The 72,089-nt window shown below is 39.6% G+C and overlaps 4 protein-coding genes across 6 annotated transcripts; 2 read left to right on the plus strand and 2 right to left on the minus strand.

The window, feature by feature from the left end:
• Positions 1–4,299: 4,299 nt before the first annotated feature.
• Positions 4,300–7,366, plus strand: LOC104093830 (probable receptor-like protein kinase At2g42960). The gene is made up of 4 exons (XM_009599645.3): positions 4,300–5,165; positions 5,676–5,791; positions 6,142–6,402; positions 6,822–7,366. Exons 1-4 carry the CDS (start codon positions 4,703–4,705, stop codon positions 7,047–7,049), a joined length of 1,068 nt encoding a protein of 355 aa, XP_009597940.1. The 5' UTR covers positions 4,300–4,702; the 3' UTR covers positions 7,050–7,366.
• A 1,328-nt stretch (positions 7,367–8,694) lies between these two features.
• LOC104093829 (probable receptor-like protein kinase At1g11050) lies at positions 8,695–19,880 on the plus strand. 3 transcript variants are annotated; one of them, XM_009599643.4, is made up of 8 exons: positions 8,695–8,864; positions 10,502–11,071; positions 11,449–11,481; positions 11,594–12,043; positions 12,126–12,241; positions 12,531–12,593; positions 19,162–19,362; positions 19,514–19,880. In XM_009599643.4, exons 1-8 carry the CDS (start codon positions 8,768–8,770, stop codon positions 19,580–19,582), a joined length of 1,599 nt encoding a protein of 532 aa, XP_009597938.1. In that variant the 5' UTR covers positions 8,695–8,767; the 3' UTR covers positions 19,583–19,880. The 3 variants fall into 3 exon arrangements, with proteins under 3 accessions (XP_009597938.1, XP_033511406.1, XP_009597937.1); XM_009599642.4 differs by having other exon boundaries at positions 8,696–8,864; positions 12,333–12,593; XM_033655515.2 differs by lacking the exons at positions 19,162–19,362; positions 19,514–19,880 and adding an exon at positions 18,849–19,087 and having other exon boundaries at positions 12,333–12,593.
• A 1,436-nt stretch (positions 19,881–21,316) lies between these two features.
• On the minus strand, positions 21,317–27,309 carry LOC104093828 (uncharacterized). The gene is made up of 5 exons (XM_009599641.4): positions 26,881–27,309; positions 26,719–26,769; positions 24,687–24,820; positions 21,929–22,029; positions 21,317–21,831 (listed from the first exon to the last, which is right to left on the minus strand). Exons 1-5 carry the CDS (start codon positions 27,238–27,240, stop codon positions 21,653–21,655), a joined length of 825 nt encoding a protein of 274 aa, XP_009597936.1. The 5' UTR covers positions 27,241–27,309; the 3' UTR covers positions 21,317–21,652.
• Positions 27,310–29,405: 2,096 nt separating this feature from the next.
• On the minus strand, positions 29,406–43,689 carry LOC138892862 (uncharacterized). Its single transcript, XM_070176609.1, has 7 exons — positions 43,554–43,689; positions 43,270–43,352; positions 42,723–43,214; positions 42,459–42,609; positions 42,325–42,401; positions 41,749–42,196; positions 29,406–29,986 (listed from the first exon to the last, which is right to left on the minus strand). The coding sequence occupies exons 1-7, from the start codon at positions 43,687–43,689 to the stop codon at positions 29,406–29,408; spliced, it is 1,968 nt and encodes a 655-aa protein (XP_070032710.1).
• Positions 43,690–72,089: the final 28,400 nt, after the last annotated feature.

Here is a 72,089-nt window from a genome sequence, read left to right on the forward strand (position 1 = left end):
CGCGACCCGATTCCCCTATAACCCGGGATATGTAGGTTGTCCAAAATCAGGACTCGGTTGTACCCTATCTTTTATTTCTTTTCCTTTTGAATAATGGTTTGGTCAAAAATTAGTTACATGGCTCACCTAATCTTTACCTGAAAACTCTTCATGTTTTCAAGCAAAGAGGGGTAGTTGTGAGCACCTAATTTTTGTCTATATTTGAATTTTTATCACCTTCTAGTGTGTAAATATTTTCAGAAATTTAATATATACTTGTTAGCTTTGTTACATTATTTTTATATATAGGGTAAAAATTAATAAAAAATTTAAAAGGTAAATTATTAATATTAGTATTAATTTTATTTTTATTTTAAAATAAAATAAATTAAAAAATCGAAAAAAAAATTAAATATATATATTGTTTAAACAATTTTGGATGGGAATAAAAAAATAGGAAAAGTAGAAATATAGAATTAAAAAAAGTAAAAGTAAAAGTAGGTGGAAATTGTTTAATAAAAAAGTAAAAGAAAGTGAAAAATTAAAAAAACTAAAAGCAAAAGAATGTGGAAATTTAAAAAATGAAAAGTAAAAGAAAGTTAAAATTAAAAAATAAAAGTAAAGGTAGCTGATTTTTAAAAAAAAAAAAGAAAGTAAAAGTAAGTGGAAATTAAAAAAAAAAAAAGTAAAATAAGTGGAAAATTAAAAAAGAAAAGTATAAAACAAGTGGGAATTTAAATATAATAAAAGTAAAAAAAATAGAAAATTAAAAAATAAAAGTAAAGTAAATTGGGGAATTATGTTTTTTTTTTAAAAGAAGAAAAATGAGAAGTGGAAATTCCATTTAATTAAAAAATAATAATAAAATAAAAAGAATTAAAAAACAAATCTGAAAAATTTTGAAATATTTTCTATAAATAGGAGAGAAAGGAAAAAAGAAAGAAGGAGAAGGAGAGAAAAAAAAGAGAGGAGGGAATGGAGAGTATTTTTTTTTCTTCCTCTACGCTAAGGGAATTTCTATTCGTATCATTCTTTATGTGTCTTTCACCACCCTTTAATACCAAAATTCCAACCAAGATAATTTCATAGAAACATGTTGAAAATTAGTCCTGAAACCATCGCTAGAGTAAGGTGATGTTCGAGTTTGCCGGTTCGAGGTCCTGGTTGATGGCTCGTTCCGAGAGTTCTGCTTCAGGAGCTTCCATATCATTGTACGCCGCAGAAAAGAAATTTAGAAAAAGAGAGGTCCACTCTTCTTCTTTATTATTGCCTTGATAGTATAATTTCTTTTGTGTGTCTGATTAGTAGTCTATTAGTTTTCTCTTGTTGTTATATTACAATTGAATCAAATTTCTAAGTTTTGATGTATACCAGAAGTTTGCAAGATTAATAATAGGTTGTCTTATAATATGGGCTATTAAATGAGATAACTGGACCGTTTTGGGTTTCAGATTGATTTGTTTAAGTTAATGGTTGATTTTTAAACTTTTGTTGCTAAGGTTTTCATGTTGGTTAGATTACTACCAAGAACTTCAAAAATATAAGTTCCAATTTTTTGTCTGATAAGTTTTAACAATTTGAACCATCGTAGTGATATAACATTTGTACCAATAGATGAATTCTTCCAGGCCCTAAGAGCTAATTTGAAGCTAGCTCATTTGTTCATAATAAATCTGATTTATTTCTTCCACAATAAGTTCCATAACTTATGCATAACAATAATTTCAAGTTAGGAAGAATAAACATCGTAACTTGCTTTAGGCGCGATTAATAATAAATCATTGTGACTATGGGTACGGTTCCTGTGGCATAGTCATAATACGTAAATCCCAATTGAAGTGCGCGTTTCACGCGACTTGACCCCAACTTCAAATAATTAAAATAAACATGTTGTGAATCACGGGTATATTTCACCTGGCGTGATTTACAATATGTACTAAAACAACGAGTGCGCGACATCGCGACTTGTTCAAATAAATTTCATAAATATTAAAAGGGCTAAAAATAATTAAAAGCGGTTAAAAAGTAAAAATGCAGAATATGTTGTAGACATGTAATAAGTCAGATAATTAGACCATGTATTCATTGTTAAACGACTGTGCTAAAACCACGGAACTCGGGAGTGCCTCACACCTTCTCCCGGGTTAACAGAATTTCTTACCCGATCTTCTGTGTTCGCGGATAACAAATAGAGTCAATTTCCTCGATTTAGGATTTTAAAATAAATCGGTGACTTGGGAGACCATAATAATTATCCCAAGTGGAGACTCTGAATTAAATAAATAATCTCATTTTGAATGTCACTTAAATTGGAAAAACTCCCATATCCCCTATCCCTCGGGAAAAAGGAGGTGTGACACTAGCGGATTCTCTTTTGTCTTGTAAACCCCTTATTTTGTACTACCCTATTCTTGAAAAGACCTTTATGCACCTTGACTTTTGGCTTTTCGTTTTTTCTGCTGGAGCTGTTTAGTTATATTCGTCTCCTTTTCTTAGTTCCCATTAGGAAAGAAAGCTCTAGAGTTCAAGGCTTCCTTGATTGGTACTACTGGCTTGTCCATCTACTAGGTGGGACTGCTCCGACATATTCGGTGCTATGCCCCTATTATCTCGTCCTCGAGACTGAACTAAGACACATCCCTTCTTTGCTTAGGGTTTGGTTCGGGTTCAACTTCTGCCGGTCAAAATAAAATACCAAGGCGGGGCTTTCTTTCCTGTGATTTCTGATATTGCAATGGCAAGCAAACATAAGGTTTCCCTCTTTCGGGTATAGGGTTTCCCGATTGATTGGAAAGATTTTAGACTACCAGAGAAAAAAAAGCTATCTAACCTTGATATCCTTGGTACTGTCCCTGCTGAGAAAGATCCGGATTTCTTAGAGAGTGCTTTTTTGGTGCGGTGTAACCAACAACTCAAGGCTATCAAGGGAAGGAGTTGCAGAACCGGAGTTATATAGCAATGAGAGGAGATTGACCGGTCGGGATCGAGTGATCTCAGGGGTTTAGGGGTGCTTCTCCTGCTGCGACTACCTCTCTATTTTCAAAAGTATATAGAAATAGTAGGCACTGAGAGTGAGTGAACTACCCGGGGAGAAGGGGGTAACCTCTCTATAGAAGGGAAGGGAAAGGGTTATCTATCCGCTCATAATGATTGTAGAGTCTCTCGGGGTTGGAAGTCTAATAGTAGTCATATCAAGTCCTCCCCTCTTACTCAGAATAGCTATCGAGAGGAATACTACTGATTATCTATGAAACAAGGCTCTTAATAATGAAAAAAATCTTATCTTAAGGATAGAAAGGCCCCCACCTGCCTTTTCAGATACGAGTGAGTGAGCGCTTTTTCTGTTATGAATGAATGACCTCTCCATTTATTTTCAAGCTTACTCTTCAAACCGGCCTATCACTCTCCTCTATGAAAAGGTTCTTCCGGACCCCCCTCGAATCTTCCTTGAGTTGACGTTATTGAGACATCTACCGCTTGGATCCTTCCTTTGTTAGTCATCCGTAGAGCTAAAGGGAATTTTTTGAAGCCATTCCCATTATAAATTCATGAATTAGAAATGATGTAATATACTCTTTCCCATAACTTCTCATAGCAGATCAACCCACTAAAATATAAATAGGGATCAGAAATGTGGTCAATATCACGAAGAATAATTCTAAGAAATCGAATCACAATGGATCGAAGCCCTCCTTTTCCTTTCAATTAGTGATATAACTCAAGTGGGAGAGCCATGTTATGGGTGACCTTATTTCACGGCTCAGAGAGCACTTGTGTATGTGATGCAAGTGAACGTCTACGAAAAAATATTCGTGCTTTTATAATAATATAGATATAGATATATATAGATAGATAGATTTGTCGAACACAAACTGCTTCTCATCAAAATTACTTTTTAAAATTAAGAAAATACTTTTCAAAATAAATTAATATAGAAGCTTGGCTAACCAGGCTAGCAGGGGAGGGAATTGCTGTAGATCTAGTGAGACGAATTGCAGGAACATAGAAAATCTTAAATTAGATAAGTATTTCAATACAAAATTGTCTGACTTTCATTAACTTATGTACCCTAATCAAATCTATGTCGTTATTGCTATGCAAACTAGGTAGTCCTTTGGACTTATCAACAATAGAAAACGGAATTGGTCCATTTTCCTTAGTTGATACTGGGTATATCAAGGTTCTATTGAGAGAGTGACAAAGGAAGCCTAGTAAATGTAACAAGAAAATTGACATTCTTGTATTTTTCCTATTTTTTAGATCTTATAAATACTAAACATATTCCTTCGTTTGAGGTTGCTCTACTTTCGTCTTCTCGTTCTTCATTGTTTTTGCTCCAAGTCTTTTTTACTTCCACTTCTGCTTTATGAGTCCTTTGGTCTATATTTGTTCTCTTTATTTTGGATTTTCGATTTATGATTATCGAGATCTTTAGCATCTTCTTTAAAACATAAATGTAAGTTGAAGTATGCTTAATTTCTTGATTATCTTTAGCAAATGATCCACTGAAATTTTGAAAACAAGAAGGAAAAAAAAAGATAAACAAAGGCTGCTTTTTAATATTAAATTTTTGGGAACTGAGAGTTTGGTACTGAGTGGTCATTTGCTATAGCAAAATTCTTATTTTTTTTCATCTAAATTGGTTTTCCGGTATAGAATTTAATTGGACCATATAATTGATAGGAGTATACCTATATTTACTCAAAGAAATCACCATATTTATATGGAAAAATTACTTATTGCAATCATATGGGCAACTGTAATTGTTGTCACAATACTTGTTATACTGGTAAAATGCATTTCAAAGAGAAGCAAGAATATTGTAGTGGTTGCCCAAAACTTGGAGTCACCTACACTAAATGGTCTCTACAAATTCACAATTGTTGAGATTGAGAATGCTATAAATAACATTGGGAAGATTAATGTCAGAAGTACAAGAAAGTTGATAGGGAATGGAAGCAGAGGAGAGTTATATCAAGGGATTTTACCAAGTGGACAAGCTGTGGCTATTAAAGAAATGCACAAAAGAGAAGATGCAATGGAATCTTTCATTAGTGAAGTTGAATGTCTCTCAAGAGCTAGGCATCCAAGCATTGTTTGTCTCTTGGGTTTTTGTAATGAAGATGGGAAACAGTTTTTGGTTTATGAAAATTATTCTGCTGGAAATCTAGCTCAATATTTTCTCAGTGAGTTTCTCTACTTCAACTTTTCTCTTCATGTTTATATATTAGACACGAAGGTGAGCCTTGGAACAACGTTTTGTCTCCGTACTGTAAGTCACTAATTCGAACCGTAAAATCAGCCACTGATATTTGTATCAGGGTAGACTGCCTATATCACATCTTTTGGGGTGCAGCGCTTCCTCGGACCCTGCGTGACCGCGCGATGCTTCGTGCACCAGGCTGCCCTTCTGTTTATATATTAGAAACGGTCCAATTTCAGCTAACGTAACTTATCTTTTTATTGGATTTAACTTATATACATTGAAGTGTAATTGATTTTTACTCTATCAATACATTTTAACTTGTTATATCAGGTCATTTACTTTATATTTCTATATTACCTAATTAGGCTGATTATATATAGAGAATTAGGTACCTGTTGTTATAGCTCATTTTAATATGATAGATAGTATTTTATACACCATCAGTGCGCATAAGTTAATCTCACAACTTGTTCATGAAATATATATATAGGAGAAGATACTGTTTTGACTTGGCATGCAAGAGTTAAAATACTGAGGGGCTGTGCATGCGCAATCAAATATCTCCATCATTATATTGATGGCTGCATCATTCACCGCCATATTAAGGTAATATCTCTTAGAAAAAATAATTCTTTCTGTTAAGAAAAAGATCAAAATGAAGAAAAATATTGTTTCTTTTAAAAAAAAAGCTTATTTCCTAGTTAGAAAAAGAAAAGATTAGTCAACAAAAGCCTTTGCTTTGCATATACTATCTACTATGAGTTTAATTTCTATATACACTGAAGTAATAGAAGATTATATTACCTAAAAAATAACTACTGGTCAATATTCATAGTAATATATCGAGATCAGTATTCTTAGAAGATAAAGGCAGGTAATGTGTTATAATATATTGATAGTATAAAATTTACTTACATTGTCTACTGATAATATTTCAATTTTTGTTGGATATATAGCTTAGCAGCATACTTTTGAGTGAGACATTGGAACCAAAGCTATGTGGATTTGGGCAGGCAAAGATGCTAGGAATGGAAGAAAGCCAAGTATTTGAAGATGTTGTGGAAAATGGAGTGTACACAGATCCTGAATACAAGAATAGTGGGTTACTCACTTGTTCAACTGACATTTATAGCTTTGGACTTGTCATGCTGCAAGTCCTATCTGGTCCAAGAATTGCTCACTTTGGTCAAGATGACAGAAACATATTATTAACAAAGGTAAAATGCACTAGACTTTTCTTAGTGCTTAGGCATTATTTTCATGGATGGGGGAAAATGGAAATCTTGATTTTAAGGTTTATTATCTATCCTAATTTTATCTTAATCAAGATCCGTCCCAATTTATGTAAATTAGTTGTTTGACTGCGCATCGTGTGTAAAAAAAATAAAACAAAACTTGTCGTCTAAAGCATGATATGTACATTTCTATAGTTGTATAACATCTATAAATGAAACGTTCAAAATTAATTATTTCTAAATACACAAGTCGTCCTTCTTTTTGGGATCACAAATTAAAAAGACAAGCGTGTATCACATATATAAATTAGGATAACGAGAGTAAAGACGTTATATGAAATTGACATTTAATCGTGTTTACACTTTCAGCGTATATATATTATCCTCGTGAATTGGTGCAGGCAAAGGATGTGAGTACAGGAAAGCTTCCAATCTCAGAGTTTGAAGATCCATGGCTGAAAGGGAAACAAATAAATCACGAGGCATTGAAATCCATTTTGCAAATTGCACTACTTTGTGTGGCTGAAACAAGCAAAGAACGCCCAACAATAGAACAAGTTTCTGAGGAACTGAACAAGGCTTGGAGCCTCAGCAATATTGCTCGCCCTATTAATATTCCTCCTATGTAGAAGTTAATTTAAGTTAATTTTCGATGAAAGGGTTATTAAACTTACGTGTTTAAAATTTTAAAGTGTCAGATTGGTTGCATACAAGAAAAACAAGGGTCAATAAGGCATAAGTTTAATTTTTGAAAGTATCTCTACAACATATTTAGGTTTATTGACCCTTTGGTGGCCAAGAAATTGTCTAATAAGACATGTTTATTGCTGCTTTTACATATTTATAATGTTGAATTATTGTAACACTAGTTTGATGAGAGGCATTTCTATTTCATTTAAGAAAACTCTATGGAGTGAAATATACCTCCTATCTGGCTATATCTCAATAGGGAATTGCTTTCGGCCTCTACTATTTTTTTTTCCTCTTTAAATTGCTTGGCTTTTCAATGTTATAGGACAAAAACATTCCTCAAAAGTCAAAACGATATCAAATTTTGCTAAGTAATGAAATAGGAGTTATATTAGCAAAACATGATGATAGAGATCATCCCTACAAAAATAATTTAGGTGATCGATCTCTACATCCGATTCAATTGAACCACAACCAAATAACACAATCATTCACATCAACAATCAAAATTCGTCAGAAACACAATAAATGAAATAATAAAAAGATAATCCATCCAGCCCTGATCGCTATTTTAATACCGATTTGATCCGAACTCTTAAAATTAAAATAAATTTCGGTAATTTTCCTTATTGAATAAATTAAAAGGAATGGTATTTGTTTTTCCCCTTGTTGAAACAATGTCGCCAAAAAAAAAAAAAAACTACTTTTCTGATAAAATGGTAATGTCGGGGTCTTATTTGGAACAAATTAAACCTTCTCATCTCCAAGACTTTGATGAATTGCTACCAAAATTATACCTTCTTTACCCCTTCAAAGAGAAAAAGTAGTTGCAACATGCATTAATACGTGCTAGCTTTTGGTGTCTTAATTTATGTAAAGCAAAGCTTTTATGTCTGACAATCTATATTGCAAATTCTACGATTATAACATAGGAAGAGAACCAAAAGAGAATTGAAAGGCGAGGCAAGTTGAAATATATGCCCCTAATCATGAAACAAGTAGTAGATTATTACAAGAAAAATAACATTAGTATGTGTTGTGTATGCTTGTACACGTACACAAACTCCGTTTCTATCTGCCTACTTTAACCTTTTTGTCTTTGTTGTTTGGATATACTCTTTTGTAGAATTTTCGAAAATTTAATTGATAATATCGTATAATTTTCACCTTATCAAAGTAAAGTACAATAATTTCAAGCATATTATACAAAACCGATGATGCATAATCTAGCATTAGCACCACCCAAAACTCCAGTACATTCTTTCTTACGTTTTCAATGACATCCACACTTAATATCCAGCAAATTTTACTAAAATATCAAGGCACATAGATTGGTCTTTGGACTTTGAAAATGTCATTTTTTTCATTTATCAAATGCAATATACTATTGAAATATGCCTTATGCTTCAATGCATATAAGGTATATTGTTAAGCAGAAACAGCCACTCAAAGTTGCGATGGGCCGAGAATAACAAAGCAAGAAAATTAATAAAATAAAGAATATAATATCCTATTAATTCTTGGATTTTAATGAGGAATATATGCCTATATATGATCACCACAGTTTCTGGTCTCGGAAAAAAATGGTTTGGTTATAATTTCTAAGGAATGGGTTAACATTATTAGCTATTTTCTTGATTATGTTAATGAAAAGCAGATGGTTGTAGTTAAGACACACTTGTTTTTCCAACTATGTGTTATTTTTGCTCTCACCTTTTTTGTTGCTGTTTCACTGGCTTCCCCAGAAGACCCAGGTATCTGCTTATGCTTCTAGCTTTTAGGGTGTGTTTGGGAGGAAATCAATTTTGATGTTTGATTGAATTAAATATTTTTAAAAATTAATTTTCTTAAGAACTCATTTCCATATTTTCCTAGTAAAAATAGGAAAAATATTTTTCAATACTTTCTAATTGATGGTTTCAACCGTCCCAACCCCAACATCCCGTCAATGCCCCCAAACCACCCTAAGCCCCTGTCACCCACCTCCCGGCTAAACCTACACCCCTACCGCTAGCACCTCCCACCAGTCACCCCACCACCATACCCCCTAGGCTCAGGTACCCCTACCCCCAACCCCCACTACGACCACCACCCCCACCTCGATCCCCTACAACCGCCCAACCACCCTGATCCTCGACCCCCACCCCGGACCCCCTACAACCGCCCAACCACCTTGACCCTCGACCCCACTCCAACCACCACCCCGATCCTTGATCCCCTACCACCGCCCAACCACCCCGACCCTCGACCCCTACTCTGACCGCCACCCCACCCCTGATCCCCTACCACAGCCCAACCCCCCTCCCCCCCCCCACCACCACCACCTCGACATCCCCCCACCACACCTATCACCCCATCCCATCGCCATTGCCCCCCACCACCAACCACTTGCCCAACCACACTGACCCCTCGATCCCACCCCCTCCCCCTCAACCTCTACCAATACACCCGCCCTCATGGTATTTGCCATATTATATATAAATGCTTTTAGGACTAATATATTTTCTATTTAATTTCCGAACACTAAAAAGTAAGTAGTAGAAATAAGTAAAAATACCATTTGATTTCCGGAAAAATATTTTCCTTCGTACCAAACACACCCTTACTTCCTTTTTTATTTCATACTTATAATAACAACTAAGCAGAGTTCCTTGCAATAAAGAACGGCTCCGTTAGTCCCCTTATATTATAGGATTAATTGGTGTCTTACAGGCTTACAGTTAAAGCATCATGATTATAGTGAAACACAAACAAAAGAGGAAAGAAACAAAATAAGATAAATTACATAAGTCATAAGGAAGCTTTAATAGTAGCATGTTATAGAGTTCATATATATATAGTTTCATCTCTCCAGTTTGTGATGTAGGATGTTTGGATAAGAACTACTTTTTACTTTCTATATATGATCTATTGATCTATAATTCATTAAAAGGAAAGTTAAGATTTTGAGTCAATATAGAAACAAGACGACTCACATCCTAATTCTGTAGCAAATATAAAGGTAAAAGTACAATATGTTGCTTCATGTTGCAATTTGAGAAGTTCCAAATATCACCATTTTCTTTGGAGCTTCTCTGCTTATATATACAATACTTATTTTCTTGCAAGTGTGTACACCCCAGGATCATCTCCAATGGCAAAAACGATCTTTTTATATATATGTCTAAATAGTTTTTTAAAGAAAATATCATATATACAAAAGGCTACAGACACCTCATAAAAATCAATTTGATACATAAAGTAAAACCTTAGAACCATCATAGTCCGACACACAAGCTCACTTTCAATTCTACTTGTGATAATATCACACTACCACATGCGGATCCTAAATTTTGAGTTTAACTTTGGATTTTAGAAAAGGCAGCTTACTGGGTTCTGAATTACTTTGCAGATTGTGGGCTCAACTTCACCTCATCTCCATACAAACCAAGTGGGGAATGCATTGCAGCTGATCAAGAAAACATCAATGAATGGGACAGTTTCCCTACCACAAGATGCTGCCAAAATGTCCTCAACTTCTTCTCACAGGCATTGGCCAAACAGGCAATTACTCAACAAGGAAACCTCTTCCTCAAGAAAGATCAATGGGAACATTGCTCTGGACCCTTTAAGCATCAGCCTTCTGTTTCGATCGAAAACTGTGGCTTTCGTTCCCTTTATCAAGGAAGCAGCAAATGTTCTAGTCTATCTTTGACAAATGTTTTACAGGATGACAATTTTAAGGATGTCAGGGACAAGTGCACTGGTTTCGATTCCTCGTTCGATGATGCTTGCAGGAATTGTACTGGTGCCATCAAATCTGCAAGGGATCATTACTTGGATCAATTTTATGCCAGAGATAATGATACTGAGAGAGCCACTTGTGTTATGGCTGTTGTTATTTCAGTTGCTGCCACAAAATTAAATGATCCCTCTTCTATAGATGATTTCTTCTCCTGTTTGCCAGCATTAAACTCTTTAGGTAAGACCAGGAAATGAGATTATTTTTTTAAAATTTTGCTTGATTACCAAGATAATAATATGTTGGCACTTGTGTAAATGGATAATCTTAATTTGGGATTAATTTCATGTAGTAACTTTACTGCTATAGTGAGTATAGCGACTTTATATATTGTTATAGTGGTAAAGTTCAGTTGCTTTAATGTGACAAAATATAGTTCTGTAAGTAGAAAAAGTTCACGGATCATACATGGGGTTAGATTATCCTTATAGGACGAAGGAGTAATATGTGATATACTTTTTGATGGTTAATTTAAAGTCAAATTTTGAGGATAACTACTAGTTTTAGATTCAATGTTAACTACTAATTATCTTCTATGTTTGTCTTTCTTTGTACAGAAAAGTCAAATGAAGATTACATCAAAATCAAGTGTAAGTATGAGTTTCACAATATTGTAGCATCGTTTTCATTAGGTTTATGGTAAATAAACATGCATGTACCATTCTAACTTATTGCACATCAAAAATTGCACTCTCATCACAGATTCTTTAGCAAAAGCATTGATTGCAATCGTTTTAGCAACCTTTGGGATGATAATGGTGATCATGCTAGTTAAGTATGTAACAAGAAACTCTAGGGCTGGGCGAAAGCTTGTTCTTTCAAAATCCAAGGAACTTGCTTCTTGCCCAGGTCTATATAGTTTCTCCAAAGCTGAGATTGAAAACGCGATAAATTTTGGGGACGAGAAGAAATTTCTGGGAAGAGGTAGTGCAGGGCAAGTGTTCAAAGGGATTCTACCAAGTGGACAAGTAGTTGCTATCAAGCAAATATATAGAAGTAATACCTCTGATTCTTTTACCCGAGAACTCGAGAATCTTTCCAGAGTCAGACATCCTAATCTTGTTTGCCTCTTTGGGTGTTGCATTGAGGATGGTGAACAATATTTAGTGTATGAGTTTTGCTCTGCTGGAAATCTAGCTCAACATCTTTTGAGTAAGTAGTTTTACTTTTCAAGATCAAGTAGCAATGTTTACTAATGTGTGTTGACTTTGATAAAAAAATTGTCAAATTTTAGGGAAAGACAAGGTCTTAACTTGGGAACAAAGGGTAAACATCTTGAGAGATTGTGCACTTGCACTGAGATATCTCCACAACTACATAGATGGCTACATTGTTCATAGAGATATTAAGGTTGTAATATAATTTCTCCTTTTCCTATTTCTTGTCTTTTGTTTTATTAACTATCAATACTTATTCTCTCCTCCACCCCTTTTTTTTATAGCTTACAAATATCCTGTTAACTGAGGATTTGCAACCAAAGCTATCAGATTTTGGGTTGGCAAGGATGTTGGGAATGGAGGAGAGCAAAGTGTTTACAGATGTTAGGGGAACAATAGGATATATGGATCCTGAATATATGAGTAACGCCAAGTTAACATGTGCAAGTGACATTTATAGCTTTGGTATTGTAACTTTACAGGTTCTTTCAGGGCAAAAAGTGATTGAACTTGATTTGGATGCCAGAGATCAATTAACAAGAAAGGTATGCGTTTTTTAACTGAGAAATACTATCAATTACTCTCAACCTTAATACCCTTGATAACATGATATGTTGAAATTGTCCTCCAAATTTTTGGTCATTTTCTCGTGCAATCAAATGATTTTTCGATAAGTACTGAAGGTCGATATATAAGCTCACCAGTTATAAATTCTTTTAACAATGATTGAACATGTGAGAACCTTTTTATGCTTGAGGGGTTGAAGTGATACTTTAGGTTCTATTTAACCGTTGAAAACCAATCAGCAATGTTTATACCAGAATTCATCTTGAACTGTTAAGAGCAATATATCCACAACATGACTCTGGTAAAATTATGGATGTTAATGATAAATGGTGTAGTCATACAAGATTAGATTAGATAAGAAAATATCACATCCAATATAAAGCTCACGAAAAGGACAAAATAGAGAAGACAGTCTGAAATAGTTTGGACATGTCCTATATATATATATATATATATATATTTTTTTTTTTTTTAGAAGGTAACATATTATATGTATTAAACACAAAACAATACATGGGTTGTACTGAAATCATATATACAAGTGAGCAAAAAGAGTAAACAAATCTACATGTCTAACAGGAACCTAATGTCTCTAAGATAGAAATAGTATCCTCTGGGTAGATGTTGTTGCACCAAAAACAAAAAAGCTTAATACAATTAAGTTTAATCTATTGCAATGTGTTGTTGTTGTTCTCGAAACATCTAGAGTTCCTTTCTTTCCAAACTGACCACCAAATACTAGCAGGGACCATTCTCCATCTGTTTTTGTTGTCTGCCCCAGCTCCAGCTGCTTCCCAACTAAAGAGAGCTTCGGTAATCTTTCCAGGCATTGTCCAAGCTATGTCTCAGAGATTAATGAAGATCTTCCATAACTGATCAGTTATCCTACAGTGCAAAAATAGGTGACCAACTGTTTCCACTTCATTTTCACAAAGAAAACATCTTGAGCATAAAGTCCACTTCCTCTTGTTTAAGTTTTCATGTGTGAGCACAACTTCCTTTGTCAATAGCCATGAGAAACATGCAACCTTATATGGTATCTTGGTATTCCAAATATGTTTCCAGGGCCAGTTGGTGACTTGAGGTATTGGTTGGTTTATCATTTTGTAGGCTGCATTGACACTGAATTTTTCACTACTATGTCCCTGCCATCTCATTGTGTCATCTCCATTCTGAATTCCTATGAAGTTGTCCAGTTATTTGTAGAACTCAATCATTCTATTTATCTCCTAATCATTCAAGTCTCTTCTGAGTATTAGTTCCCAACCTTGAGGTGACCACATTTCAGCTATAGATCTCTGTTGGTGATGAGCTAGAGCATATATGTCAGAGCATAAATCCTTCAGAGCTCCATTTCCCAGCCAATTGTCATTCCAGAATGATGTCTTGCTATCATTTAGCACTTTAATAGAGATTTGGCTTTTTAGAGCTGGTCATAGTACCCTTTATGGATCTCCAAAGACTAACTCCATAAGATGTGCTAACTGATTTAGTCATCCAGTTGTCTTCTATTTCATATTTGGCTTTGATTACCTTGCTCCATAAACTTTGAGGGTCTTGAGAGTACCTCCATAGCCATTTTAGTTTAAGGGCTTTTCTGTGATTCTTCAAGTTTCTAATTCCCAATCCACCTTGCGCTTTGCTGAGAGTTACCTCTTTTCACTTGACCAGGTGATAGGCTTTTTTTTCCTTTTTGCCTTGCCACAAAAAATTCCTTCTTATGCTATCCAGCCTTTGAATGACTCCCGCAGGAATGGAAAAAAGGGACATCATATAGGTTGGCAGTGAGTCTAATACCGAGTTAATCAGAGTGAGCCTACCTCTCATTGACAAATATTGACATTTTCATCTTGACAACTTTTTCTCACATTTCTCCAGTACATTATTCCATATTGCAGTAGATTTTGACTTGACCCCCAATGGCATACCCAGATAAGTGGTAGGGATAGTCCCCATTTCTCCCTCCAAGATCAGTGCCAAATACTCCATGTTTGTTACTTCATTGATCGGGAAGAGATGACTCTTTCTCCAATTAATGTGTAGCCCAGAAATTCCTTCAAAAAGAACCAGTATAATCCTCAAAACTCTTAGTTGTTACACTTCTGCATCACAGAAGATCAAGGTGTCATCAGCATATTAAAGATGTGTAATCTCCTGGTTGTTATGTCCATTTATGGCTACCTCAAATCCTTTGATCCACCCATTGAGTTTGGCTTTCTTGATCATGTTGTTCAAACCTTCCATGGCTATTATAAAAAGTAAAGGTGACAAGGGATCACCCTGCCCGAGACCTCTCTCAGTAGGAAACAATCCTTCTGGAGAACCATTAATAATGACTGAGAATTTGACAGTAGATATACAGAATTTTATCCATTTAACCCATTGCACTCCAAATCCCATTTGTTGTAGCATGTTTAGTAAGAAATTTCAATTCACATGGTCAAATGCTTTCTCAATATCTAGCTTGCAAAGGATACCGGGCTTTTTCTATTTTTGTCTTGAGTCTATTGCTTCATTGGCTATTAGTATGGAATCCATTATTTGCCTTCCTTTTATGAATGTCATTTGTTGAGAATCTATCAATTTTTCCATCACCTTTTTCAGCCTCTCAGTCAGGACTTTTGCAATAATCTTGTAAATGCTCCTTATTAGGCTTATAGGCCTGAAGTCCCTCAATTCCTTTGCACCATTCTTCTTGGGGATCAAGGCAATGTAGGTTGCATTGAAACTCTTTTCAAATAAACCATGGGAGTGAAAATTGTGAAACACCTCCATGATGTCCTGTTTAAGCACGTCCCAACATTTAATAAAGAATCCCATTGTAAAGCCATCAGGTCCTGATGCCTTGTCCATAGCACACAATTTCAAACACCCAAAAACTTCTTGTTCATCGAATCTACTTTGTAGTAAATTTTTATCTTGCTTAGTTATTGTTGGACAACTCCTAAAATTGGTTGCAGGTCTCCATTCTTCAGTCTCAGTGTAGAGTATTTTGTAGAAACTTACTATCTCATTTTTGATTTTTTGTGGATCTGTGATTGATTCACCTTGGATCATTAAGTGGTCAATGTTGTTGCATCTTTTGTGAGCATTGGCAGTCTTATGGAAGAACTTTGTATTCCCATCTCCTTCTTTGAGTCAAATGGCCCTGGACCTTTGCCTCCATGTCACTTCTTCATTCTTCAGAAGTTCTTCATACTTCAACAGTAGTGATGTCTTCTCCACCATTTCCCCCTCAGTTAGGCTTCTGATTTCTAGTACTTTATCCAGTACATCCAGTTGATTAAGAAGGTCTGATTTTTGGGCCTTCAAGTTGCCTTGGTAGCTTTTGCTCCATTTTCTTAGTTTACCTTTCAAGGCCTTCAATTTACAAACTAGAATATAATCAGGTTTTCCTGCGAAGTCAAATGATGTCCACCAACTCCTGATTCTGTCAACAAAGCCATCTAAGTTCAACCACCAATTGTCAAATTTAAAATATGACTTTGGTTGGTCCCAGTTTCCACATTGTAAAACAATAGGAACATGATCAGATGTCACTCTCTGAAGAGCGAATTGTTTGATGTTGCTAAAACAGTCATCCCACTCTTCAGAGATCAAGATTCTGTCAATTTTTGATGCAGTGATGTGAGTGTCCCCTTTGTACCAAGTATAAGTGCCTCCTTCTAGCTGAAGATCAATAAGACTCATGTCCTCTATGAAGTCTGAGAATTCCACCATAGCTGTGGACCTTCTACTGCAGTTTCTTTTCTCAGTAGGGAATCTAACAATATTGAAATCCCCAAAAATTGCCTATCGACCATCCATCAGACCCCTCACAGCACTAATTTCTCTCCAAACCTCTTTTCTTTCGATGTCACAATTAGGGGCATACACACCTGTAATATGACATTCAAAGTGTTGTAATATGCCTTCAAATCTGCAAGTCAAAGTGTATAGCCCAATTTGAAGAATCTCCCCTTTCCATACCCTTCTATCCCATATCATCATGATTCCACCTCTAGTACCACTGGCTTCTAGACAAGCATAGCTTGCCCATCTTCCTCCCCAAATATAATTAACAATATCTTCTACATCCCATTCAAGCTTTGTTTCTTACAAACATATAATGTCTGCTCCCCAATCGATGAAAGAATTCTTCACCAACCTCCTCTTATCTATTTTATTTAATCCCCTCACATTCCATGTGACTAATTTGAGCTTCATTGATCAATTAAGAATAAAGCCCTTCCCCTGCTCCTATTTTCGTTGCTTTTGAATTTAAGATCAAAAGTGGCCAACCCTTTTAGTTCTTGTGACCCCTTGAACCTGCTCTTCTTGATATTAACCTCTGCTTCCATCTTTCTTGCCTTTCTGCTACTATCAATCTGCATGAGAAGTTCAAGAGCTTCTTCTTCATGGCCCAGGAAATCAACCCCAAACATTTTCCCTAATTTTATCAAATTTTGATGAACCCAAAGTGTTGTATCCATCTCCTTATCAAGAAGAAGATTCTGTTGTTGTAAGGGTTCAGCATCCTCCACTACCCATTCATCAATATCTTGTGACCCCTTGAACCTGCTCTTCTTGATATTAACCTCTGCTTCCATCTTTCTTGCCTTTCTGCTACTATCAATCTGCATGAGAAGTTCAAGAGCTTCTTCTTCATGGCCCAGGAAATCAACCCCAAATATTTTCCCTAATTTTATCAAATTTTGATGAACCCAAAGTGTTGTATCCATCTCCTTATCAAGAAGAAGATTCTGTTGTTGTAAAGGTTGAGCATCCTCCACTACCCATTCATCAATATCTGGACCTTCTTGGTGAGTGGTCATGGCCTGGTTCTTCTCAATTACACTGTAATTGTTACCAGAATATTTCCCGATCTTGATTATTGCCATGGAGTTTAGGTTTTTCTCTGCTTGCATCTCTTTCTTTTCACCATCAGTTTCAATCGGCTGCTTCCCAGGTTCTAAAGTAGTTGTATTTTTTGTTTCTTCTTTTTCTGATTCTAATGTTAATGAATCAGAGTGATTCATTGTGTATCTTTGTTGTTTCGGTTCAGATGTGGCTTTTAAGTCTATAAAGAAAGGATCGAGTATTTCTTCTTTATTGGGCTTATTGTATAAGTCATTAAATATGACTTGGGCTGCAAAATCTGGCTCATAAGTTGTGTTCACAGAATCTGAAGCATTGGGCCCAATATAGTGGCTCATACTTGTGTTTAAATCTTCTGAAACCCTAATCTCCTTTTCACTTGCCTCTCCCTTATTTTGTAAAATTGTGACAGCTAGCTCTTAACTTGAGGATCCCATGTGCACTTTGCCTTTATCACGTGAAACTGCAGGGCTGAGTTGACCCATCTCTTTCACGTAGGTTGTTTTTGTCCACCGGTCCTTTGACATCTTCGGACCTCTGGATTCTTCGGCAATCTCCTTCAGCTTCGACGATCTCAGTTCAAATTGGGTTTTCCTCTCCACCCAAATTGGAATAAAATACTTGATGCCATCTCTCTCAATAACAACTTCGCTAGGGCAGCATCAACCATCTCCTGCTATCTGGATCCTAGCCCACTTGAGGTGGTTCTTTAGGCCCGTCTCTTCCTCTGTAGAAATCCATCCATCGCATAAGTTTCCAACTTCACTAAATATCTTCTGCGACCATAGATGTAGTGGGATCCCCAAAGCTCTAATCCAAGTGGTTTCCACAGAATGGGAATTAGAGATGCAGCCTGCAAAAGGGTTCCACCAATCGAGATTCATCTTAAAGTTTTTCCATCTCCATTCTTTTTGAAGAATTTGTTCTGTCATATTCCTATTTGGAAATTCAAATAGAAACATGTTTTCGGCCATCTCGTGCATGTTCACTCCAAAAGCAGCTTTCCAGGTAGCAGAGGTCCATTTCCTGATGTCTGACAAGGATGGTTTCTCTGCTACTTCTTCCCCAAAATACCTTGTTATGCATCTTTTGAGTAAACTAGTATCCTTCATTCCAGCTGGCTCCGTGACAATGATATCTCCTTTGCAAGCAGTGATAGCAGCTTCTCGAACGGTATTAGATTGCCATTTATTTTCTCGTACTGCTTTGGCAAAAGGATAGTCCTCTTTAAAGGTTCTGGAAGGTTCTGTATTGCTCAATTGAGTGGAGCACGTAATGAACCTTTCTATCTTTAAAGCTATATCTTTCCACCCGCATTCAATGCTTGCTCAGGAATTATAATAACTGATCTATCATTGAAATATACCAATCCATAGGTGTATGATGATTGAACGGTCTAAAGGTGGGCGAGGTAATAAAAATCAAATAGAGGGGACATGTCTCGAAAGACCTAAATCGCTCGCAATCCATGTGGACTTGGAGAAGCATAGAACAGGGTGGAATTGATATAGAGGATTCATGTAGCGGGTCTAAACCAGTTTGGAATTAATCAATGTGTTGTTTTTGTCGGTGTTGAAGTCTCATTCGGATTGGAACAAAAGGAACTTGTACAAAATGTTAAAAGAAGGCCAATAAAAATTAAAAGGAAATAAAACAGAAGATGCAGAGTCATGCCTGGGTTTAATGCAGGCAAAGGACGTGAGCATGGCTAAAAGGCCTCTAAAAGACTTTGAGGACCCTAGGCTTAAAGGGCAGCTCAACAGTGTTGATTTCGAGTCCATTCTCCAAATTGCTGTGCTTTGTGTCGCCAAATCAAGCAAAGGCCGTCCCACTATTGAAGTTGTGTTCGAAGAGATGGACAAAGTCTGGAAAAACACATTGTCTGACAAGGTAATCAAAAACAATGAAAAAATTTCTACACTTTGAAAGTTCTCCCACATCGCTGGAATGTGGATTTCTTTGCGCGTGAGCTAGCTTTTAGGGTTGAGTTAAGCTCAACGTTCATTTCTTTATCAGTTCTAACTTGTCTTTGTGTTTTCAGAAAGCGGCGGAGCAAAGTGCAATAGCTGCAGTGCGAAGATCCCATTCAGTGGGAGTCATCCCTGTCTGAAACATATTGCCAAAATGTCATGTTTGTACCGTGTTTTTAAACGGTTCGTTTTTTCTGTTGGGAGCAACTCTTTCTTCTTTTCTTTTTATCTCTCTTTTTCCATTTTAAGATCGATCAGACAGCTAGAAAACCTGCTTCCATGGAAATCCTGTTTGTGAAACAATGTTTTGGTTCTTGAGAATATTTGTGATTTGTTGTATTATGTGGGTGTAAATTGGTGATAAGAATGAGCCATTGTTGTGGTCTGTTGTACAAAAGAATACTCTTCATTCTTGAGTTATCATTTCTATTTCTGGTATTTTGGCCTAGGAGGGTTGCAGACCAGCATCTGGTGTTTTATACTAAATCAAGTAATTTAACTTTAAAATCACAAATTCAAACTACATAATTACTTGATCTTGGTAAAGTGACAAAAATTTGATGCAAGACACATGTCTAATGTTTCACTTCTTTTTTAAAATTAAATAGTATTTTACGATATTGAGACGAATAATCAAACTACTTTTATGGTCATTTTCAAATCGATATGATGTTAAAACATTTCTCCTACGTATAATTTTAGCCTTCCTCGTTTCACTTTAAGGGGTTGTTTGGTTGGGAAACAAGTTATCCCATGATTAATTATCATGGAATTAGTTATTCCAAGATTGTTATGTCACCCTCCAATATGAATAAATATAACACTACAATCCCGGGATAACTAATTCCAGGATTAATTATACCACAATTTTATCCCAATCAAACGTGAGATTAACCCATCTCAAATTTAATCTCGATATTAGTTATATACTGTATCCCTCGTATCAAACGAGCCCTAAGAAATCCATTAGTCCCTTTCACTAAGCAATCCAAGAAAGTAAGTTTTTCTCCATTACCAAGAGGAAAGATAAATTTACATCTTGTCCATGGTTAAATATGTGAGGGAAATCCACCTAAATCATGATACAAAAAGAAGCAATACAGTATCTTGTAACCTAGTAGAAATTTTCCTATCAGAGTGAAAATCATACTACTTCATTGGGCATAGTTTTTTAGATAAACAGGCTTGTACAACTATAATTAAGCAATATTGGGAACAAAACTTGATGAAAATTAACTTAAAATATGAAATGACACTTGAGGAATAAATAACTAAAACAAATTACGAATTCATTATACAAATTTCTGAGAGGTGAATTTAACGCATGCTCCAGATTATTATTCACTGGGACTAACTCACTAACTGGACCTTTGAAATCTTTCAACTATTATTGGTCATGTCAGGAGTCATCGTTGCATTTAATTGTCAATATAGCAGAATTTTCATCATATTTTCCTTCGAGACAAATGTTCTACGCAAAGCATCCTATAAATGCAGTTGTTTGATTGTGTAGAAATCACGTGGATCGGTTGAAGTAATAAATGTTGCAGACCTAAACAAGTATCTCCTTTCTAACAAGTTGAATTTTTGAATGATCCACAGTTCATATTGGTATTAGAACAAGGAGAGATTTCAACCCTCCACATCATCTTTCATCTAAAGAAATAAAGTTCGCGTACTAAACCCATGAAAAAAGATAATCAATCATGCAGGTTTGGAGCGAGTTATAAACCTGAAAGAAAGAAATCTACAAGGTGGAAATACAATTCAACAGTTAATATCGAACAACTATTCTCGCACTACCCTGGTTCCTTCAGATCTAACGTAATCTCAACAAATATCTGTGGTTCAAGATGTGCAAAGACGCCATGGTCTAGCCGAAAAAAGTTTCATATTGTTCTTGTCAAATGCTTAAACATAACATTGAACATATTAAGTAATTCTTACTTGTGAATAACAGGATAATCATGGTTGCCGTGCAGTTCTGACAATCTCAACGCATATTTGAGCAGAAGAAACTCTCCTTGCCACACAGCGAGGCGTCAAAAATTTAGCTGCCAATCTCATTTCTTGAAAGATGACTAAATATTTACTGAAAGAAACGTTCTGAATCATAGCTTTTACATGTGCTATACATGTTCAAAAGTTTGTGAGGAACATATAAACATGTTTGCCAATGATCGAGTGAAGTAGTGGAATGTACTGACTCTCTAAGATTCCGCATCAACTTCACCATTGTCTTCCATTTCTGAGCCAAGTTCACCTCCAGAGATCATATTTATAAATCTTCTCGTGGCTTGGCTAACAGCACGAGAAGTCTTCTTTGCTGCCCCAGCTACAACTGGCTGCAAAGATATGGCTGGCAGATCTGCTCTCTCCTGAATCATTGCTAACGACACAATCAAACAGAAGCTCAGTAGAGTCTTAAGTTAGGAAAAAATGACATGATCTGCCTTTATGAAAGGAATATATGAGAGAGAGCATACACATCGTTTGCTGGTGAGCAAGAGACCCAATTTGTTTGATTCCAGCTTCTGCTGCTTGCACAGCTCGAGCAGATTTGTTGACACCATCAGCTATCTCTTGACTGAGCATCACATACAATAGCAAATATTATTCCCCGAAACATATATTGAGTCGTTGCTTAAAGAGGATTGATAGTAAATGAATGGATGGGATGGGCAGAGGGTGTATGCTAAAGAAAAGATATGGAACTGACAATGCCACAAATTTGAGCATCTGCCCAGACCTTGGCCACCTTATTAGAAGCTTTAAGTTAATTACCTCCTATTATTCACTGAAAAGAGTCAAATTTTATTACCATGTCCGTAATAAGTGAAGTTATCACTTGGTAAGTGAGTGGAAAGAGTATGTTCTAAACTAGAATTTTACTGTTTCCTGGTAAACTGCTGAAATATGTCTGGCCAGGTTTCCCGGCTCGACTGGTAAGATATTTTGATATTCGAAACATGGACCTTCAAACCGCAAGCTGCAATTCTTGTACTCCTATAACTGTTGACAAGCTTAGTTTAGATTGTCTGTGTATTATTGGTGACCTTTTTTGATATGACAAGGTCTCTAATTAATTCCCATTCATCAACTTTTTATTTGATGTCTAACATTTCTTTAGAAATTCTATTTTCTCTTTCTTATTTACAGGTAAATACTCCAGGAATTTTTGTCAACCAATAGCATGTTAGAAACCTAATGCACGAGAAATTTCCACAAATATTCAAAATTTTCTATTATTTTCTTTTCTAGTTTCACATCCAGCAACCATCTTCAGTCCTAGCAATTTAAAAACTTGTAACTTGGCTCATTAAATCAACAAAGTGCCCATTCTAAGACAGTACAGATAATAATCCTTTTGTTCTCTCTTTCCCAATAGCTACAAAAATTAGCACCCAAAGGTGTGGCCAATGAAGTGGGTTAAGAACCATAATATTTCAGGTCCAAATCCCAACAGAGGCAAAAATACTAGGCGATTTCTTCTCATCTGTCCAAGCCTTAGTGGATAGAATTACCCGGTACTTGTTGCTGGTGAGAGATAGTAGGTATCCCATGAAATTAGTCGAGGTGTGCGTAAGCTGGCCCAGAAACCACAGTTATCAAAAAAAAAAGTTACAAAAATTAGTTCGTATCTAGAAGCGTCACCACAGCTTGAAACTTGATCAATTTTACCAAAACCAAGGATTAGGAAAGGTGGTCAAATTTAAAGGTAAAATCTCAGAAGCATTCAAGTTTCAACAATGATTGTTGGCCTCCGCGGAGTTGCAAGAAACTATTACTTAGAGATCGCAGTTAACTGGAGAGTAAGCTGGAATTCGCCTTGATCCAATCTGCTATACTTGCACCTCACCGAGGTCAGATTCACCGGATTCTGAGTCCCAGAGGACATTTTTTGGGGGGATGAAGTAAGTTGTTTCATTGCTAGCATCAAGACGATGCAGAATTACATCCCAGAGGACATTTAACATTCTTATAATATTGAAGACCCAAGTATGTAGAGCATACATGAGAAACCGAAGTGGAAGGCTGACCAAGAAAAAAGAAATATTATTGGCTACTGCGTTAAGAGTCCATGCTGTACATACAGCTCACTCTCATAATTCTACTAATAAAGATAGTAGAAAGATGAATTGAATCTTTTATTTTCATCCAGCGTACTTCAAGTCAAATTGTTTAGAGGTTTCATACCTTACACTCCAAACTGTCCAAGGACATATCAAGAAGATAATGCTATTACTACAAGTTGAACAATTTCTTCCCTGAGAAGAATTTGGATTTTACCTTTTTGTGAATAACAGCAGTTATTTTCACTTCTAGGATGATGGTGTTCCATCATACATGACTTCCAGATCAGACAATAAGCAAAGAGGAAGGATAAAAGTTCTCAAAAATTGGTAAATGCGACAATAGAATGAGACAACACTTACTCCTTTGCAGAAACTGAAGATCTATGAAGAGTGGGATCACTAATGACACAAGTATTCCAAGGAAGAAAATATATGACATTATGAGGATTAGATTTGCACCATAATATATGCAAAAAATGTAGACTGCGGCAACTAGAGTCCCAGAGAAAAAAGTTGTTCATTAGTATTTTGTCAAATATGGGAAGCAATTCAAAATAAAGTTCAATTGGCTCAAAGTAAAGTTATCCATTGGTAAAAGTTCCCTGCCTAGGAGGGTTTGTTTTTCGTGGAGAGCTACTTTGATGTTTTTGTAGTAGCAAGTTTGTTTATTTCCCTAGTTTCAATGAAAAATTTAATACCTTTCCACTGTTCTACAGGTATACTTTCAAGAACCACGACAATTTATACTCCAACCACTATTATACAACTATTTAACTTATAATCCAACGGATAATGCAGAATCTCACATCGTTTTTCTTTAAGCCCTTTAAAAGATTAAAAGGTGCACCAGATTCTATGAGATTTGATCAACCAATTATTTACCTTATATAAAAATAAAAAAAAGATATGATCAACCAATTATGCTTCTTGCATCATCACGACATTAAGGCCCCCTCCCAGAATACGCGAAGAATAAGCTTTTCAATCATAAATCATAGTAACAATTATGTTATCAAGTGAAAGCAGCTCAGCCCTTCAGATATATAGGGAATGAATATTTCCTTTGAAATAACAACACTATCTAGCTTCCAGATGTTTCTCATCTTCAAAGAGCATCAGTCAGTTTGTTCTAAGTCACTTCTTTAGTGATAATGGTGAAATTTGTTACCTTAAATCACTCAATTCCAGTGTAAGGTCACTGATTTCCATTCCAGACAGCCTGATAGCAGCCATTGTACTAGGAAGCTCCTCTCGAGCAGTGTCTGCCAACTTTGACAGAGATATTGCTGCTCTACGCATTGCCTACATAAAGAAATGATCAAACAAGTTCACCTAAGGTGTTTTGGACCTATCTGCTCCACATGCATACAGTAATCAGGAATTTTCTCAGAATTCATAACTTATAGGCCATTGTGTTAATTAGGTCTTATGTCTCAAACAGCAATTGCTAAAAAGGCATGTGTAAAAAATCAGAAAAGAGGATTTTCAAGACAATTGTGTTCATATGAAACACAAATGCGCCACCAGAACCAAGACAAGAATGCCTTACACCTATCTAAGTGCATATTCTGCGGTAATGAAGAATTCTTTTTCTTTCCCCTCGGTGAGCATCTAGGGGTTGTCTAGTACGCAGAAAGGACTAATTACATAACTAAGTTTCCAAATATGGTGCGTGTTCCATAAGATTCAGAGCCAGGCTTGGAGTTCAGGTTATTCTTTTTGACAAGCTTGTATCTCTTAAATACCTTACATTTCTATCTTAATGTTTTTTTAAACGGTGCAAACAGCAACCAATAAACTATCATTGGATCATATAAGCAGTAAGGTACAACCAGTAAGGTTCTCATACATAAATAAGGCATACGGACATGCACCAAAGTTTGGAGCAATAAGTAAAACATATCATATGGGGCATTATCTACATGGAATATGATGCAGTCTGGTTGAGAACAATCAATTTGCAGTAAACAGAATGAGATCAATTTTGACCCTGATTGTCTATTTAGTTTAACAAAATCCTAGTTTTACAGCTCAGAGGTTTCTCAATAGGACTACTCATGAAGTAATTGATGTAAAATATAATAGATGTGTATGCATACGTTATGTTTTCCAACTGGAATTAGAAAATCAACATAGTACATTCCAACAAATTAAATAATTGTAGTATCTTATGATGACAGTTTTGAGCTTGTATAGCGCATTGTTATCCCTCAAGGTCTATTGAACCTTCTAAAGACTATCGAACAATCTAAACTAATGCAAGTCAAAGGAGAATAAACGTGAACTATTATTCTGTTTTAAGATGTACAACGAATTGTGAAAACGTGTTACGGCATTCAAAAATTTAACAATTAACCTCTAGGTTCTCTATCTCTACAATTCAATGGAGCCAAGTCCGTAGTTCCTTCTTAAGCGAACATTAACCCAGCATTAAACTAACTACTAAAAGAATTTGCTCAAGCTCCAATGACACGTCTAAGAAAACTAATTGTTCACTCTAGCCAAAAGGAAATAAAAATAAGACCTCAGAAGCAAATCTTGTTCAAAAAGACCTCCGAAGCAAATATAGACGATGCACATAACTGTTTATGTTTCATTGTATGTTGCGCGGACTCTCCAAAATATTATTGCACCCGTGTCAGATCCTCCGAAAATGCACTACTTTTGGAGGATCCGACACGCACCCGGCCACATTTTCGGAGAGTTCGAGCAACATAGGTTTCATCCAATTATAACATTTATACAATTTATCGTGGCAAGACATTCTCACCATCAGGGGCAGGTGACCCAGTAGCTTATCTAAACCCTGTATTCGTCTTAAGAAATCTATTTAATAGGTACAAATTATTAATTTGAAACTCATTAACCCAAAAGGGCTAAAATCCCGAACTCATAAACTTTAAATTGTGGATCCGCCTCTGATCACAATACAATCAAACAGAATTTCGCAATTATATTCTCGCTGGCATAAAAAACATGGTGTTCTATCGCAGAACACACACTTAGCTTCTATTTTATCAGCGTAGATGCCCGGCGTATGCAAGTTCCAAGCAGAAGTTTATACATATAAAATTCTATACACAAAAAGAGCTACAAACACTCTTGCAATGTGATCTCTATGAAACGGAAGCAAATTAGGAAAACAAATGCATAAACCAAAGTACTAGGAAACTGTCAAGCAAGAGATTAAGAGAACTTACAAATAGTGTTGGTACAGCTGCAACTACCAGGCTTGTGAAAGCCACCGACGTCTGCCATAAAATGTATTTATACTTTAAAAATGCAATTTCGAAGACTATATGTAATTTCCAGGAACAAAAAGTAATAATTCCTCGCCAAAATAGGGAATTTAAATAACATACCGTGCAAGCAATGAAGGCCAATAGAAAGAAAGCTTGGTCACTTAAGCTAAATTTAGGAATGAACAAGGTTGGTAGAATTCTAGGGCTTCCGACTTCAACATTGAGCGACGAAATTTCTCCATCTATGCTTTGATTGTAGGCTTCCGTTTCGGTGCCGGTGGAGTCAACGTTGGATGATGATTTGAACGAACAAATCGTCAGGGAGAAGCTATTAGAGATTTTGTTGCCAGAGCTGAGTCGGAAGGAAGAGGGAAATTTCACTCTGTACGTCGCCGTTTTATTAGCATAGGAATAGCCGGAGATGAGAGTGACGGTGGTCGGAGAAGAACGGGAATATGCAGTAATTAGACTGAGCTTCATGACCTGTGCGTTTCAAAGCTTTGGAACTAACGGTGAAATCTACTGTTAGGAGTATTTTAAGTATATAATTTGTTATCACAAATAGGATAAATTATTATTGTTATATTAGAAACTAAATTTTTTCTGATAAAATAATTTTAAATGCAATTTATTAAATAATACCATGGTTTCTGATTATTATTATTATTATCATAAGTAACTATACACTTGCAAATACTAAGATTTTTCGATATTTATCATATCATTTGGAATTCAGATTTTGCAATTGGACTGCTAAAAAAACTAGGAGAGTGCAGCTTGTTCAAAGGAGTGCTAGAATTTAGGATCCACGCTTATTGGTCATTATTAATTTTGATAGATGCTAAGGTACTTCGAACTATTGATGCATATTGTAAAAGTTATGTATGGTCAGATGCTAATGTAAGTTCCAAGATGGGTCTAGTCAAAGAGCATGTACACTTGAATTTATTGAAGAATTAAGATAGACGAAGAAGAAGACATGCAGAGATAGGGCGAGAAGAGAAGAAGAAGACTCTGTTGTGGAACTGTTTCATTGAAGCTCAAAAAAATAAAATAAAGTACACATGACTAATATATACACTATCTATGCTTAGCTGTCACCAACTAATTAACCTCTCCACTAACTACTTACTTAACAAACTAACCAACTCATAAATAATACAAAGTACAGCTCTTGCTTTAAGTTTTGTTACTTTCAAGACTCCCCCTCAAGCTAGGTGGTGCAAACACATTAAGTATCCCTAGCTTGGAACAAAGATATTCATGCTGAACTCTGTTGAGCCCTTTGGTTAGCAAATATGTTGGTTGCTCTTTGATGGGAATGTACTCATTTATTATCAGCCCCTTTTGTATTGTTTTTCTCTTACAAAGTGACAGTCAATCTCTATATGCTTGGTTCTCTCATGGAACACTGGATTGGCTGCTATTTGCACTGTTGTTTTGCTGTCAATGTGAACCTCAACTAGAAGTTGCACCTCTATTCCAACTTCTTTGAATAGCCCCAAAATCCATGTTAGCTCTGCAGTTGTAGAGGCTAGGCTCCTATATTCTGATTCAGCTGAGCTTCTAGATGTGGTGTTTTGTTTCTTGGACTTCCACGATATTAGTGAATTACCAAACTTGACAAGAAAACCTGTTACAGATTTGCGAGAATGTGGACAAGCTGCCCAGTCATCATCACAGTAGGTTGTGATCCTCTTGACAGCTTTACTTGACAGAAGTACTCATTGTCCAGGCTGGTTTTTCACATACTTGACCACTCTTAGGGCAGCTTCAAGATGTGATTTCTTTGGTTGATGTAGGAATTGACTTAAGGTTTTGCACACTGAATGCAATGTCTGGTCTTGTTATGGTTAAGTAGAGTAGCTTGCCTATAAGCCTCTGATAAGAGCTTGCATCAAACAATAACTTATCCTCCCCCTGACTTGGACTAGCCAGGTAATCATCAAACTCTTTTATAGTGAGCCTGGCATTTGTTTCAAGTGGTGTAGCTACTGGCTTTGCTGCTCCCGGTCCTAGCTCAGAGATAAGTTCTAGAGTGTATTTTCTCTGGTGCATTAAGATTCTCTGCTTAGACCTAGCAAATTCAATCCCTAAGAAGTATCTTAACTCTCCTAGGTCCTTCATTGTGAAGGCGTACTTCAAAAAAGATTTGGCTTCTCTAATCAATGCTAGATTGCTGCCAGTAATTAGCATATCATCAACATAAACTAAGATGAGTACAAGGACACCTCCTGATCCTTTTATGAACAGAGAATGGTCATGTTGACTCTGCGTGAAACCAAACTGTAACACAACCTCTAAAAGCTTTGCATTCTATTGTCTAGGTGGCTGCTTGAGACCATATAGGGATTTGATGAGTCTGCATACCTGCTCCTCCCCTGACTCACAAAACCCTGAGGCAGGTCCATGTAGATCTCATCATGAAGATCACCTTGGAAAAAAGCATTTGACACATCCATTTGATAAATATGTCAGTGTTACACAACATCAATGGAAAGAATTGTTCTGATTGTAACCATCTTGAAAACAAGAGAGAAAATCTCCTGATAGTCAATGCTTTCTCTCTGGCTATAGCCTTTGGCAACTAGCCTGGCTTTGAACCTGTCAATTTTACCAGATGTCTTATACTTTATCCTGTACACCTATTTGCATCCAATGGGTTTCTTTCCAGTAGGTAAGGTCACAACATCCCATGTATGATTATCCTCTAATGCAGCAATCTCAGACTTCATAGCAGCCACCCATCTGGGGTCCTTGACTGCTTCAACATAAGAGACAGGCTCAACCTCAGAAGAGGAAGAGGCAATGAAAGACTGATAATGAGGAGACAGGTGATCATAGGACATATAGGTTGTCAGGCCATAGGGAGTGTGTTGATTAGCATGAAGAGAAACAAAGTCCTTCATCCATAATGGTGGATGTTTGTCTCTGACTAATCCCCAAAGGGCAGGAGAACCAACTTGAGATACCTTAACACCTGGTGATGCAGCAGCTGGTAATGAACTTGCATTTGAAATAGTGCTGCTAGGAGAAGAAGATGTTGCATGTGGTAAGACTAAAGAGTCATGTGCAGTAGAGTTCTGGTTAGATCCTGTTGAAGCATATTGAGCATACCATTGCTCAATAATATGTGGTAAAACAGAAGAAGATGTATCAAGGAACACAGACTGCTTGTGAGAGGAGAACTGCTGGAATGGAAATATATCCTCCCTGAATGTTACATCTTTGTTAACAAAAAAGGAGTTAGTTGACAAGTTAAGAAGAATGTATCCCTTCTAAGAAGAAGAGTAGCCCATGTGGACAACAATGATAGCTTTTGGTTGGAGCTTATCAGTCTCATTCATAATCTTGGCATAGCACAGACAACCTAGGACCCTGAGGTGCCCAAGCAAAGGCTTCTTCCTGTATAATAACTCAAAAGGAGACCTGTGACCTAGCTGTGAGGAGGGCATCTTGTTGATGAGATAAACAACTGCCAACACACAGTACCCCCCAAACTTTAAAGGAATGCAACCTTGAAACCTTAGAGCTTTGCACACTTCTAGAATATGCCTATGTTTTCTCTCAGCAACTCCATTTTGCCGAGGAGTATAAACACAGGTTCTTTGATGACTAATGCCAAGGTTTTTGAACAAAGCATCACAGATAGAATTAACAAATTCAAATCCATTATCAGTCCTTGTAACGACTCGGTCGGTCGTTTCGAGAGTTATAACCCCGTTTTCCCTATTTCTATTTCTTTTTATGTTATTCAGCTATATTATGTTATATCAGGTTAGTTGGTTCGAGTCCGGAAGGAACTCGGAGTGAAATGAGACACTTAGTCTCATAATTGAAAATTTTAAGTTTGAAAAGTGGACCGGATATGGACCTATATGTAAACGACCTCGGATTTGAATTTTGATGATTCCAATAGCTCCGTCTGGTAATTTTGGGCTTAGAAGCGTGTCCGAAATATTATTTGGAAGTCCGTAGAGGAATTAGGCTTGAAATGCCGAAAGTTTTATTTTTAAGAAGTTTGACAGGGGGGTTGACTTTTTGATATCGGGGTCGGAATCCGATTCTGAAAATTGAAATACCTCTATTATGTCATTTAGGACTTGTGTGCAAAATTTGAGATCAATCGGACGTGATTTGATAGGTTTCGGAGTTGTTTGTAGAAATTAGAAATTTCAAAGTTCATTAGGCTTGAATTGGGGTGTAATTCATGGTTTTAGCATTGTTTGAGGTGATTTGAGGATTCGACTAAGTTCGTATGATGTTTTAGGACTTGTTGGTATATTTGGTTGAGGTCCCGAGGGCCTCGGGTGAGTTTCGGATGGTTAACGGATCAAAAATTGAACTAGAACAGCTGCTGCAATTTCCTTCTGTTGGAAATTGCTTCTGCCCAGAAATCGAAGCCCAGATCGAGCTCAGGGTCGAGGGCAACGATCGAAGCCCAGATCGAGCTCAGGGTCGAGGGACATGATCGAAGCCATGATCGAGCCCAGAGTCGAGGGCCACGATCGAAGGCATGATCGAGCTCAGGGTCGAGGGCCACGATCGAAGCCATAATCGAGCCCAGGATCGAGGGGCAAGACCGAGGACCAGGATCGAGGACCTCGATCGAAGGCCAAGATCGAAGGCCAAGATCGAGGCAAAAACCGAGGATGTCTGGGCAGAATTATAAAAATAGGAACTTCGTCCCATTTGCCATTTTTGACAAATTGGAGCTTGAGGAGAGGCGATTTTTGATATATTTTCAAGAAAAACTTGAGGTAAGTCCCTTTTGATCATTTCTACTCCATAATATTGAATTATCATCGAATAATCCGACTAGATTACATGATTTTGAGGTGTGAATCGGAGATTGGAACTTAAAAATTTGGAAATAAGATTTGTAGATTTGAGGGTCGAGTTGAGGTCGAATTTTGGTAAAATTGATATGGGTAGACTCGTGGTTGAATGGGATTTCGGATTTTGTAACTTTTGTCGGGTTCCGAGACGTGGGCCCCACAGGCGATTTTTGAGCCAATTTCGGGTTTTGGTCTAATTTTAAAGCTTTTCTTGTGGAATTCATTCTATTAGCGTATATTGATGGTATTATACTGATTGTGAATAGATTTGGAGCATTTGAAGGTCGAGTCCAGAGGCAAGAGCATTGCGGGGTAGAGATTTGGCTGGTTTGAGGTAAGTAACGATTGTAAATCTAGTCCTGAGGGTATGAAACCCCGGATTTCGTATCATTCTATTATTTTGAAGTGATGCACATGCTAGGTGATGGGCGTGTAGGCGTGCACTGTTGGGGATTTATGACTTGGTCCGTCCCGTAGCAACTGTAAAGTTGCATACTTTGTTGAAACCATTGATACTTATATGTTTTAGAAAGATTTTTCTGTAAATTGGGCTGAATGCCATGTTTGGGCCTTGCGCCAATGCTGTTTGGACCCTTAAGGGCTGTTTCTTACCATCCTCTCATTGTTTTTGGATTGAAAATTTTATACTCAGTCATGGTTACACTTGTTTACCGCATAATTCAGTTTTATGACTCTATTTTGATGCATATAAATGTTTTGGGCCGAATGCCCTATTTTACTGAAATGCCCAAGTGGCCTGATTTGTGAGGATGAGTGTGGATCAGGGCTGCCTGCCTGCATCATACTTTATGACTGAGTGAGGCCGAGGGCTTGATTTGTGAGGATGAGTGTGGATCGGGGCTGCCCGCCTGCAGCATACTTTATTATTATCGCACGTGAGTTGTCCGTGCAGATTATAGCGCTTGGGATGAAGGAGCCCCTCCGGAGTTTGCACACACCCCCAGTGAGCGCAGGTACCTACTGAGTGCGAGTACCGAATGCCGAGTGCCGAGTGCTGAGTGACTGGGAGGCATGAGTGATTGTGAGGTATGCCCGAGTGGCAAGAGTGATTGTGAGGTATGCCCGAGTGGCAAGAGTGATTGTGAGGTATGCCCGAGTGGCACGAGTGACTGTGAGGTTTGTCCGAGTGGATGTTTATGATTTCATCATTTTATCTCACCTTTGCATTGAGCCTTTGTTTGAAAAATTGTTGGAAAAAAAAATGTCTTTAAAATGATTTTTATTGGAACTGGGTTTAAACGAGATGTTTGATTCAAATCTTGATTTTTTAAGAGCATGTGGTATTTTACTGAGATTTCCTGATATGAACGTTATATGCTTTATTGCTCGTCACTACTGCTCAGTCTTTATTTATTGTTGTTACTTACTGAGTTGGCGTGCTCACGTTACTCCCTGCACCTTGTGTGTAGATCCAGGTGTAGCTGGACACGGTAGCGGTTATTGAGTGTTCTGGTTGCAGATTTTCTTGGAGATAGCTAGGTAGTTGTTTGGCGATCACAGCCCCTGCTCTTTTCCCTCTTATCTTCCTCTAGTTGTATTTAGCTATTTTCCGGGCTGAGTTAGCCTTGATATTGTTAGACAGATTGTAGTATGTGCTCATGACTAGTGACACCCCGATGTCGGGCTTTTTCTTTTCCGTACTTCTGTTTTTCTTTGATTTGAACTCTTTTAGTAGAGGTTTTATGTTAAATAACCTTGAAATTATCTTTCAAATGAAAATATCGTTTTGTTTTGGAAATGAGTTGGCTTGCCTAGTTCCACGATAGGCGCCATCACGACAGGGGTTAGTTTTGGGTCGTGACAGATTGGTATCAGAGCCTAGGTTACATAGGTCTCACGAGTCATGAGCGAGTTTAGTAGAGTCTTACGGATCGGTACGGAGACGTCTGTACTTATCTTCAGGAGGCTGCAGAACCTTTAGGAAACTCCACATTCTTGAATTCTTGTTATGCGAATCTGTTGATTCTAGTAACTAAACATCTGTTGTTTCATTCTTTCACCGATGGTGAGGACTCGCGCTACCGGTCAGGAGGGCCAGCTACCAGTACTACCAGCCAGGGTTGCGAGAGGCCGAGGCCGCGGTAGAGGTCGTGGTAGGGGCAGAGGTACAGCCCGTAAAACAATTGGGGTAGTACCTACAGATCCACCGGTTGTCCCAGATCAGGACCAAGTTCCAGTTATTGATGCGCCAGTTCAAGCACCACATATGCCTATTGTGATTCCAAGCCTTCAGGAGGCCCTAGCTCAGACTCTGACAGCGTGTACTGGCCTTGCTCAGGTGGTCTCTATTTTGACGGCCGCAACCACTTCTCAGGCCAGGGGAGGCACTCAGACTCCCATCGCTCGCACACTCGAGCAGGTTATTCAGGGACTTCAGACACCAGAGGCACCACCAGCCCATCCGGTTACTGTTGCTCAGGATTATATGGTTCCTGCTATGCCTGAGGATGATCGGCGTAGGTTGGAGAGGTTTGGGAGACTTCAGCCACCACCTTTCAGTGGCACAGAGAGAGAGGATGCTCAGGACTTTTTGGACAGGTGTTAGAGGATACTCTGTACTGTTGATATTTTGGAGACTTGTGGGGTCTCATTCACTACCTTTCAGTTTTCTGGGGCTGCACTCAGATGGTGGGAGACTTACGAGAGGCGTAGGCCTGTTGGCGCAACACCCCTTACTTGGCAGCAGTTCTCCATGGTCTTTTTGGAGAAGTTTGTGCCTCGATCCCGCAGAGAGGAGCTGCGTAGACAGTTTGAGCGGCTCCGCCAGGGTGATATGTCTGTGATGCAGTATGAGATGCGGTTCTCCGAGTTGGCCCGTCATGCTATCTGGTTGGTTCCCACGGATAGAGAGAGGATCATGAGGTTTATTGATGGCCTCACTTATCAGCTACAGTTGCTCATGACCAGGGAGCGGGTTTCGGGTGCTACCTTTGATGAGGTTGTCGATATTGCTTAGCAGATTGAGATGGTTCGCGGTCAGGAGAGGGTTGAGCGGGAGGCCAAGAGGCCTCGTGGTCATGGTGGATTCAGCGGTGCTCCTTTTGGGGGTCAGTTCCAGCACGGTAGAGGTCGTCATTTCAGACAGGCTCAGTCAGCTCGGCCATTTCATCGGGGTGCATCATCTGGCCATGGTTCTCACAGTTCTCATCAGGGCCACTCATCACTTAGTGCCCTTCCAGTTCAGAGTTCGTCCCGTGCTCCACCTGTTCAGGGCTCTTCCATGTCAGGTTCTTCTACCAGTCATCCTGGTGCTAGGGGTTCCCTTCAATTTTCGCCGCTAGCACCAGGGAGTTATTTTGAGTATGGGGAGCTTGGGCAAATGTGGAGGCAGTGTCCTCACCATCATGGAGGTCTATCTCAGCAAAGAAGTCAGCCTCCGACTACAGCACCAGCTACCTCACCACCCGTCCAGTCAGCTCGGGGTGGAGGTCAGTCAGCTAGGGGTCGCCCTAGAGGGGGAGGCAGATCAGGGGGTGGTCAGGTTCGTTTCTATGCTCTCCCTGCCAGACCAGATGCCATTGCTTCAGATGCTGTGATTACAGGTATTGTCTCAGTTTGCCACAGAGATGCTTCAGTATTATTTAACCCTGGTTCCACGTATTCATATGTTTCCTCGTATTTCGCCCATTTTCTGGATATGCCCCGTGAGTCCTTAGTTTCATCTGTACATGTATCTACTTCTGTGGGCGATACTATTATTGTGGATTGTGTATATCGGTCATGTGTGGTGACTATTGGGGGTATGGAGAGCCGAGCAGATCTATTGTTGCTCAGTATGGTTGACTTTGATGTGATATTGGGTATGGATTGGTTATCTCCATGTCATGCTATTCTAGATTGTCACGCTAAGATGGTGACGTTGGCTATGCCAGGAATTTCGAGGGTTGAGTGGAGCGGTTCTGTAGATTATGTACCAAGTAGGGTGATTTCATATTTGAAGGCTCAGCGCATGGTTGAGAAGGGTTGCCTATCTTATTTGGCTTTTGTGAGGGATGTTAGTGCAGAGACTCTTGTCATTGATTATGTTCCGGTGGTACGTGATTTTCCGGATATGTTTCCTGCAGACCTACCGGGCATGCCGCCTGACAGGGATATTGACCTTGGTATTGATTTGGTGCCGGGCACTCAGCCCATTTCTATTCCACCGTATCGTATGGCACCGACGGAGTTGAAGGAATTGAAAGAACAGCTTCAGGAACTCCTTGATAAGGGATTTATTCGGCCTAGTGTGTCACCTTGGGGTGCACCGGTTCTATTTGTGAAAAAGAAGGATGGTTCCATGAGAATGTGTATTGATTACAGGCAGTTGAACAAGGTCACAGTCAAGAACAAGTATCCTTTGCCTCGTATTGATGATTTATTCGACCAGCTTCAGGGAGCGAGGGTGCTCTCCAAGATCGATTTGAGGTCCGGTTATCACCAGCTGAAGATTCGGGATTCAGATATTCTCAAGACAGCCTTCAGAACCCGATATGGCCATTATGAGTTCTTGGTGATGTCTTTTGGGCTGACCAATGCCCCATCAGCGTTCATGCATCTGATGAACAGTGTATTCCAGCCCTATTTGGACTCATTCATCATTGTATTCATTGACGACATCCTGGTGTACTCTCGTAGCCAGGAAGAGCACTCTCAGCATTTGAGGGTTGTATTGCAGAGATTGAGGGAGGAGAAGCTTTATGCAAAGTTCTCTAAATATGAGTTTTGGCTCAGTTCAGTAGCATTCTTTGGGCACGTGGTGTCTAGTGAGGGTATTCAGGTGGATCCGAAGAAGATAGAGGCGGTGCAGAGTTGGCCCAGACCGTCCTCAGCCACAGAGATTAGGAGTTTTCTTGGTTTGGTGGGTTACTACCGTCGCTTTGTGGAGGGATTTTCATCTATTACATCGCCCTTGACCAAATTGACCCAAAAGGGTGCTCCATTCAGGTGGTCGGATGAATATGAGGAGAGCTTTCAGAAGCTCAAGACTACTTTGACCACAGCTCCAGTGTTAGTTTTGCCATTAGCTTCAGGTTCTTACACTGTGTATTATGATGCCTCGAGGATAGGCATTGGTTATGTTTTGATGTAGGAGTGTAGGTTGATTGCCTATGCCTCGCGCCAGTTGAAGACCCATGAGAAGAACTATCCTATCCATGATCTTGAGTTAGCAGCCATTGTTCACGCCTTGAAAATTTGGCATCATTATTTGTATGGGGTTCATTGTGAAATCTATACTGATCACCGGAGTCTGCAGTATCTGTTAAAGCAGAAGGATCTTAATTTGCGTCAGCGGAGATGGTTGGAGCTTCTTAAGGACTATGATATCACTATTTTGTACCATCCGGGGAAAGCCAATGTGGTAGCCGATGCTTTGAGTCGTCGGGCAGAGAGTTTGGGGAGTTTAGTATATCTTCCAGCAGCAGAGAGACCTTTGGCATTAGATGTTCAGACCTTAGCAGGCCAGCTTGTCAGATTGGATATTTCGGAGCCTAGTCGGGTATTGGCTTGTGTGGTCTCCAGGTCTTCTCTTTATGACCGTATCAGGGAGCGTCAGTATGATGACCCTCACTTGCTCGTTCTTCAGGACAGGGTTCGGAGATGTGATGCTAGGGATGTGACTATTGGTGATGACGGGGTGCTGAGAATGCAAGGCCGGATATGCGTGCCTAATGTAGATGGGCTTCGAGAGATGATTCTTGAGGAGGCCCACAACTCGCGGTATTCCATCCATCCGGGTGCCGCGAAGATGTACCAGGATTTGAGGCAGCACTATTGGTGGAGACGGATGAAGAAGGATATAGTTGGGTTTGTGGCTCGGTGTCTAAACTGTCAGCAGGTTAAGTATGAGAATCAGAGACCGGGTGGCTTGCTTCAGAGGTTAGAGATCCCAGAGTAGAAGTGGGAGAGGATCAATATGAACTTTGTAGTTGGGCTCCCAAGGACTTCGAGGAAGTTCGACGCTATTTGGGTTATTGTGGATCGGCTGACCAAGTCCACGCACTTCATTCCATTTGGTACTACTTACTCTTTAGAGTGGTTGGCTAAAATTTACATCCGAGAGATCGTTCGCCTGCATGGTGTCCCAGTTTCCATCATTTCAGATAGGGGTACTCAGTTCACATCGCAGTTTTGGAGGGCTGTGCAGCGAGAGTTGGGTACTCAGGTTGAGTTAAGCACAACTTTTCACCCTCAGACAGACGGGCAATCTGAGTGCACTATTCAGATATTGGAGGACATGTTGCGTGCTTGTGTCATTGATTTTAGGGGTTCATGGGACCAGTTTCTGCCACTCACAGAGTTTGCATATAACAACAGTTATCAGTCGAGCATTCAGATGGCTCCGTACGAGGCTTTGTATGGGAGGAGGTGTAGATCTCCGGTTGGATGGTTTGAGCCGGGTGAGGCTAGGCTCTTAGGTACAAACTTGGTCCAGGACGCATTAGATAAGGTGAAATTGATTCAGGAGCGGCTTCGCATGGCGCAGTCTAGGCAGAAGAGCTACGCGGATAGGAAGGTGTGTGATGTGTCTTTTATGGTTGGGGAGAAGGTTTTGCTGAAGGTATTACCCATGAAGGGTGTTATGAGGTTTGGGAAGAGGGTCAAGTTGAGCCCTCGGTTCATTGGGCCTTTTGAGGTGCTTCAGAGGATAGGAGATGTGGCTTATAAGCTTGCCTTGCCACCCAGCTTGTCGAGTGTGCATCCAGTATTTCATGTTTCCATGCTCCGAAAGTATATTGGAGATCCGTCCCATGTTTTGGATTTCAGCGCGGTTCAGTTGGAGGGTGATATGACATATGATGTGGAGCCGGTGGCTATTTTAGATCGGCAGGTTCGAAGGTTGAGGTCAAAAGATATAGCTTTAGTGAAGGTGCAATTGAGAGGTCAGCCTGTGGAGGAGTCCACCTGGGAGACCGAGCGGGGGATGCGGATCAGATATCCACACCTATTCGAGACTCCAGGTATGTTTCTAGACCCGTTTGAGGACGAACGGATATTTAAGAGGGGGAGGATGTAATGACCCGGTCGGTCGTTTCGAGAGTTATAACCCCGTTTTCCCCATTTCTACTTCTTTTTGTGTTATTCAGCTATATTATGTTATATCGGGTTAGTTGGTTCGAGTCCGGAAGGAACTCAGAGTGAAATGAGACACTTAGTCTCATAATTGAAAATTTTAAGTTAGAAAAGTGGACCGGATATGGACCTATATGTAAACGACCTCAGATTTGAATTTTGATGATTCCAATAGCTCCGTATGGTGATTTTGGGCTTAGGAGCGTGTCCGGAATATTATTTGGAAGTCCGTAGAGGAATTAGGCTTGACGTGCCGAAAGTTTTATTTTTGAGAAGTTTGACTGGGGGTTGACTTTTTGATATCGGAGTCGGAATCCGATTTTGAAAATTGGAATACCTCTATTATGTCATTTAGGACTTGTGTGCAAAATTTGAGGTCAATCGGACGTGATTTGATAGGTTCCGGAGTTGTTTGTAGAAATTAGAAATTTCAAAGTTTATTAGGCTTGAATTGGGGTGTAATTCATGGTTTTAGCGTTGTTTGAGGTAATTTGAGGATTCGACTAAGTTCGTATGATGTTTTAGGACTTGTTGGTATATTTGGTTGAGGTCCCGAGGGCCTCGGGTGAGTTTCGGATGGTTAACGGATCAAAAATTGAACTAGAACAGCTGCTGCAATTTCCTTATGTTGGAAATTGCTTCTGCCCAGAAATCGAAACCCAGATCGAGCTCCGGGTCGAGGGCCACGATCGAAGCCCAGATCGAGCTCAGGGTCGAGGGCCACGATCGAAGCCCAGATCGAGCTCAGGGTCGAGGGCCACGATCGAAGCCATGATCGAGCCTAGAGTCGAGGTCCACGATCGAAGGCATGATCGAGCTCGGGGTCGAGGGCCACGATCGAAGCCATGATCGAGCCCAGGATCGAGGGGCAGGACCAAGGACCAGGATCGAGGACCTCGATCGAAGGCCAAGATCGAGGCAAAAACCGAGGATGTCTGGGCAGAATTATAAAAACAGGGACTTCGTCCCATTTGCCATTTTTGACAAATTGGAGCTTGAGGAGAGGCGATTTTTGATATATTTTCAAGGAAATTTTGAGGTAAGTCCCTTGTGATCATTTTTACTCCATAATATTGAATTATCATCGAATAATCCGACTAGAATACATGATTTTGAGGTGTGAATCGGAGATTGGAACTTAGAATTTTGGAAATAAGATTTGTAGATTTGAGGGTCGAGTTGAGGTCGGATTTTGGTAAAATTGATATGGGTAGACTCGTTGTTGAATGGGCATTCGGATTTTATAACTTTTGTCGGGTTCCGAGATGTGGGCCCCACTGGCATTTTTGAGCCAATTTCGGGTTTTGGTCTAATTTTGAAGCTTTTCTTGTGGAATTTATTCTATTAGCGTATATTGATGGTATTATACAGATTGTGAATAGATTTGGAGCATTTGTAGCCCGAGTCCAAAGGCAAGAGCATTGCGGGGTAGAGATTTGACCGGTTTGAGGTAAGTAACGATTGTAAATCTAGTCCTGAGGGTATGAAACCCCGGATTTCGTATCATACTATTATTTTGAAGTGACGCACATGCTAGGTAACGTGCGTGTGGGCATGCACTGTTGGGGATTTTTGACTTGGTCCGTCCCGTAGCAACCTTAAAGTTGCATACTTTGTTGAAACCATTGATACCTATATGTTTTAGAAAGATTTTTCTGTAAATTGGGCTGAATGCCATGTTTGGGCCTTGCGCCAATGCTGTTTGGACCCTTAGGGGCTTTTTCTTACCATCCTCTCAATGTTTTTGGATTGAAAATTTTATACTCAGTCATGGTTATACTTGTTTACCGCATAACTCAGTTTTATGACTCTATTTTGATGCATATAAATGTTTTGGGCCGAATGCCCTGTTTTACTGAAATGCCCGAGTGGCCTATTTTGTGAGGATGAGTGTGGATCGGGGCTGCCCGCTTGCAGCATATTTTATGACTGAGTGAGGCCGAGGGCCTGATTTGTGAGGATGAGTGTGGATCGGGGCTGCCCGCCTGCAGCATACTTTATTATTATCGCACGTGAGTTGTCCGTGCAGATTATAGCGCTTGGGCTGAAGGAGCCCCTCCGGAGTCTGTACACACCCCCAGTGAGCGCAGGTACCTACTGAGTGCGAGTGCCGAGTGCTGAGTGACTGGGAGGCATGAGTGATTGTGAGGTATGCCCGAGTGGCAAGAGTGATTGTGAGGTATGCCCGAGTGGCAAGAGTGATTGTGAGGTATGCCCGAGTGGCACGAGTGACTGTGAGGTTTGCCCGAGTGGCTGTTTATGATTTTATCATTTTTGCTCACCTTTATATTGAGCCTTTGTTTGAAAAACTGTTGGAAAAAAAAATGTCTTTAAAATGATTTTTATTGGAACTGGGTTTAAACGAGATGTTTGATTCAAATCCTAATTTTTTAAGAGCATGTGGTAATTTACTAAGATTTCCTGATATGAACGTTATATGCTTTATTGCTTGTCACTACTGCTTAGTCTTTATTTATTGTTGTTACTTACTGAGTTGGCGTACTCACGTTACTCCCTGCACCTTGTATGCAGATCCAGGTGTAGCTGGATACAGTAGCGGTTATTGAGTGTTCTGGTTGCAGATTTTCTTGGAGATAGCAAGGTAGCTGTTTGGCGATCGTAGCCCCTGCTCTTCTCCCTCTTATCTTCCTCTAGTTGTATTTAGCTATTTTTTGGACTGAGTTAGCCTTGATATTGTTAGACAGATTGTAGTATGTGCTCATGACTAGTGACACCCCGATGTCGGGCTTTTTTTTCCCGCACTTCTATTTTTCTTTGATTTGAACTCTTTCAGTGGAGGTTTTATGTTATATAATCTTGAAATTATCTTTGAAATGAAAATATTATTTTGTTTTGGAAATGAGTCGGCTTGCCTAGTTCCACGATAGGCGCCATCACGACAGGGGTTAGTTTTGGGTCGTGACAGTCCTAATACACTTAACTTGTTTTTCAAACTGATCTTTCACATACATCAGGAAATCATGTAGGACAACACACACATCTTACTTGAGTTTTAAAAGAAAAATCCAAGTCATTATAGAGTAGCCATCCACTAAAGTTAAGAAGTATCTATTACCATTAATAGTTGCAGTATTATAGGGTCCCCATATATCCAAATGTGGTAAGTCAAAGGAAGCTGCACTTTTATTTGTACCACTAGGAAAAGGTAGTCTAGTCAGTCGAGCATATGGACAAACAGAACAGTCTTTTACAACAGAAATACAGCTCTCCTGATTTATTGAAAATAGTTTGTTTAGAACTAAGGAAGACAAATGACCAAGTCTTTTGTGCCATAACTTGAGATCCACATTTGTAGGTGTTCTCTTTGCGAACATATCCTCATTCTGTGTGGCTGCTAGTGATGTTTCTGCAGTATGCTTATTGATAGTTAATAAGCTCCAAGAGGGTAATATGTAAAGACATTTATCTTCTCTACCAATCGCATTCACCCTCCCATTGAAGAGATCCCGAAATATGTAAAATCGGGTATAAAAGGCAACCAAACACTGCAGCTCTTTGGTTACCTTAGATATAGAAATCAAGTTAAACTTGAATTGTGGTATATGAAGCACTTTTTTATAACACTCTTGTCTAAAATAGCACTAGTGCCAACATGCTTAACATATGAAACATCACCATTAGGTAAGAATACCTTCTTAGAGTAAGGAGGATCAACTGTATTAAATGAGGTTAACAGGCTAAGGTCAGAGACCATATGATCAGTTACACCTGTGTCAATAATTCACTCTTGCACATTATCAGTAGCTAAGAATGCAGTACTTATACCTGCAACATTGGCAGTAGATGAGGAGCAGAATGCCTTGTTGAGAAACTGAAGTATTTGATCATACTGATCCCTAGTAAGAGTTAATGGAGCCTGTGGAAGTTCCTGATTCATTAATGCCGATGAAGCTGCAGCATTACCTGCAATATTGCCCTATGTAGTGTGCATGTGAGATGCTCCTGGAATGCATCCTGTAGTCACACACATTTGAGGTGTGGAATTATTTACAACATTGTTAGTTTCAAAAAACACATTATAAGCATTACTGGCAGTGGTGGGTGCTCCCCTTTTCTTCTTGTACTTGTAGTCAGGCGGATAGCCAATGATCTTATTGCAGTTCTCATTGTATATCCCTTAATCTTATAAAACTCACACTGTATGTTATAATTTTTCCTGAATTTCTGACTTCCAGTTGGTTTAGAACTATGAAGTGTTGTAGATTCATAGTAACCAGCATGTACATTAGGTAGAGGACCTAGATTACCAGATGTGGCTGCTACAACTCTTTGATTTTCATCACTAACTAGCATAACATAAGCTTGATTTACATAGGGTACTGGCTTCATCATAAGTATTTGGCTGTGTGCTTGTGAATATGAATCATTCAAGCCCATGAGAAATTGATAAAGTTTCTGTTTGTGCAAATACACAACGAAATCCCTAGACTTAACACAGTCACAATCAGGACTAGGCACTAGTGCCTCAACGTCATCCCAAAGATCTTTACTTGGAATTGTAAACAGAGACAGAGGAGGTACCTTGACTGAGAGTAGCAATTTCTTTGTGCAAAAATTAGCATCGAGTGTCGTTTACCTTATCAAATCGCTCTTGTAGATCCATCCATACTGTATGTGCATTGGTAGCATAAGAGATTCCACTAATTAGGTTTGGAGCAACTGCATTCATTAACCATGAAAGCACAATTGCATTGCACCTTTCCCACTGGTACCAATATTTTTCACGAAATCGTTCCTTTTTCCATCTGCCATCCACAATTCCGAGCTTATTCCGACCGAGCAAAGCAATTCTTATAGATCGATACTACACCGAGAAATTATATGTATCGGTGAGTTGAAAAGAGATGAGAGAAATCTCACTGGTATCTTCAAGAGCGAGATATAGAGGATGAGTAGCAGCGACTATAACTCCTTTTTCAAATTCATCATTAGATGAGATTTGAGAATTATCAGTTGTAGTAGCTGTATTTCCTAGCTCGAAATCATCTACCACCATTATTGAGTAGATAAGGGTTTCGATGAAGAAAATTCAGAGAATGCGAAGCAGACGTTAGATCGAATTGATTATGAGCTACAATCCATAACTCTTTGCTCTGATACCATGAAGAATTAAGAGAGAGAGAGAGACGAAGAAGATGGCATGCAGAGATAGAGCGAGAAGAGAAGAAGACTCTGTTGTGGAATTGTTTCATTGAAGCTCAAAAAAGAAAATGAAGTATACATGACTAATATATAAACTATCTATTCTTAGTTGTCACCAACTAATTAATCTCTCCACTAACCACTTACTTAACAGACTAACCAACTCATAAATAATACAAAGTACAGCTCTTGCTTTAAGTTTTGTTACTCTCAACATTTATTGGAGGCCTTAATCTAACTAATCTGCTACGACAGCTCTTCAAAGACTCGTTGACATTTGATACATAAGCGAGATTAACTATGGATCATACTTATTATATAAAGAGGCAGCAGATGAATACTCTTAATATACCACGCCAAACTTGTTCTTTACTTGAAGGATAAAGAAAGAAAAAATGACAATGTATAGCCGCTTTAAAAATAATAGCCAAATATATATATATATATATATATATATATATATATATATATATATATATATATATATATATATATATATATATATATATATATATATATATACTCTTAATATACCACGCCAAACTTGTTCTTTACTTGAAGGATAAAGAAAGAAAAAATGACAATGTATAGCCGCTTTAAAAATAATAGCCAAATATATATATATATATATATATATATATAAAATTTATATATTTTTTGTATATACATACATTTTGTATGTTATATAAAAATTTTATATATTTTTTCGGCTACCAGATGTAAATAGTTTGTAACGCGGGCTAAGAGAGATCCTAAAGAAACTCTCTCTAGGAGGTGTGCTTTAGTTGTTCTTGTAATGTTGCAAATTCCTAGTTTCTTTGGCTCTGTTCTAGAAAGCATAGTGTATTTGATAGTGGGTAGAAAAAATCATTTACATCCCCATGCTTGTCTTAAAAATCAAACTCATCCTCTAGCTTTGAACAATTATCATTCTCCTCCTCATATCAAAGTTGACTTTTTAAAAATGCTTATTTTATCCTTTACAACTTTTTATCTTTTTTTCTTTCTTTAATATAAGATATTTTTTTATTTATTTTAATCCATATTATGGACTTACATATGGATAAATAAATATTATTTTCGAAAGAAAAAAAAGTAAGAAGTAGTTATCAAACATATAAGTTAATGATGTTCAATAATGAAATAAATGGTAAAAAAAATTAAAATAAGTAATTTTTCGTATTAGTAATGTTATTAGTAGCAGTCAAACCCAATCTATCTATAAAAATGAGAATAAGAGAGAGTGAGAATTTTATAAATTATATAATGCAGGGTAAACATAATTGGTTAAAAATATAAGTATATTTTGTAATAAATTCTTAAAATTCATCTATTTATATTTTACATAATTTTATGTTATAATTGTAAAAGATTTCTATTAATAAAAATCAAATCTTAAAAATCTATATAAACAATGGAGAATAAAAGAAAAATTAAAACTTGAAATCATTCACACACACATGCATTATGTGCATACTTAATATATGTAATATTAAAATAATGATCATAAAAAATAAAAATAGATTTCATAATAAAATTATCATATGATTATTCTATTTATAATGTTAATGAACTTAAATTAAATTATGTAATACGATATAATATTATTTAAATATAAATAAATGCCTACATAAAAATAAAATATCTAGCTTATATAAAATGCTATTATATATATGAGAAATAAAAAGGGTAAAATAGATATTGCGTAGGATTAAAGAAGAAAAATGAAAATTATTCGTAGTTGAAGGATGAGTTTGATTTTTAAAATAAACTTAAGGGATGTATATGATTTTCACCCTTTGATAGTTGTTGTTTTGTATAGATACTTTGGTGATTAACAAAAAAAACTTAGTTACCACAACAAAAAAAATGCTCAAATGCAGAAATCAGCCCTAGATTAAGGCAGTCATATCTAAATTAAGGTTCGCGAAATAAATGATCCACTTCCATGAATTTTGCTTTAGTCATCAAGATTATGATTCTTCTTATTAGCATGCTAAAAGGTGTTGATTTTTGTCCCTCTACATAAAAAGTCTCAAATTGGTTGACTGTTAGTATAAAATAACCTAATTATGAAGAATACTTTAAATATCGTATATAGAAGATTCATATAAATAATTCTAAATAATTTATCAATGAGATAAAATTAATTAACTAATCAATAATGAAAATTGATCTGACAATAAGAGAAAAACTAATAGTTCATCCATCCCATTTTATATGACAAGATTTGACTAAAACTAAAATTAAGGTGTTAATTTGATGTGTATATTACGCTAGAAAAAAATTATTTACAGAAGACGTAAATAGTAAGTTGATAGAAAAACAATTATTTCATTTTTCTAGTATTAAATAGTGTAATAGATATTATTGTATACGGGTAAAACCGAGCCCGATATTCGATCGAGCTTCCAAAACTCCCTGATTAGGCCAGGGTAGAAATATCTATGATCGGATAAAGTCGAGCTCGAAGATCGATCTAACGTCCAACAAAATCAGCCAAGATCGAAACATGGTGATTAAGATCGAACCCAAAGCATTGTCAAAATTAGCCATCAAAACCATCATATTTGCCCTTGATTTTACCGAAGGTATAACCAGTCATATTTCTAACGGTCTCGAAGAAAGTTTTGCCAACTCATCCGATAGGGGTCCGTAATTCTCGCCATTAACCAATCATGATGACGCAAATCACGGAACGACTCAAAAAGGGAACAAACGGTCAGCAAATCAAGGACTTTTGCCTTTTATAGAACAATAAAATAATACCTTAAAAGGTAGATCTCCTCTAATATAAAAAGGGGACTTGACAATTCATTAAGCACATTGTAAGATATACTCATAAGCAATACATTACTATTGATTCTTAGAATTCTTATCCCTCGGTATCTTGTATCAATAAAAGTGCATTCAACTCAAGGGTGGCTTGCTTCCCCGTTCTGAAATCATCCAGGCCATGTGGTTTGCAGTTAATTTATTATTATTTATTTCAATTACAATGTAATTTATCACTTTGTATCAAGTTAATCCGCATATCCTTTAAACCACTAACAAATTCAATTGTTATCCGATTTTGAGGGTAAACATTTTGGCGCCCACCATAGGGCTAAGGATAATAGCGGCAATTTGATACGAATCATCATAACACACCCCATTTTACACTTGTTCTTTGAAGTGTTTCTGATTTCAGGTCAGGATCGAAATGTCAAACCCACAGTCAGCCCTTCTAAACATAGACACAGAATCCGGCCACCACGGCATGAACAACAATGCAGCGCTCGGTAACGAGGCAACACCGGTTGAAATTGGTAGAATCCCGGTGGTGGTTCCCATCGACGCCTGTTCGCATATGGCCATCGACACAAACTAGCCCATCGACCCCGAAAGCAGCGTGCACAGGGAAGTGCATTCGATCTCCCAAAACACTCACAATGGCGAAAAGGATGGAATCAACCTGCGTATGATCTTCGAAATACTACAGGCTCAACAAACGGCGATAGCTCAGTTGCAGAACCAAGGTCGAACACTGAGCAGGAATGAACCCGAGCTCCCCCGGGAATCCATCCGCAGAAACAAACCAATCTCGAAAAAAACGAGCGAGAGTGAATCGGGGACTAGCCTCGAAATCCTTAAAATGCTCGAAGAATTGACGAAACAGATAGAAACAGGGGAAAAGAAAATCGAAGCCAATGATAAAAAGGTGAAAACCTACAATTCCAGGGTCAATCAAATCCCAGGAGCACCCCTGATATTGAAAGGCCTGGATTCCAAGAAATTTATTCAAAGGCAATGCGGGTAAGCGACAAGGGAAATTGCCTCAACAAAATAAGTTTTTATTTCCAGAAAGATCCCCATGTTGAGGTATGAACCTCGCCAAATGATCTTATGGATCACCCATCCCATCTTTTAGGTTCCATTTGGGCAATATGTATCCCGCTGGGTATGGCTCGTAGTAAACCTCTGTAAGATAAGGAGGATCATAACTTTTCCCCCCGATCACGGCTCCGAAGCCGATCCCTAAAATATTTTGCATGCCCGTAATCCCCAAGTACAACGGAACGACCGACCCAAACGAGCATGTTACCTTTTATACATGCGCCATCAAAGGAAACGACTTGGAAGATGATGAGATCGAGTCTATCTTGTTAAAAAATTTTGGAGAGACCCTATCAAAAGGAGCTATGATATAGTACCACAATCTTCCTCCTAATTCTGTTGAGTCATTTGCTATGCTTGTAGATTCCTTCGTAAAATCACACGTCGGTGCTATAAAGGTCGAGACTAAGAAGTCAGACCTTTTCAAAGTAAAGCATAGGGATAACGAGATGCTCAGAGAGTTCGTTTCTCGATTCCAGATGGAACGGATAGATTTGCCCCCGGTCGCGGACGATTGGGCCGTTCAGGATTTCACCCAAGGAATCAACATTCGAAGCTCATTGGCTTCACACTAGTTGAAATAGATATTGGTAGAATATCCAGCCATCACTTGGCCCGATGTCCATAATCGGTATCAATCAAAAATCAGGGTCGAGGATGACCAACTAGGTACCCTTTCGGGATACGTACACCCCGTCAGGATCACCGACCGAGTCAAGAAAGACACCGATCATGAACCTAGATCAAACCGGGATCGATATTAACCGTACAATAGGGACTAGAGAAGCAGTGGATCCGGGAGAAATCCTATGAGAAATGAAAGAAGGAATGACCAAGGGCAGAATAACCGAGGACTCATAGGCAAAAACAACTTCGACAGGCTCATCGGGCCTAAAGAAGCATCGAGGCTATCCGAGTATAATTTCGGTGTCGATGCCTCTACCATCATGTCCGCCATCGGACACATCAAAAATACCAAATGGCCTCGACCTTTGCAATCCGATCCAGCCCAAAGGGATCCTAACCTTATATGCAAATATCACGGCACTCGCGGTCACAAAATGGAAGATTGTCGACAATTAAGGAAAGAGGTAGCCCGACTGTTCAACAACGGGCATCTCCGAGAATTCCTCAGTGGTCAGGCCAAGAACCATTTAAGGAACAGAAAGTCAAATAAATGAACCGAACCAAAAAACCCCAATACGTCATAAACATAATTATCGGTGGGGTCTACATTCCCCAGGGACCGATGTTGAAGCGCACCAAACTTTCCATCACAAGGGAAAAATGGACTCGAGATTACCTACCGGAAGGGACTTTGTCATTCAATGACAAAGACACAAAGAGGGTCACATAGCCCCACAATGATGCACTGGTAATATCAATACTCATAAATAAATATCGAATTAAACATGTATTGATTGATCCAGGTAGCTCGGCCAACATCATCAAATCAGGGGTCATGGAATAACTCAGCCTACAAGGTCAGATCGTACCTGCAGTCCGAATCCTAAACGAGTTTAATATGGCCTGTGAGACCACTAAAGGGGAAATAACATTACCGGAACCATTCAGGAAATCAAGTTCTACGTAATTGAGCGGGACATGAGATACAACACTTTGCTTGGGAGGCCATGGATTCACAACATGAGAGCAGTGCCCTCGACATTAAACCAGGTGCCGAAATTCCCGACTCCCGAAAGAACCAAAACAGTGTACGGGGAACAACCGACAAAAAGGAAAATGTTCGCAGTCGATGAGTTGATCTCGACGTCCACTTTCTCAGTATATAAGGGTACGGATCCGGTGATCAAAAATGGGGCCAAATAGCAATCACTGATACCAACCTCGACAGAATCGGAGGGACAGGGAATATATGAGGGTGATGACTACAGAGTCCCCAGGTCATTCATAACCCCTGATGATTCCAACGCTACAAAGTCAATGGTCGAGGAATTGGAGCAAGTCATACTAAGTGAACACTTGCCCGATCGAAAGGTATACCTGGGCACGGGGTTAAACCCCGAGCTCAAGAAAAAACTCATTCAGTTTCTTATAGCTAACAAAGATTGTTTTGCTTGGTCCCACTTCGATATGACAGGGATACCACCAGAAATAACCACTTACAAGCTAAGCTTGTATCCAAAGTTCCATCCAGTCAAGCAGAAGAGGAGGCCCCAGTCCGAGGCCAAACATGCCTTCATCAAGGACGAAGTATCTAAACTCCTTAAAATAGGGTCCGTTTGGGAAGTTAAATATCCGAATTGGTTAGCAAACGTGGTGGTAGTTCCCAATAAAGGGGATAAATTAAGGATGAGTATAGACTATAAGGATTTAAATAGAGCATGTCCCAAGGACTCCTTCCCATTGCCCAATACCGCCATGAGCGATTCCATGGTCGGCTACGAGATTCTCAGTTTTCTCGATGCGTACTCCGGGTACAACCAAGTACGGATGAACCTGGATGATCAAGAAAAAACCTCTTTTATCACTAAATATGACACATACTGCTATAATGTAATGCCATTCAGGTTAAAAAATACTGGTGCCACTTACCAACGCCTAGTAAACCAGATGTTCAAAGAACAAATAGAAAAATCAATGGAAGTTTACATTGACGATACGTTGGTTAAGTCCCTGCGAGCAGAGGACCATTAAAAACACTTGCAGGAAACCTTTAACGTATTGAAAAAATACAACATGAAGCTGAACCTGGAGAAATGTGCGTTCGGAGTTGGATCGGGTAAATTCCTCAGATTCATGGTATCCAACCGAGGAATCGAGATTAATCCCGGTAAGATCAAAGCCATTGAAGGTATCACGGTCGTAGATAACGTAAATGTCGTACAAAGGCTGACTTGGCACATAGCCGCTCTGGGGCGATTCATCTCGAGGTCCTCCGATAAAAGTCACTGATTCTTCTTATTATTGAAGAAAAAGAGTGACTTCTCATGGACTCCGGAATGCCAACGGGCCTTGGAAGAGCTCAAGCAATATCTATCGAGCCCATCACTGCTCCACACACTGAAGATAGACGAACAACTATACCTATATTTGGCGGTCTCGAAAATAGCAGTAAGTGGAGTCCTGGTTCGGGACAAAAAAGGTACACAATTCCCAATTTACTATGTTAGCAGAACTTTAGGTGAGGCCGAAACTAGATACCCTCACCTAGAGAAATTGGCGCTTGTCTTGCTAAGCACCTCTAGGAAGTTGAAACCGTACTTTCAGTGCCACCCCATACATGTTGTGACTACTTACCCATTGAGAAATATAATGCATAAACTCGAACTCTCGGGACGGTTAGCCAAGTGAGACGTTGAGGTCAGCGGGTACGACATTGAATATTGGCCCCGAACCGCTATTAAATCCCAAATTCTGGCTAACTTTGTGGCCGATTTTACATCGGCACTGGTACCCGAAGTCGAAAGAGAGTTATTATTACACTCATGGACTTCGTTGGGGGTTTGGGCCATCTTTACAGATGGGGCCTCGAACGTGAAGGGTTTCGGACTTGGCATCGTGTTAAAACTGCCAAAAGGTAATGTAGTTAGATAGTCTATTAGAACTATAAGATTGACTAACAACGAGGCTGAATATGAGGTCATGATTTCAGGTCTCGAACTAGCTAAAAGCTTGGGGGCAGAGGTGATCGAAGCTAATTGTGATTCACTAGTAAACCAAGTTAATGGGACTTTCGAAGTAAGATAAGAACAAATACAGAGATACCTGGATAAATTACAGGTAACACTACATTAGTTCAAGGAATGGACTCTACAACACGTGCCTCGAGATCAAAATAACGAGGTCGATGCCCTCGCTAATTTGGAGTCGTCGGTAGAAGACAATGAGCTCAATTCAGGGGCAGTCGTTCAACTAATAAAATCGGTAGTCGAAGAGGGCCTTGCCGAAATAAACACAACGGGCCTAACATGGGATTGGAGAAACAAATACATAGAATATCTGAAAACCAGAAAATTGCCCTACGTACGAAGGCAACCCGATTTAGTTTGTCCGAGGATGAAACCTTAGTTATAAGAACGTTCGATGGACCGATCACGATATGTTTGGGACCAGGAGATACCTAATACGTTTTGAGGGAAATTCACAAAGGCACCTGCGCAAATCATTTAGGTACTGAAGCACCGGTCCGAAAAATAATAAGGGCCGGTTACTATTGGGTCGACATGGAAAAATATGCGAAGGAATTCGTATGAAGATGTGATGTGCCAAAGGCATGCTCCGATGATTCATCGAGTCGGGGAACTTCTACATTCGATCTTATCACCATGGACATTTATAAAATGGGGGATGGACATCATTGGCCAGCTTCCACGAGCACCCGATAAGGCCCAATTTGTTTTGTTTATAACTCACTATTTTTCTTAATGGGTGGAAGCACATGCATATGATAAGGTCAGAGAAAAATAAGTCATCGATTTTATCTGGGACCACATCATCTATCGGTTGGGAATACCGGCCGAGATCGTGTGCGACAATGAGAAATAATTTATTGGCAGCAAAGTAAGCAAGTTTCTTGAACACCATAAGATCAAAAGGATCTTATCCGCTCCCTACCACCCTAGTGGAAACGGACAAGCAAAATCCACCAATAAAACCATAATCCAAAACTTCAAAAAGAGGTTGATCGACGCCTAAGGAAAACGGAAGGAAATTCTGCCCGAAGTCATTTGGGTATATCGTACAACTTCAAAGTCTAGTACTGGGGCCACCCCATTCTCGCTGGTTTATGGTACCGAATCTTTAACACCGATCGAGGTCGGAGAACCAAACATCTAATTCTGATATGTAACAAAGGAATCAAACGACGAAGCTATGAGTGCGAGACTAGAACTACTAGATGAAAGGCGCGAAGCCGCCTAAAAATAGCGGATCGAAAGATATTACAATTGAAGGGCCAACCTTCGACACTTCAATACTGGGGACTTGGTACTAAGAAAGGTCACATTGAGCACCCAAAACCCGAACGAAGGGAAATTAGGGCCGAACTATGAAGGCCCGTATCAGATTATTGAGATCGCCGGAAAAGGGTCATACAAACTCGGAACAATGAACGATGGACAATTACCAAATAACTGGAACATAACCCACTTGAAGCGATATTATTGCTAATGTATGACCCCGACCATCTTCTTTTACTAAGATACATTTTTAACTGACCCACTTGAAGCGATATTATTGCTAAGGTACGACCCTGACCATCTTCTTTTACCAAGATACATTTTTAACTGAAACTTGCAGGTACCCAACATAATTTTTTAGGCCCAAAAGCTCATGTTGCACTCTTTTTCCCCTTGATCCGGTTTTATCCCAAATGGGTTTTTCGGCAAGGTTTTTAATGAGGCAACAATGAAATCGTGCTAACTTAGAATCGCAGTGTAATGACCCGATCGGTCGTTTTGAGTATTTACTCTTTGCTCAGTTGTTTGAGGGTATGAGTAGCTCTGTATGATGTATTATGACTTATGTGAATCGTCGGTTTTGGTTTTCAGGTTATTCAGAATTAATTTAAAAGAATGATTCTCAGCTAGAAGCTTTAAATTTGAAAGAGTTGATCAAGTTTGACTTTTTGTGAATTTGAACCCGGAAGGGAGTTTTGATTGTTCCATTAGCTCCGTTGGGTGATTTTGAAATTAGGAGCGCATCCGGATTGTGATTCGGAGGTCCGTAGTTGAATCTGGCTTGAAATGGCAAAAATTGGATTTTTGGCAAAAAAAGTGGAATTTTTGATATCGGATTCGGATTCTGATTCCGAGACTTGGAATAGCTTCGTTATGTTATTTGGGACTTGTGCGCAAAATTTGAAGTCATTCGGGATTGATTTGCTATGTTTCAGCACGAGTTATTTAATTTGAAAGTTCAAAGTTCATAGATTTCGATTTGAGGTGCGATTCATTGTTTCGATGTTGTTATGCATGATTTGAGGCCTCGATTAGGTCCGTGTTATGTTATTGGACTTGCTGGTATCTTCGGATGGGGTCCCGAGTGGCTCAGATGAATTTTGGATGAGGTTCGGATCATTTTCACTTCATGTTGCATTGCTGAAGGGTGTTGGTTCTGGTATGATTGCACATGCAGTTGGTTTGCACAGGTGCGATGGCCGTAGAAGTGACAAAGGCGTCACTGATGCGAGATGAGAGCTGGATGAGGAGGCCCGCAGAAGCGAAGAAAAGGGCGCAGGTGCGGACGCGCATGTGCGTCGAGTGGAAGCGCAGGTGCGCGTGTCTTCGCAGATGCGAAGTTTGATACCGCATGTGCGGGGGTTGCTGGGCAAGGCCATTTTTCACAGATGCGATATTTTTCTGCAAAACTGGTGGTTGCAGGTGTGACGAATTATCCGCAAATGTGGATTGACTGGACAGAACCCTTTAAGTTCGAGGGTTCACAATTTTTCACCCATTTTCGTTTTTTGGAGGAGGGTTCCGAGGTGCGGGCTCGGGTTGGGCTTTTAGCCAATTTTGGGCTTTTGATTCAAGATTTAATCTTTTTCGATCGGGATTGGTTCCTTTAGCATTGTTTGATGTACTTGAGTTATTTTTGGTTAGTTTCGAGCCGTTCGGAGGTCAGAACGCGCATGATAGTATCTTTGGAGCACCGTTTGGCTTGCTCGGCATTGATATTGGCTTGTTCGAGGTAAGTAAATCTTCTAATCTTGGAGCTGAGGGTATGAAACCCCGAAATACATGTTATGTGATTTGTGTTGAGGTGATGCACATGCTAGGTGACGGGTATATGGGCGTGCACCATGTGAATTGGGACTCTGTTGTTTCCATGGCACTGTATAGTGCTCCTACTTTGTTGATGTCCATATTTTCACAACGTAATAAAGTAATTGAGCTGTTAATCATGCTAGATACAATGTTTAGGCTTTATGACGATACTTGTCGTGCCCCATCCTTGGGAAGCGCGACCGGCGCTCAACCGAGTAAACCCGACCAAGTAAGCCTATTAGATACTTTCTACCCAATTAACCTATGATCAAAAAAAGACATGATTTCATTAATTATACAGTAGGAATCTCATTCATACAATCCTAAATCATTTCATTAGTCATTGCGTATTTAAGCCTCAAAATACACATTTCTTATAGTTCAATTCGAACAAGTGATCAAACACAACATAACTTGTTTAACATTCCCAACACCTATATACAACCCACATTGTGTCTACTAAGCCTCTAAAAATACAAAAGAGAGTAAAGATGGTGCCGGCAACAAGGCCCCGACTATACCTCAAAAATGACCATAATATAAACAAAAGGTACAATACATGACCCTGTAATGAAATGGGGCTCACCGAGTCTGCTGAGAAGAGGATGCAACACTATATGTGATCCGCACTGTCTTCTATGTAACCACCTGCATCCATTTAAATATGCAGCACCCCCGGCAAAAGGGACGTTAGTACCATCGAATAGCACTAGTATGTATAGCTTAACACCAACTCAATAGAATGAATAATAATACAAGAAAAACAGTCAAGAATTCAATAAGGGCTTCAAATAATAGTAAAATAACAAGTAAAGGATCATATACATTTTCAAGTCAATTTCCATATTACTAGGTTGGGTGACCTTTAGCACCACTATCCCACAATTCACAATACCCCTGTATTCTTATACGGAGTCTGATATCTGCCCGATCGGCTAGGCCGCCTGTTCTGAGGCATTACCATAATTTCATTATAACTTTCCAGCACAGTACCACCATGTGTGCGGTATGACGTCCGATCACGGCCTGATCGGCTAGGCCATCTCATTGGAGACATTACCATAATTTCATTCACAATACCACTGCATTCTTATACAGAGTCCGATCTCGGCCCGATAGGCTAGGCCATCTCATTTGAGACTTTACCTTTTTCAGTCAATCATCTCACATCGTACTTCGTTCATGTACTTTCGATTCATTGACACTAGTGATTACGATTACAAAGTCATTCTTGGCACTTGGCTATATTTCATAGTTCCATACCCCTTTTCCACATTCAATATCATTATCAAAATCAATAAGGCTCCCCATTCAAGACATTAAATTCACGTAATGAACAATTTGGAAATCTTAGGCACATAGAGGCTTTTCATACAATTTGGCATAACAACCTTTATTTCGATCTTGACATGAAGTCTTAACATTTTCAACACATATTCCACATTTTTAAACATATCCTCAATGACAAGATAACATGATGAAGCGTTTAGAATAAATATTGAACTTACATCCTTCAACACAAATACATTAGAAATTGCCAATTCTATAATGATCAAGGGCTTACTCCAATTACATGATCACCGTGAGGTTCGATTCTAAGAAGGGGGTTTAGCCAACATACCTCAATTGAGCTCCTTAAAACTCTAAGATTTTCCGGAATATTATCCACTTCAATCTATTTTAGAAATATAACAAGTTGGACCAAGATTAGGAAGATGAACATGGTTTGAGTTCATTTGAGCATATTAACAAACATTAGGTGTGCATCAATGTTTTAAGCCCATTTTTGTGGAAGATTCCATCTTTCCCCAACCCATTCTCTATCATTTCTTTAGCCCATAATCTTCCCACATACCTTAGGAACACATGCATGCAAAGTAAGCACTCCCATCCCCATAAATTTCCTTACTAATGGCCCATTCTAGTTATATTTTGAAATTAAGAGTTTGGGTGATAGAATCTTACCTCTTAGGAAGAAGACCTAGGTGCCTCTCTTGATAATCTTCAAGATTTTAAGTGAGAATTGAAGAGCAATGTGATGAAGATCACTTCTCCCTCTAGGACCCTCTCTCTCACTCTAAAAATATCAGAAAATATGCTCAAAATGGTCCATGGGGTGTGTTTTAACGGAATAGGGTCGGGTTTAAAAACCCCAAAAATGAAGCTATGGAACAAGGTCTGCGATCGCATAATAATTATGCGGACCGCATAACGGTCGCATAATCGGTGACCAAACCAGCCAAGAACCTTCCCATGTTTGCGGTCACTATGCAGCCCGCAGACTTGTTCTACCGTCGCATAATGAATCGCAGAATAGTTATGCAGTCGCATAGTCGACCGCAAAATTTCATCCAAATTGGCCCAATTAACTGCCTCACTCTGCGGCCATTATGCTTTCCGCAGAGTGATTCCGCGATCGCATAATAGACCGCAGAAATGCACAACACTGCCAAACATTTTCCTTTTCTTTTTGATGCATTGTTCGACCCAAAACATTATTAACATTATTTTGAAAAATTTTATGGGGCCTTACAATACTGCTAGGACCCATAGTTGTCATTTCTTACTGTCATCTCACTGATTTCATTAATATTTCGTACTCAGTCATATTCATGAATTCATATCATATCTCAGTCTCAGTTATTTATTGATACATCAAATCATTGTTGTCAGGCTAGTTTCATGGCATTGTGAGCCTGTGACTGAGACTGGAGAGATTGATGACTAAGTGAGGCCGGGGGCCTGTTTGTGAGGATGTTGTCACTATAGCACGTGAGTTGTCCGTGCAGCACGTGAGTTGCCCGTGCGATTCCAGATGTTGATATTATATCACGTGAGTTGTCAGTACGATTCCAAATATTGATATTATGGAACGTGAGTTGTCCGTGTGATTATAGTGCTTGGACTGAAAGGAGCCCCTCCGGAGTCTGCACACCCCAGTGAACGCAGTCGACTATATATATGTGGATCGGGTTGGATGCCACAACGGGCCTTATAGTCTTATGTGGGTCGGGTTGTATGCCACAACGGGCCTTATGGTCATATATGGATCGGGCTGCACGTCGCAGCGTGTATTGTACATCGCTGAGTGATTGAGTGTGCTGAGCATAGCGAGAGAGAATGCAAGACTGTGAGATTGAGTACTCTAAGAGTGTGAGTACATGAGCTCATCATCGAGATGCATTGCATTCGACATGCGTACTTGAGATACATGCATAGAGGTGCATTTCCTTCTGCTACCCAGTTTTGGGAACATTTATGATTTTACTTGTATCTTGACATGTAGGCATAAAGAAGTACTTTCCTCATGCTATCTGAAAATGAAACATCTTACTATTTGTTGAAAGGAGTTTTGGGGAAAAATCAGAGTTTTCAAACTTACTCGTATTTTGGCTTTTTCGATAAAAGATTTGGGTTTTCACTGAGATACATGAAAGGAAATGCCTATTTTTCTGGAACTGTGAATGAACCGAGCCTTTTATTTCTGAGGTACTTCTTTGTTATTGTACTATCTTGTTATGAACTATTGTGGAATATTGGTGTTAGACCCAACCTTTTTGCTAGCTCGTCACTATATTTAACCTAAGGTTAGGTTTGTTACTTATTGAGTACATGGGGCCGGTTGTACTCATACTACACTTCTGCACCTTGCGTGCAGATGCTGACTGCTGATGTTCTTGTGATCGATGGGAGCTGGATTGAAGATGTACCTGCATCCCGGATGTAGCTGCCTCTTGTTCGTGGTAGCTTTAGATCTGTAAAACTCTGTTTATCTACTTTTCAAACAGACGATGTATTTATTTCATTTCAGCTTTGTAAATTCTATTCTTAGAAGCTCATGATTTGTACTACCAGTTCTTGAGGAATATATAAGATTCAGATATTTCATTACTTAATCGCTTTATTAATTATTATTGGAACCGGTTAGTGGTTAATTGACTTACCTAGCGGGTTGGGTTAGATGCCATCATGACTAGTGGATTTAGGGTCGTGACACGCAGTCAACAGTATTCGAGGCTTATCTACGACAAACCCCAAACACTGGGGGGCATAATCCGGGGGGAATGATTTTTGATTCTTGTGCTCGAACAATCTAGGCTCGCTCAATAAAATTTAGTTAAGATTATTTGTAGAGGCCAAACGGTCGATTGAACCGTGCCCACATAGTTCTCCCAAGCCCGAACATAATATACAAGTTTAACTTTGTATACTACACACAAAATTAAAAGGAAGTCTATGCCTTTAGGATAAATGTCCCTGTCCTTTCGAAAGATTTTTTCGTTTGGTTCCCCGAAGACATCAAGCCCAAGAGCCATATCACTCGGGGACTACCACTTAAGGCATTGCCTAAATTAAAAGGCTAAGGTCGTTCCGGGTTAACATAACCCAAGGGCATCAAGCTTATTTGGCATTGCCCGAACTAAAAGGCTAAGGTCGATCCGGGTTAACAAAACCCGAAGGCATAAAGCTTATTTGGCATTGCCCGAACTAAAAGGATAAGGCCATTCCGGGTTAACAAAACCCTAGGGCATAAAGCTTATTTTGCATTGCCCGAACTAAAAGGCTAAGGCCATTCCAGGTTAACAAAACCCGAGGGCTTAACATGAAGTCTTAACATTTCCAACACATATTCCACAATTTTAAACACATCCTCAATGACAAGATAATATGAAGAAGCATTTAGAATAAATATTGAACTTACATCCTTCAACACAAATATGTTAGAAATCACTAATTCTATAATGATCAAGGGCATACTCCAATTACATGATCACCGTGAGGTTCGATTCTAAGAAGAAGGGGTTTTAACCAACATACCTCAATTGAGCTCCTTAAACTCTAAGATGTTCCGGAATATTATCCACTTCAAAATCTATTTTAGAAAGATAACAAGTTGGACCAAAATTAGGAAGATGAACATGCTTTTAGCTCATTTGAGCATATTAACAAACACTAGGTGTGCATCAATGTTTTAAGCCCATTTTTGTGGAAGATTCCATCTTTACCCAACCCATTCTCTATCATTTTTTTAGCCCACAATCTTCCCACATACCTTAGGAACACATGCATGCAAAGTAAGCACTCCCATCCCCATGAATTTCCTTACTAATGGCCCATTCTAGTTACATTTTGAAATTAAGAGTTTGGTTGATAGAATCTTACCTCTTAGGAAGAAGACCTAGGTGCCTCTCTTGATAATCTTCAAGATTTTTAAGTGAGAATTGAAGAGCAATGTGATGAAGATCACTTCTCCCTCTAGGACCCTCTCTCTCACTCTAAAAATATAAGAAAATATGCTCAAAATGCTCTATGGGGTGTGTTTTAACGGAATAGGGTCGGGTTTAAAATCCCCAAAAATGAAGCTCCGGAACAAGGTCTGCGATCACATAATCGTTATGCGGACCGCATATCGGTTGCATAATCGGTGACCAAAACAGCCAAGAACCTGCATATGTCTGCGGTCACTATGCGTCCCGCAGACCTGTTCTGCTGTCGCATAATGAACCGCAGAATAGTTATGCGATCGCATAGTCGACCGCAAAATTTCATCAAAATTGGCCCAACTAACTACCTCACTCTACGGCCATTTTGCGGTCCGTAGAGTGATTTTGCGATCGCATAATGGACCGTAGAAACACACAATACTACCAAACATTTTCCTTTACTTTTTGATGCATTGTTAAACCCAAAAAGTCCGAACTGTAGCTCGCAAGCTCACCGCGAAGAATTTCTATAATACACAACATATAAAACCAATTCGACACCACGAAACATTATTAACATTATTTTTCAAAATTTTACGGGGCCTTACATTCTCCCCCACTTAGGAGCATTCGTCCTCGAATGAGGGTAAAAATCTATTATTAGCATCTTATGCAATTCAGTTTTCATACCACACACCAGCAGTCCCAAATTTGACTAACTCCCTAAATTTTCAAAAGTTTCGCCAGAGTTTCGTTTGTAACTAGGCCTATTCACCTGTAAGAGAGCCCCAGAACACATCTTACAAACATGTATAGAACCCAACAGCCTAGCATAACTCATAACCACACCAACCATGGCCTCATGTTAACAACATATAATCAAAAGGAGCATCTTTACATTAAGTGAACAAGTAATACAAAATTCTTAGGCGACAGGTTCGTAAATGAAAGGATTACACAATTATTCAAACAAGTGAGGATACTTCTTCATTATCTCTTCCTCGGCCTCCCACGTGGCCTCTTCAACCTACTGGTTTCGCCATAACACTTTCAGTGAGGCAATTTCTTTATTCCTCAACTTTTGAACTTGCCTATCAAGAATGGCAACTAGAATCTCTTCATATGACAATTCTTCATTAACCTCAACGGTCTCAACCGGAACAATGAGTGACGGATCTCCAACTACTTTCTTCAACATAGACACATGGAACACCGGGTGTACTAATGACATATCAGGTAGTAGCTCAAGCTTGTACTCCACCTCACCGATTCTCTGAATTATTTTGTACGGCCCGACATACCTCGGACTCAATTTCCCCTTTCTCCCAAACCTCATAATACCCTTCATTGGGGAAACCTTCAAGAATACCCAATTATATTTCTTGAACTCTAAGTCTTTGCGACGAACATCCGAATAGAATTTTTGACGGCTCTGAGAAGATTTCAACCGCTCCTTTATAATCTTAACTTTTTCCATAGCCTGATGTACAAGGTCTGGCCCTATCAACTCTGCTTCTTAAATCTCGAACCACCCAACGGGAGATCTATATCTCCTACCATATAATGCCTCAAATGGTGCCATCTGGATACTTGCATGAAAGCCGTTGTTATAAGCAAACTCTATGAGTGGCAAATGATCATCCCAGCTACCTTTGAAATCAAGAACACAAGCACGCAACATGCCCTCAAGTGTCTGAATAGTCCGCTCTGCTTTCCTGTCGGTCTATGGATGGAAAGCTGTACTAAGATTCACCTGAGTACCCAAACCTTGCTGAAATTTCCTCCAAAAGTTGGTCGTGAACTGAGCCCCTCAATCGGAAATGATAGAAACTGGAGTGCCATGTAGCCTGGCTATTTTCTTGATATACAACTGATCATACTATTCCGCTGTGTCGGTAGATTTAACTGGCAAGAAGTGTGTTGATTTCGTGAGTCGGTCCACGATCACCCAAATTGAGTCAAACTTACGCGGAGTGCATGATAATCCTACCACAAAATCCATATTAATTATCTCCCACTTCCATATTGGAATTTTTTTATTCTGTTCCAACCCACCAGGCCGTTAATGTTCTGCTTCACTTGCTAATAGTTCGGACACCTTGCCACAAAGTTCACCACATTCCTTTTCATATCATTCCACCGATAGAATTCCTTAAGGTCGTGATAAATCTTCGTAGAACCTGGATGCATGGAATACCTAGAAGCGTGAGCCTTGGTCATGATTCTTTCCCGGAGACCATCTACATTCGGAACACATAGTCGCCCTTGGTACCTTAGTGTACCATCATCCATGCTAAGAGCAAAAGCCGTAGTCTTATGTTTTTGAATCCCGTCCTTCAATTGCACTAAAAATGGATTGTTGTATTGCTTCTCTTTGACTTCCACAACAAGCGATGATTCAACCTTATTTTGCACAATTACCCCTCCTTCAATAGAGTCCGTAAGACGAACTCCCAAACTAGCCAATCTATGGACTTCCTTGGCCAATGGCCTTTGATATACTCTAAGTGTGCTAAACTACCCATAGATTTCCGGTTAAGAGCATCCGCCATAACATTGCCTTTCCCCGGGTGATATAGAATATCGATGTCGTAATCCTTGAGTAACTCAAGCCATCTTCTCTACCTCAGATTCAGTTCCTTTTGTTTGAAAATATATTGAAGACTCTTATGGTCCGTGAATACATCCACATGGACCCCATACAAATAGTGACGCCAAATTATCAATGCAAAAATCACCGCCACAAGTTCTAAGTCATGTGTTGGATAATTCTTTTCATGATTCTTGAGTTGCCTAGAAGCATATGCTAATAGTTTGTCGTGTTGCATTAACACGCACCCAAGCCCAATTCTTGAAGCATCATAATATACCACAAATTCATTTGTACCCTCTAGCAAGGCCAACACCGGCGCTGTAGTCAATCTCGATTTCAACTCTTGGAAGCTCCTTTCACAGGCATCGAACCATTGGAACTTAACTGCTTTCTGAGTCAATTTAGTCAACGGAGAGGCAAGAGTAGAGAACCCCTCCACAAACTTCCTGTAATACCATGCTAAGCCCAAGAAACTGCGGATCTCGGTGGGCGTTGTAGGTCTAGGCCAATTCTTTACTGCTGAAATCTTTTGAGGATCAACCTTGATTCCTTCCCTAGAGACAACATGACCTAAGAATGTGACAAATTCGAGCCAAAATTCACACTTTGAAAATTTCGCATACAATTGGTGCTGATGAAGAGTCTGCAACACTGCCCTGAGATGATCGGCATGGTCCTCCCGACCTCGTGAATCCACAAGAATATCGTCAATGAACACTATCACAATGGAGTCGAGGAAAGGCTTGAAAATAAGATTCATAAGATTCATGAAAGCCGCTAGGGCATTTGTTAGCCCAAAAGACATCACCAGAAATTCAAAATGCCCATATCGGGTCCTAAAAGCTATTTTCGGAATATCCTGCTCCCTGATCTTCAATTGGTGATACCCGGATCGTAAATCAACTTTGGAGAAGTATTTAGCACCCTGTAACTGATCAAACAAATCATCTATTCTTGGCAGTGGGTATTTGTTTTTGATTGAGACTTTGTTGAGCTGCCGGTAGTCAATAAACATCCTCAGTGATCCATCTTTCTTCCTCACAAAAAGAACCGGTGTGCCCCATGGCGACACACTCGGTCGGATGAAACCCTTCTCTAATAAATCCTTCAACTGTTCCTTTAGTTCCTTCAATTCTGCTAGTGCCATTCTGTATGGCGGAATAGATATAGGCTGCGTTCCTGGAATCACATCAATCCCAAAATCAATCTCCCTGTCTGGCGAAACCCCAGGGAGCTCATCGGGAAAGACCTCCGAAAATTCATTCACAACTGACACTGACTCGAGTGTAGGTACCTCAGCATCGGTGTCCGTAACCTGGACCTAGTGGTAAATACACCCCTTGTTGATCATCTTTGTGGACTTAAGGTAAGAAATAAACTTACCTTTTATCATCACATTATCCCCCTTCCACTCAATAACCGACTTATTGGGAAATTCAAACCTCACAGTTCTAGTTCAGCAGTCGAGCTTAGCAAAACATGAATAAAGCCAATCCATTCCCATAATTACATCAAAATCAACCATCCCCAATTCAATGAGATTGGCCATGGTGTCCCGACCACGCACCGTGATAACATAACCCCTATAAACTCATGCGGCTACAATATACTCGCCAACCGGAGTAGATACAGAACGGCTCAGGAAGCTGTTCCAGTTCTATCCCAAATTTCATAGCAACATAAGTGGTAGCATAGGATAAGGTGGAACCGGGATCAATAAGAGCATATACATCATGAGTTGGGACAGTCAATATACTTGTGAAAACATCTGGAGAAGCCTCTATATTCTGGCGACTGCTCATAGCATAGAAACGGCTGGGTCCTCCTGAACTCTGTGCACCACCCCTAGCTGCACCACGCCCTGCTGGTGCCGGAGGGCCTCGAGCTGCAGGGGTGCTAAAGATGTAGCAGCTGTAGAACTGGATGGTTGTGTTGTGCCCTTGCCCATACCCTGGCGGGATGAATGACACTCCCTCTGAATATGACCCCTCAGTCCGCACCCATAAAATATAGGTAAGTCCATGTAGCAGATCCCCGAATACATCTTCCCACACCTGGGTCATGGGGGCCTCCGTTGCTGCGGGAACCTCCCACCTGATCGGCCCTAATAGTGGGGTCCTCTGCTTCCCTAATTGGGCCTGAAGCGATTCCCATGCTGCTGACTGTACCCCGCTAGTGGTGCACTGTTGAAGACTGAGCATGAGACTGGGTTGGCCCTGCTGACCCTCCTATGATAGCTGATCTCCCCCCACCAAATGACTTCCCAAAGTTGCTTGCGGACCGAGCCTTGCTGGTACCCTCTCGCTCCCTTCTGTTCTTCAACTTGCGGTCCTCTATAGCTTGAGAAAATGCTACCATTTTTCCATAGTTCATATCCGAATTCAAGGCAGCTGTAGCAGCCTCATTAATAACCAAGGGGCTAAGGCCCTGCACAAACTGGCGCACTCTAGCCTCCATAGTAGGCAACATAAGAATGGCATATTATGACAGGCGCGCGAACTCCATGTGATACTCCCACACACTCCTACTCCCTTGCTTAAGATTCTCAAACTCTACGGCATGGGCTTCCCTAGTCTCGGCAGGAAATAAATGGTCTATAAAGGCATCAGCAAACTCACTCCATCTCGCTGGAGGGCTCCCCTCCTCCCGAGAGTCCTCCCATATCTCAAACCAAGAATAGGCCACCCCTTTCAGGCGGTAGGCGGCCATCTCCACTACCTCCGTCTCAGTAGCGCGCATAACCCGGAGTGTCTTATGTATCTCATCAATGAAGTCCTATGGGTCCTCCTCGGGATTAGCACCCGTGAACACCGGAAGATCTAACTGTAGAAATCTGTTCACCCTAGAACTAGTAGAATCCCCTTGTTGGCTAGAAGATGTGGGTACAACATTCGACCTTTGGGCATGAGAAGCCACTATCTGAGTCAGCATCTGAATAACTCCCCTAAGATCCCCATTAGAAATACCAGAGCCAAAAGCTGAGGCTGGAGGTGGAATCAGAATGCCAGGTAGAGGAGCTGTCGCACACTTAGTAGGTGTAGGAACTGGTGTGGCCTAGGCCGGTGTAATGGAATCAGGTAGTGTAGCAGTCGAGGGATTATCCTCACCCCTCGGGTATTAACCCGCCTCACTAAGTAAAGGGTCAACTACCACTCCTAAGGCGACATTGGCTCCTGGGCCAGTTCTTGCTCTCTTCTAAGGTGCCATATACTTAAAGTTAAAGGAATGCACGAGCTAGAAGAGGAACAGTTGCACAATTAGTTTCATCGCACGATCCAGAGTATCAAAGAAGGGTATTATTCCTAAATATCCAAGTAGCCTCCAACTTATAGATATGGTCGACAACACACCGATAAGAAGGACTCTACTAGACACGGTTCCGAGATATTCTAGGACACTTTAAAACCTTAGGCTCTGATAACAAGTTTGTCACGCCCCATCCTGGGGAAGCGCAACCGACGCTCAATCGAGTGAACCCGGCCGAGCAAGCCTTTTAGATACTTTCTACCCAATTAACCCCTGATCAAGGAAAGACGTGATTTCATTAATTATACAATAGGAATCTCATTCATATAATCCTAAATCATTTCATTAGTCATTGCGCCTTTAAGCCTCAGAATACACATTTCTTATAGTTCAAGTAGAACATGTGATCAAACACAATATAACTTGTTTAACATTCCCAACACCCATATACAACCCACATAGTGTCTACTGAGCCTCTAAAGATACAAAAGAGAGTAAAGATGGTGTCGGCAATAAGGCCCCGACTATACCTCAAAAGTGACCATAATATAAACAAAAGGTACAATACATGACCCCTGAATGAAATGGAGCTCATCGAGTCCGCTGAGAAGAGGATGAAACACTATCTGTGATCTGCACTGTCTGCTATGTAACCACCTGCATCCATTTAAAGATGCAGCGGCCCCGGTAAAAAGGACGTTAGTACCGTCGAATAACACTAGTATGTATAGCTAAACATCAACTCAATAAAATGAATAATAATACAAGAAGAACAGTCAAGAATTCAATAAGGGCTTCAAATAATAGTAAAACAACAAGTTAAGGATCATATACATTTTCTAGACAATTTCCATATTACTAGGCTGGATGACCTATAGCACCACTATCCCACAATTCACAATACCCCTGTATTCTTACACGGAGTCCGATCTCAACCCGATCGGCTAGGCCGCCTGTTCTGAGGCATTACCACAATTGCATTATAACTTTCCAGCATAGTACCACCATGTGTGCGGTATGGCGTCAGATCACGGCCCGATCGGCTAGGCCATCTCATTAGAGACATTACCACAATTTCATTCACAATACCATCGTGTTCTTACACGGAGTCCGATCTCAGCCCGATCGGCTAGGCCATCTCATTTGAGACTTACCTTTTTCAGTCAATCATCTCTCATCGTACTTTTATCATGTACTTTCGATTCATTGACACTAGTGATTATAATTACAAAGTTATTCTTGGCACTTGGCCGTATTTCATAGTTCCAGACCCTTTTTCCACATTAAATATTATTATCAAAATCAATAAGTCTCCCTATTCAAGACATTAAATTCATGTAATGAGCAATTTGAAAATCTTAGGCACATAGAGGCTTTTCATACAATTTGGCATAACAATCTTTATTTCGATCTTGACATGAAGTCTTAACATTTCCAACACATATTCCATATTTTTAAACACATCCTCAATGACAAGATAACGTGATGAAGCACTTAGAATAAATATTGAACTTACATCCTTCAACACAAATACGTTAGAAATCGCCAATTCTATAATGATCAAGGGCTTACTCCAATTACATGATCACTGTGAGGTTCGATTCTAAGAAGAAGGGGGTTTAGCCAACATACCTCAATTGAGCTCCTTAAAACTCTAAGATGTTCCGGAATATTATCCACTTCAATCTATTTTAGAAATATAACAAGTTGGACCAAGATTAGGAAGATGAACATGGTTTGAGCTCATTTGAGCATATTAACAAACACTAGGTGTGCGTCAATATTTTAAGCCCATTTTTTTGGAAGATTCCATCTTTCCCCAGCCCATTATCTATCATTATTTTTAGCCCACAATATTCCCACATACCTTAGTAACACGTGCATGCAAAGTAAGCACTCTCATTCCCATGAATTTCCTTACTAATGACCCATTCTAGTTACATTTTGAAATTAAGAGTTTGGGTGATAGAATCTTACCTTTTAGGAAGAAGACCTAGGTGCCTCTCTTGATAATCTTCAATATTTTAAGTGATAATTGAAGAGCAATGTGATGAAGATCACTTCTCCCTCTAGGACCCTCTCTCTCACTCTAAATATATCAGAAAATATGCTCAAAATGGTCCATGGGTGTGTTTTAACGGAATAGAGTCGGGTTTAAAAAACCCTAAAAATGAAGTTCCGGAACAAGGTATGCGATCGCATAATCATTAGACGGACCGCATATCGGTCGCATAATCGGTGACCAAAACAGCCAAGAACCCGCCCGTGTCTGCGGTCACTATGCGGCCCGCAGACCTGTTCTACGGTCGCATAATGAACCGCAGAACAATTATGCGATCGTATAGTCAACCGCAAAATTTCATCCAAATTGGCCCAATTAACTACCTCACTCTGCGGCCATTATGCGGTCCGCAGAGTGATTCTGCAGTCGCATAATGGACCGCAGAAACGCACAACACTACTAAACATTTTCCTTTACTTTCTGATGCATTGTTCAACCCAAAAAGTCTGAATGGTCGCTTGTAAGCTCGCTGGCAAGAATTTCTATAATACACAACACGTAAAACCAATTCGGCACCACGAAACATTATTAACATTATTTTGCCAAATTTTATGGGGCCTTAAAATACTGCTAGGACCCATAGTGGTCGTTTCTTACTGTCATCTCACTGATTTCATTGATATTTCATACTCAGTCATATTCATGCATTCATATCATATCTCAGTCTCAGTTATTTATTGATACATCATATCATAGCCCGTGAGAGAGACTGGAGAGACTGATGACTGAATTAGGCCGGGGTCCTGTTTGTGAGGATGTTGTCACTATGGCACGTTAGTTATCCGTGCAGCACGTGGGTTGCCCGTGCGATTTTAGATGTTGATATTATAGCACGTGAATTGTCCGTGCACCATGTGAGTTGTCTGTGCGATTCCAAATATTGATATTATGGCACGCGAGTTGTCTGTGCGGTTATAGCGCTTGGGCTGAAAGGAGCCCCTCCGGAGTCTACACACCCCAGTAAACGCAGTCGACTATGTATATGTGGATCGGGTTGCATGCCGCAACGGGCCTTATGGTCTTATGTGGGTCATGTTGTACGCCGCAACGGGCCTTATGGTCATATATGGATCGGGCTGCACGCCACAACGTGTATTGTACAACGCTGAGTGATTGAGTGTGCTGAGCATAGCGAGAGAGAATGCGAGACAGTGAGATTGAGTACTCTGAGAGTGTGAGTACATGATCTCATCATCGAGATGCATTGCATTTGACATGCGTACTTGAGATACATGCATAGAGGTGCATTTCCTTCTGCTACCCAGTTTTGGGAACATTTATGATTTTACTTGTATCTTGACATGTAGGCAAAGAGAAGTACTTTACTCATGCTATCTGAAAATGAAACATCTTACTATTGGTTGAAAGGAGTTTTGGGGAAAAACCAGAGTTTTCAATCTTACTCATATTTTGGCTTTTTCGGTAAAAGATTTGGATTTTCACTGAGACACTTGAAAAGAAATGCCTATTTTTCTGGAACTGCGAATGAACTGAGCATTTTTATTTCTGAGGTACTCCTTTGTTATTGTACTATGCTGTTATGAACTGTTGTGGAATATTGGTGTTGGACCCGACCTTTTTGCTAGCTCGTTACTACATTTAACCTAAGTTAGGTTTGTTACTTATTGAGTACATGGGGTCGGTTGTACTCATACTATACTTTTGCACCTTGCGTGCAAATGTTGGCTGCTGATGTTGTTGTGATCGATGGGAGCTGGATTGAAGATGTACCTGAGTCCCGGATGTAGCTGCCTCTTGTTTATGGTAGCTTTAGATCTGTAAAACTCTGTTTATGTACTTTTCAAACCGATGATGTATTTATTTCATTTCAACTTTGTAAATTCTATTCTTAGAAGCTCATGATTTGTACTACCAGTTCTTGGGGAATGTATAAGATTCAGATATTTCTTTACTTAATTGCTTTATTAATTGTTATTGGAACTAGTTAATGGTTAATTGGATTACCTAGCGGGTTGGGTTAGGTGCCATCACGACTAGTGGATTTACGGTCGTGACACGTAGTCAATTGTACTTGAGGCTTATCTATGACAAACCTCGAACACTTGGGGGGCATAATCCGGGGGGAATGATTTTTGATTCTTGTGCTCGAACAATCTAGGCTCGCTCAATAAGATTTAGTTAATATTATTTGTAGAGGCCAAACGGTTGATTGAACCGTGCCCACATAGTTCTCCCAAGACCGGACACAAAATACAAGTTTAACTTTGTATAGTACACACAAAATTAAAAGGAAGTCCATGCCTTTAGGATAAAAGTCCCTGTCCTTTCGAAAGAGTTTTTCGTTTGGTTCCCCGAAGACATCAAGCCCAAGAGCCACATCACTCGGGGACTACCACTTAAGGCATTGCCTAAATTAAAAGGCTAAGGCAGTTCCGAGTTAACATAACCCGAGGGCATCAAGCTTATTTGGCATTGCCCGAACTAAAAGGCTAAGGTTGAGCTGGGTTAACAAAACCCGAGGGCATGAAGCTTATTTGGCATTTCCCGAACTAAAAGGCTAAGGTCGTTCCGGGTTAACAAAACCCTAGGGCATGAAGCTTATTTGGCATTGCCCGAACTAAAAGGCTAAGGCCGTTCCGGGTTAACAAAACCCGAGGGCATGAAGCTTATTTGGCATTGTCCGAACTAAAGGCTAAGGCCGTTTCTGGGTTAACAAAACCCGAGGTTACAAAAGCTTACGAGAACCTGAGAAAAACTCACTCTCGGCGTGTCACATTCTAAAAAATATGAGTATTCAGGAAGAGTTCCCGGACATACTAGATCCTACGATGCCCTAGAGATAATGGAACCGAAGGCAAAGCCTGTTCGAACATGACTATTTAATGCTAAGGCATTTCAATCTTTGTAAAAAACGTAAAATGAAAAGCAAAGGAAGAACTCGAGAAATTATCAAAAATAGAGAATTTGTATTTACGTAGTGTTGTCTTTACAAAGGCCGAGTAGCCTCGGCACAGAATACTAAGTACAAAAAGAAACAAAATCAAACAGAAGCCGCTTGATCTTGGCCGGAGCCCGCCTCGTCACCGGGATTCTCGGGGTCTTCTCCATCCTCCGACCCGCTTGAGTCCTCAAAATCCTCCTCCTCGGGATAGGCCAATTTGTTGGCCTCAGCTTCGAGCACCTTGGCATCCTTGATCTCGGCCGATAAGTCAAAACCCCGAGCATGAACTTCCTCGAGGGCCTGCCTTCGAGATTGCCACTTCATATGATTGGCTATATTTTTTGATTGATCTTGAGAAGCTTCGACATCAGCCTTGTACAGGGCCACCATTTCAACAGTTTCGGACTTGACCACGATGACCTCTGACTTGGCCGCCTCAAGCCCCTTGGCCAGATTTTCTTGACCCGAGACAGTCGAGTTCAGCTGAGACTAGAGTTCCTCGATCTTTTTGGCCTGTACTGAGGTTCTTTCCTTTGCAGCTCGAAGCTGGACCTCAGCCAAAGCCAACTGTGCTCGGCCAGTCTCCTTCTCCGAGGCCAGGAGATCCATATTTTTCTTCCATTCTTCGGCCTCAGCTTTGACCGTATCCATCTCCACCTGGAGCTGCTTGATTTCGTCAAGTTTCTTTTGAACCTACGGGTTTGGATCGTTATCCACTGAGACTAACTCATCGTCACTAACTTCAAAAACACTTCTTACTTGCTCGACCAGGTCGGCATGCCCCTTCCGAGCCGCTTCTAGCTCTGCCTGGAGTTTCTCACTAAGAAGCTTGTAAGCATCCCTCTTCTCAGTAATCTACCGAGCCTCGACCTCGTGATGTTTTAACTCCTCCCGATATCGGAGAAAGGTCTCGTGATAAAGCATCGAGTCCTGCAAGCACAAAGGAAAATGTTACGATTATTTACGACTTAATCTAAGTACATAATAGAGGGACATTCGAAATTACCCGATGTAACGCCTATTTAGCTTCGTTGAACAGGCAGGGCGCTTCCACCTCATTCATCTTGGCTTGATCCTCTTCGGTCACCAGGCATCGAAGATAACTGGAAATCCCCACGGGGGCGGCGAGAACCCGGGCATCCTCCGAAATAGACATAACGATTGACCGCTTCCAGGTAGGATCTGCACTCGGAGCTGTGAATCGGTCTACTAATTTTGGACTTGAAGAAGATAAGTGACCCAACACGGTGACGTCCTCCGAGGCGGTAAAATCCAATCCATCGAAGAAGTTGTTAAAAGAATATGTTGCTCCTTGGGCCCCCTCGCTGAGGTGACCTTTCAGCGTCTGAGCCTCGTTTATCATAGAATCAGTAAACGAAGGCGACTCGGAGAGATCTATCACCCCAAGTGCGTTCTTCGATACATTGTCTTCTGCCCCGAGGAATACTAGCCACGGTCTCTTTATAGACCTCACCGGCTCGGGGTAAAACGACCTTGACCCTCCCTAGTTCGGAGACATCGACCACTGCCTCTTTATTGCCCCCTGGTTCGAGGCAGTTCGATACCGCTTCTCACGCGGGTCACCAATTCAGAGTTCTCTTCTTCTTCTTCGGACTCATCCCTCAACCAGTGGAGTGAGT

This window comes from Nicotiana tomentosiformis, chromosome 5 (genome assembly GCF_000390325.3).
Source record: "Nicotiana tomentosiformis chromosome 5, ASM39032v3, whole genome shotgun sequence".
Taxonomy (NCBI): Eukaryota; Viridiplantae; Streptophyta; class Magnoliopsida; order Solanales; family Solanaceae; genus Nicotiana; species Nicotiana tomentosiformis.

Bases quoted from the DNA above. Each gene is read 5' to 3' on its own strand.
- LOC104093830 (XM_009599645.3), top strand. From the start codon at position 4,703: ATGGAAAAATTACTTATTGCAATCATATGGGCAACTGTAATTGTTGTC. The intron at 5,166-5,675 runs GTGAGTTTCTCT...ATATATATATAG, and splicing joins TCTAGCTCAATATTTTCTCA to GAGAAGATACTGTTTTGACT. The intron at 6,403-6,821 runs GTAAAATGCACT...GAATTGGTGCAG, and splicing joins GAAACATATTATTAACAAAG to GCAAAGGATGTGAGTACAGG.
- LOC104093829 (XM_009599642.4), top strand. From the start codon at position 8,768: ATGGTTGTAGTTAAGACACACTTGTTTTTCCAACTATGTGTTATTTTT. The intron at 12,044-12,125 runs GTAAGTAGTTTT...GTCAAATTTTAG, and splicing joins TCTAGCTCAACATCTTTTGA to GGAAAGACAAGGTCTTAACT. The intron at 19,363-19,513 runs GTAATCAAAAAC...TTGTGTTTTCAG, and splicing joins AAAACACATTGTCTGACAAG to AAAGCGGCGGAGCAAAGTGC.
- LOC104093828 (XM_009599641.4), bottom strand. From the start codon at position 27,240: ATGAAGCTCAGTCTAATTACTGCATATTCCCGTTCTTCTCCGACCACC. The intron at 26,770-26,880 runs GTATGTTATTTA...ATTTTATGGCAG, and splicing joins TGGCCTTCATTGCTTGCACG to ACGTCGGTGGCTTTCACAAG. The intron at 24,821-26,718 runs GTAAGTTCTCTT...TTCTTTATGTAG, and splicing joins CAGCTGTACCAACACTATTT to GCAATGCGTAGAGCAGCAAT.
- LOC138892862 (XM_070176609.1), bottom strand. From the start codon at position 43,689: ATGGTGGTAGATGATTTCGAGCTAGGAAATACAGCTACTACAACTGAT. The intron at 43,353-43,553 runs GTGAGATTTCTC...TAATGAATGCAG, and splicing joins TCTCGCTCTTGAAGATACCA to TTGCTCCAAACCTAATTAGT. The intron at 42,610-42,722 runs GTAATGCTTATA...CACACTACATAG, and splicing joins GGGAGCACCCACCACTGCCA to GGCAATATTGCAGGTAATGC.